The sequence below is a fragment of the Triturus cristatus genome, chromosome 6 (assembly GCF_964204655.1).
Source record: "Triturus cristatus chromosome 6, aTriCri1.1, whole genome shotgun sequence".
NCBI lineage: Eukaryota > Metazoa > Chordata > Amphibia > Caudata > Salamandridae > Triturus > Triturus cristatus.
The window spans coordinates 843,158,320-843,230,408 of record NC_140589.1 but is presented as its reverse complement, the minus strand read 5'-3'; positions in this window follow the sequence as shown (position 1 = coordinate 843,230,408).

The following is a 72,089-nucleotide window of genomic DNA, read 5'->3' as shown; positions in this document are numbered from 1 at the left end:
TGAGCAGGACTTGATAGCCTTAGTGGGAATGACAGGCTGGATGCAGTATGTGGCCAACAGCATATTTACTACTGACACACTGAATACCACCAGACTGATCATGCGCATTGAAAGAAATGTAAACCAACTGGCATTCTGTGCCCTGTAGAGTGCTATTGGGAACCAAACAGAAAGCCCAAGGGAAAAAGACTAGTGAGGCTACTGAGGTACTGAAAAGAACTAATGACCAATTACTTCAAGGTCTTCTAATCCGACTTTGATATAGGCTACCAACATTCTCAGACATTCGGCCATCACAAATGAACTCCCACCTCCTTTATTTATGATCAGGAATTGCCCCTTACACGTTCCAATGTGCCCCTTTTCGCACTGTGTACAAACCTTGCTCCTTACCTAGTTTGAGCCTAAAATAACTAATACTTACAAATATATTATTATAAGGGGGGATTTCAAGCCAGGAGCTCTGGGCATCGATAACAACAGAATCTGAAAGTAAAGTTGGAATTTCAGTGGGTTATAATGGAGAAAATGTGCACCACCTGAGAATGAAACAAAGTTTAAATGCTGGCACAAAATGCATACTTACGTCACCTAAGAACTGACCAAAGCTATATACCAACCTTATAAAAAGTGTAACTACTTTATCTGAAAATACTTGGAGATTAAAGGGGTCCAAGTCTTTGAAAACTACATGAATTGTAATTTGTTTTTACCAGGGACCCACATTAACAGAATGTTCCCTTCGTGGTAGGCATCAGCACGACAGCTTTGGTGACATGGTAGCTCTTTTTGAGAAATATCATACAAGAGGGAAATATAACCCTATTCAACTAAAAAGGTAGGTAGATTTAATAATGCTCTTGAGTGAAAGTGGTGTTGCAGAGTCTGCGACACTTAAGCAGTGTAAATGAATGAGTGCAGGGGCAGAGAAGCCTACGGCCCTTGCAATAAATGTTGGCATGCCGAACACCAAGACTGCAATCTTCAATCCACCTCAGGTCTCTTTAATCCACTACCAGACACTTCCTGACCCTTTTACCTCACTCTAGTAACGTTTTTTCCGCCTTTCTCTTCCTCCGCTGTCGCTTTGTGCGTTTTTAACTTTCTTGCTATCATTAAATCTCTGAAGGTGGAAAATAAGTGCCGGTACCCCCCCCCCCCCCCCCCCTCTGGCTAGCAACTAACTCAAATTAAGCAATCTTCTGTTTCTTTGATAATTTATACTTTCTCTTAACCCATGCTGCCATGAATAACATTTAAGACGTAAAGTGATATTTGTTTAATCATTTTTGCATTACATTTTTAGCAATCCGACTAAGTTTATATTTCACTTTTGCTTTGTTTTAGGATCCTCAAGAAAGACTGCTCTATCTAATTGTCTGTCCTTGCATATCCTGGGTGTTTAAAAGTTATTTGGACACATTATTGGATTAAAAATAGCGAAAGGCAGAAACATCTGGCAATAAAGATTGATACACAAATATTGCGATGCACAAATATCGTTGACAAGAATATTGTTTTTATAGTTAATATTGCTTTTAATAATAAACTTTTCAAAAATATATTGGAAAAATATTGTTTTTAAATGTGCTTTATTTGATATATATTCATTGTATGTGTTACTATTGTTCATAGAAGGTTATTCTTTTTAAATATAACTTAAAAATGTGAGTGATTTAGATTTATTTTTTTAATTGTTCCTAGTAATTTATAGTATTGTGGTTGGTTGTTGGGTTTCTAGCGTGATAGAGTGGGAAGCAAATAAATTAATAATGAACAATTAATTATTCATTGTTAATTAATTATTGAATTGATTTCAATTATGTAATTTATGGAATCCTTTTTAATTTTACTTATATTTTAGTTGGGGCTGCTAGGTTTCCAGCGGTCTAGGGTGGGAAGATAAGTAATACATCATTAATAATTAAATAATATGATTTAATTATTTATTCATGAGTTTTTAATTATGTAAACTATACTAGGTTTGTAGGGGTATTGGATGGGAAGGCATTTACTTAATCTATTAATTATTATTTGTACTCTAATTATTTTATTTTATTTTAAATATAGAAATGATGGACTATTTAATTATTTTAATCATATTTTAGTTGCGGACTGCTAGGTTTGTAGGGTTCTAGGCTTGGAAGTCAAATAAGTAATAATTAATTATTAATTGTTATTTTTTTATTTGATTGATTTTGAATAGGTAAATTTAGGATTTTGTATTTTTAAAGTGATATTTTAGTTGCGGACTGCTAGGTTTGTAGGGGTATAGGGTTGGAAGTTAAGTAATCAATAATTGAATGACAATTCTGTATAAATACATAATTAATAATTTCAAGTTAGCTGTACAAAGGCGAGAGCTGACCGGCCTATAAACTAGTAGAACACTTTGGTCCATATTTATCAAGTTTTCACGCAACACTGCAAGCTACCTTACTGCACTGTGTGAAAGGGCAGAAATGTATCATTATGCTTATTCCTATCCTTTCCTAGGGCTAGTGCACTTTTGGCTGCCTAGCGCCAATGCAGGCACCCTTGCACCATGATGCAAAGGTGCCTGCATTGTAAGCAGGATTGTTTTTGTGTGCAATAATCCATGGATGGATGCGGGTGAACACCCACATTCCACCCATGGAATGCCTCCCTGCTGTGGAGTAATGCAAGGAATTGATTTGCGCTGCGTTTAAGTACTCTAGATTTATCAAGCCAGGTAGTGCCTCACAAGGTGGCCTTGCATGAATTGATAAATCTAACTTAGGTTTTGCGTAGCCGTTGCGCCACCTGGTGTGCCACATGGCAGACAGAAAACCTTGATAAATGTGGCCCTATAGGGGCCTTTATTTCCACTTCCAACCCACAATGCAGGATAAGAGTGGGCTACAAAACATGACTGCCTTTTACATTTGGAAAGGCAGTCATTAGCCAATTGTAAACTGCCTTGTCATCGACAGGTTCCGCGGTATACTGCAGTATTACAGCACTATATCAGGGCCAAATATTTTCGTTTTTTGTGCCCTATAACTAAAAACAGCTGAACAGATTCTCATGAAATGCCAAAAAGCATTGTTTCCAGACCAAAATCAGTATTCCTGGAAAAGTTTATGAAAATCCTTTCAGCCATTTTGCCACTTCATCTGTGTAAAATTCCTATGGAAAGTGCATTGGTGGAAAAACGTGTTTTGGGGCCACCGTTCTTTCTTTGCACCCCCTTAATAAATCACTGGTAAACTTTACATCATCTCCAATGAAGAAAAGGGAATAGGTCTGCACACTTTTAATGACGATTCGTCAAATGGTGGCGAAGTTATTAGCAAGCAAAAATCTTAAGAATTCCTGTCTGGAAAACCTAACTCTGTGTTATCTATCTATCTATCTATCTATCTATCTATCTATCTATCTATCTATCTATCTATCTATCTATCTATCTATCTATCTATCTATCTATCTATCTATCTATCTATCTATCTATCTATCTATCTATCTATCTATCTATCTATCTATCTATCTATCTATCTATCTATCTATCTATCTATCTATCTATCTATCTATCTATCTATCTATCTATCTATCTATCTATCCATATATATATTAATTACCTACTGGCGGTCGCCAGTAGGTAGTTATAGTTAGGACACATTTTCCATAGGAAATCCGCAACATTCTATTTGGAATAACTTTGGCGCCCGTTGATGAATCTTCGCGAAATTTTCAAAACTTCTGGCTTGCTCCGGTCCTCTCCTATCCTGAAAGTCTCCGGATGATTCGTATAGCGGGGGCTGAGAAAAAAGGTGGGTCCCAAAACGAGTTTTTCCCATGCAATTTCCCATAGGACCTTTAGCCGCAGCTACAGCCCGAACTGTTGAACGGAATTACACCAAATTTGGCAGAAAGGTAGACCTTGGTTCAGAGACGTGCCTTTTGCTTAAATGGTGTAAATCCGTTCAGTAGTTCCTGAGAAAATCAAAAGTAAAATCACATACATATATCTGGGCGGCGCCTAACCACACATCTCATCGTGAGATCTGATTGGCTGTCAGCACTTCATCCAAGAAGTGTTGGCAGCTATCTTGGGACAAATATACATGATAGCACCTCATTAAAAACCATTGCAGTTAATAGAAGGTTTTAAGACTTTAGTTACATTATAAATCATTTGTTGATGGTACCATACTCATTTTAGGAATTGTGGTGTGTTCTAAGGTGATTTTACCATGTGAAAAAGCCTTCTGCTGTGATATCATGAATCATGTTTGAGAGAAAACTATTTTCTCATGCTTTTCCCACAGAGGTTTGGAAGGTGATCTATAAGCTAAACTGAAAGCATATTCTCTGTAAATTCACATTATCTTTCTCATTCATGTGAGAATGAAGTCTGACATTCTCAGTAAAACATGTACATCCAACAAGGGCAGAGACTGTCCGTTGATTCCTTTTTTGTTCTACTGCATCTTCCCAGAGTGTTCTAAAGAACAACTAGAGCACTAACAGTCCTACTTATGACAAACGTATTGCACACCTGAATCCATCTTGATTGGAATAAAGTGGTAACTCTTAAAACATTTAATTTCAAAAGGAACAAAATGAGGGGGTTCATTTTGCCATAGAAAGTATGATTAGTGCTACAGAAAGAAAAATGAGGGCACATTTTGAGTGACTTCTCAAATCCTCTTCTATTTCATTAAAAAATCCTGACATGCAGACTGAAATATGCACTTTCAATACCAGCAGCAGACTTCCCTAGTGAGCAGTAGCTTTACTACAGTGATCTAATGAGTAACTAGAGTGCTACCATTCTGAATTTATGGCAAATGTGTGACACATCTGAATGCCTTCTTGATGGAATCAAAGTAAAAAACTGAAAGTATATCCTACTGAGGAGACTGTAGTAAATGAGGAAATTAGGAAACTTCATAACAAATACGTCTCCCAAGATGGCCAACAGAGACAAAAGAGCCCAAATGTAGTACAGATATCACCCAGATATAGCCCAAGTATAGCCCAATGACAGAATGTCCCAGAGTGTTCTAACGAACAACTAGAGCACTAACAGTCTTACTTCTGACAAAAGTATGGCACACCTGAAGCCATCTTGATTGGAATAAAGTGGTAACACTTAAAACATTTAATTTGCCAAGGAGCAAAATGAGGGGGTTAATTTTGCCATAGAAATTATGATTAATGCTGAAGAAAGAAAAATTATGGCACATTTTGAGTGACTTCTCAAGTCCTCTTCTATTTCAATAAAAAATTCTGGCATGCAGACTGAAACATGCACTTTTAATACCAGCAGCAGACTTCCGTGGTGTGCAGTAGCTTTACTACAGTAATCTAATGAGCAACTAGAGTGCTAACATTCAGAATGTATGGCAAATGTGTGACATATCTGAATACCTTCTTGATGGAATCAAAGTAAAAAACTGAAAGTATTTCCTCCTGAGGAGACTGCAGTAAATGAATAAATTAGGAAAATTCATAACAAATAAGTCTCCCAAGATGGCCACCAGAGACAATAGAGCCCAAATGTAGCCCAAATGTAGCCCAGGTGTAGCCCAAGTATAGCCCAATGACAGAATGTCCCAGAGTGCTCTTAAGAACAACTAGAGTGCTTACTGTCTTACTTTTTACAAAAGTATGGCACACCTGAAGCCATCTTGATTGGAATAAGCTGGTAACACTTAAAACATTTAATTTAAAAAGGAACACAATGAGGGGGTTAATTTTGCCATAGAAATTATGATTAATGCTGAAGAAAGAAAAATTATGGCACATTTTGAGTGACTTCTCAAATCCTCTTCTATTTCAATAAAAAATTCTGGCATGCAGACTGAAACATGCACTTTTAATACCAGCAGCAGACTTCCGTGGTGTGCAGTAGCTTTACTACAGTAATCTAATGAGCAACTAGAGTGCTAACATTCAGAATGTATGGCAAATGTGTGACATATCTGAATACCTTCTTGATGGAATCAAAGTAAAAAACTGAAAGCATTTCCTACTGAGGAGACTGCAGTAAATGAGGAAATTAGGAAACTTCATAACAAAGAAATCTCCCAAGATGGCCACCAGAGACAAAAGAGCCCAAATGCAGCACAAATATCACCCAAATGTAGCCCACATGTAGCCCAATGACAGAAGTGTGCAAAACACTTACTTTTTGTGTTTTTGCTGTTTTATATAGTGCAGACTTGTCAGGTATTGGAGTGCTTTACATAAGCATTGGTTACATCACACAAGATCAAATTCATTCTGGTTGTAGACATGGGGAGATTAAGTGATTTGACCAGAATTACAGAATGTTGAGCTGAAGCAGAAACTCCAACCTGGTTCCCCAGTTGCAAAGTCTGCAGCTCTGGAAGTAACACCACATCCTCTCCCCAAAGAGCAACATTTAATCAAGTGGTCAGCTGGATAAAAAAACTCAAAGATAACAAATAATTTAAAAGTGCTATGTCGCTATTTGAAAACTCAGAAAATATGTCCTCATTTTACTTTTTTAGAGCACTAACCATAATTTTGATGCAAATAAGACCCTCTCATATATGTAATTTCTAAAGGAAATGCTCTAGGCATTACAGTTTTGAGTACATCAAGATGACATCAGGCGTTCCACACTTTTGTAATAAATATAGAATGTTAGCAATCTAGTTGTTTATTAGGATACTGTTGAGAGGAAGAGGCCAGGGACACGGACTCTGAAAATTGAAGGCAGGTAGGAGGGTGCAGAGGCAACAATTTGACCACACTGGGCAGGCAGGAAGGGCAGTGGCAGCACAACAGACTATGGAGGGCAGTGGAAAGGGGGGCAGGGGCAACAAACCAACAATTAGGGGTGGGTGGAATTGGAAAGCGACTTTCGCAAATTATAGCGAAAATGTTTAAAATCTCCGCAAACACGCGGAAATATCGCGAAGTTTTTTTCCCGCCCGTTCGCGGTATTTTCTGCGTGTTCGCGGCTCGCCAACTTACCCATGCGGTTGCTTGCGGGCGCGGCCATCTTGTTTTCACTCTTCTCGCGATGCATGATCGCGAGAAGAAAGACGTGATCGCGCGACGCATGACGTCACTGCGGGCGCGAACTGTCGCGAGACAGCGCAAATGGCTAAAACAATACAACATCTCATGGAGAACGCGACCGGATCGGGAAAACTTGTCGGCGAACGCGGGGATTCAGGTAAGGCGATCGCGCGGGCGCGAGAATGTATTATTTTACAGCGCGAGCAAGAACCAAATTATCGCAAAGCTGCGGAATGCGGAAATTTTGACATTTCCGCGCTCTCCGCGGAACGCGGAAATGCCAAATTATCGCAAATTCCGCGAACGGAACGGAAATTTTGCCCAGGCCTACCAACAATACAGGACTGGCAAGAGAGGCTGTGGCAATATAATAGACCATTGTGGGCAGAAGGAAGAGGCAGTGGTAGTACAACCATACATGCCAACAGACCCGATTCAGCCAGAAAACGTCCAATGTTTTTAAGCTCAAATGGGCTTTATTTGATCTGTCTCCTGTCTACAATTTCCTCTTTTTCAATTTAACTCAAAGGGGAAAATCAATACCCCAGTTTTTTTTCAAAATCTCCCTCTTACCAAGTTCAAAATGTTTCGCAAGTATGGTACATTGGATCATGGAAGGCAGGAGGAATTGGGATAGGGACATGGACTTGGATAACAGAGGACAGGAGGGACATGGAGAGGTGCACCAAACTTACCCTACAGGGCAGGCATCAGGGTTTGCAGCAGCACAATACACCACACAGGGCATGCGGGACAGGAGTGCAGCACAACAATCAATAGAAAGCAATAGGGAGGGGACAGGACCATGCACATGGACAACAGAGAACAGAGGGGAAAGAGGCAATGGTAGCTAGCTGACCATAATGGACAGACAGGAGAGAAAGCTGCAGCATAACAGACCATAAAGGGCAGGAGGGACGGATCAGGGGCATTACAGGCAGGATGGGCACTAGAAACAAGACACACCATATGGAGCAACTGTGAGACTATGATGGCATACACACAGACCATGGAGGGAAGGTGGGAGGGGGTCAGGGGCAGCTAGCTGACCACACAGGGAAGGTGGGAGGGGCTGCGGCAGCACAGAAGACCCTGCATGGCAAGCAGGAGGGTTAGTGGCAGCACAATGGCTATGATGGGCAAGAAGGAGGGTGCAGGGGCATGCATAAAGGACCATGGAGGATAGAAGGGAGGGTCAGGACCTGGGCACAGACAAGAGAGTTCAAGGGAAGGGGCTTCAAAACAGACCACGCAGGGCAGGCAGGAGGAGCAGTTGCAGCACAACAGACCAGGGAGGGCAGAAGGGTGTGGCAGTTAAATGGACCATGGAGGACAGGAGGGAGGGGATAGGGGCATGGCATGTGGACAGGCAGGGTGGAGGTGGCAGGGACAGGTTACAGTCATCTGACAATGCTAGGCAGGTGGGAGGTGAGTGGCAGCTCAACATAACACTCAGAGTAGATAGGAGTGGCAGGTCCATGGAACATGGTGGGCAAAAAGGATGGAGCAGGGGCATGCACAAAGACATCGGAGGGCAGGGGGAAAGAGAATAGGGGCAGCAAGCTAAGCACAGATGCTAAGCAGGAGGTCAATGATGGGGCATAGAATTGGGCAATGGAGGGCAGGAGGAGTGGACTGGTACATCATGCTAAATGGAGGGCAGTGGCTTCACATCAGACCATGCATGGCAGGAGGGAGGAGGCTAGTCCATGGATTCAGACAACAGAGGATATTGAGGAGGTGGATGGGGCAGGAAGCTAACTGTTCAGAGAAGGTTAGCTTGCTGCCCCAAAGAACTTTATTGTTTTTAAAATGTGTGTCTGTGCGAACTACTTAAAATATGAACAAGTATGCAGCATAATCTCACTTTTATTCAGGAAGAAGAGGACGTTTGTGACTGTGACTCCGGGCTCACTTGGCAGAAACACCCCCTGACCCTCCACTCCCTATCGCAAAATGTAATGCCCGTGAAAATGGTAGGTGAATGCAGTGTTATATAGAACATAGTCCTGAGAGCACGATTGAAAATGAAAACTAGATATAGTGTATGGTATAAACTATGCACCAAAAAATGTGATATAAGATGAACCGTGGCGTGAAATATAATATGCAATACATTGTGCGCAATGACAGATTCATTGGAGAGCGCGAGATAGCACAGGCACTAGCGCGTGCTAGACAATATGCGCCTTGGGGTGTAATATGCACAGGACAGTGTTGTGTAACCTAACTAGTCTCTAAAGTTGTAATACAAACTATGTGCTGGGGAGTGTAACAAAGATATGGATCCCAGATTGTAATATGTATGGCATAGCGCTGTGCGTTATAACATAGGCATCGAGGAAGGCACGTTAGATGGGGCAATATAACCCGTGCGAAGGCAAGTGTGGCATGACATATTCACGGGGGGGTGTTACAGTGCACATGGGCTAGAGAGTGTCATAGCATACGCACTAGCTGGTGGAATACAACACAGAGGTGCGTGGCACTCGGCGGGCACTGGTGGGTGTAACACAGCATTGGGCTCAGCCAGAAGCGCTGTGACTCTCAAGTGAGGTTCGTCTCCTTTCCAGAGAGTAAAATAAAAAGTATTACACATCCGGCGGTGGATGTGTGTTTTATTAACCATGAGGGGGGTTTCATGCATAGTTTTGGTCGAATTATTGACGAATCACCTTTGAATGGCTTTGTGTGCATGTGTATTAAATGTGCGTGTCAATAGCTACCCATGTTTGTATAAATAAATGACAAGGGTGTCTTGGAGAGTACCCACCAGCGGGAGCACCCAGATTAGGCATGGTAGGGCGTCAGACACCCAATTTCACAAAGGGACACTGTTCCTATAGCAGAATGCAAAAAAGTCATCCATGCTTAAGGGTGCAAATAGTCACCCGTGCAAAAAGAATAAAAAGGGTGAAAAGGTAGAAAAAGAAAAAAAGAAACGAAAGACATCCTAGGTAAAGGTGACCCAATAGTGAGGTGGAATAACCATATGTTTGTCCTGTTGCCCTCACACACCCCAGGAGGTGTCATGCTTCATCATCGGGCAGTTGCTCCTCATGGGGCCGGTGCTGCAATTCCCCACGGGTCCCCCGAAGGGTCTCTTTGTCGGAGATCTTTTAAAGAACTGCCGGATGGTGCATGCGGGTGTGTGGGGTATGGGTCTAAAAAGGGTGAAAGAAAGTGTGTGCAAGGTGATGAAAATGTTTTTTTAAAAATAAAGGGTAAACATGAATCGAATGTATAAGTTGTAAACCCTTGGCAGATAAACTGCTACATAAAATCTTGTCCACGAGGCACACTATGCCCAGGTGTCAAAAGGTCATAGGTCAACATGTTTCGCACCTGTGTCGCCATAAGGGTCGTTGGCGCTTCTTCAGGACCAGAACAATAATATGTGGAGTGCACGTGATAAAACTAAACCCTTAAGCTCAAACAGGGCAGGGCAGTAACCTGTATACCTATAATATGGCTGCAGCTGCATACTGAGAGAACGCTCCTGATGAAAACCATTTTGCTTTTCCCTCTCTTCTCTCCGTTCTCTGGCTAGTCTTTGTCTCTCATCGGTTCGGAGTGTTGAACCATCTATCACAGGTTTGGTGGTTGCCTTGAGGTTTCCCGAGGAAGATACAGGGCTAATTCCACTCAGATTTCTTTTTTCATCAGCTATTGCTTGGGCTGCGGCAACCATCTGCTCCCGCAGCCCCTTCAGGGATGTGCTCGTGTCCGCCATCTTCCGTCAGCCTGGGCCAGGCGTTCACCCCGCCTCCGCAGCCGCCAGCGCTTCAGTGTCAGGTCACACTGCGCAGGCGCAAGCGGGCACGCAGGCAGCGGATGCTGCTGGCTGTTGCCAGGTGCTGCCCAACCCCGCCTTCCCCAGCCAAGCAGAACTGTTATTTTGGAGCTGGAGGGCGTCAGAGCTTCACTAGCGGTGTAATTACATTCCACGTGGATTCATTGTATGCATAGTCGCCTTTTAATGAATATCACGCAAATCGTCATGGTGAAATGTACATACGGTTTGTCCAGCATGTCCTAGGTGTTTCTATGAATATATATTTTTTTTAAATACTAATAAACAAAGGCCCGCCATAAGTGGCCTGAGGAGGGGGGCAATGCAGCCCCCCTCCTAAAGAATAAAAAAATAAAGAGCCATGCCCCATGGATTGGGGTCCCAGGAGCCGATTAAGGCCTTGGGAGGGGGGCCACGTGGCCCCCTTCCAAGTTTTTTTTCCAAAAAATTAGAAAAAGAAGGGGGCCACACAGCCCCCCTTCTTAAAAAATAAAATAAATAAAAGACCGGCATCGCACCGGAGGCCAAGCCCCCTCCTTGCAGCACTCTGCAAACGCGCCCCCCGGCCAGCTTTAAGTTGGAGAATTAATTCCCCTTCCATACTGAGGGTCCCTGAGGGCCAACTAGCCCAACAGGTATCTCCAGTATGCGCCAGGGAACTGTGTTGCAGACAGGTGTTCTGAGGCCACGCCCCTTTTTACACCTCTCTGCAACACAGCTCTGTGGCACTTACTGGAGGTACCTAGTGGGCTAGTTGGACCCTAGGGACCCTCAAGTTTCAAATGAACTTAATCTCCCAACTAAAAACGGCCACAGGACGTGTTTACACAGTGGTGAAGGGAGGGGCCGGGTCCTGAGTTAACGTGTGCAAACACGCCCTGTGACGTGTTTTAAGTTGGGGAAATAATTCACCTTCAATCCTGAGGGACCCTGGGGTCCAACTAGCCCACCAGGTGCTTCCAGTAAGCGCCACTGCTCTGCGTTGCAGAGAGGTGGTCTAGGCTGTGCCCTTTTTTACATCTCTCTGCAACGCAGCTCTGTGGTGCTTACTGGAGGTACCTAATGGTCTAGTTGGACCCTAGGTACACTCAGGATTGAAGGGGATTGAAGTTGGTTTTTTGAGTATCAGTCTGAGTGTCTGCATGATTCGGTGGGGGGTATTACGTAGTGCATAGGTGCATGAATGAGTGACTCACTGTTTGTATGTGTTGAAGACAGCATGTGTGCAGGACTGTATGGGTGGATGAGTGTGTGTATGGTTGTGTTAGTGAGTGAATGACTGTTTCAATAGTGTGTTTATGAGTAACTACATATGTTTTAAACTAGTATATGTGACTATCAGTGTATATAAGTGAGTATATGTGAGAGTGAGAGATTGGAAGAGTTCCTGTATGAATAAGTATGTGTTTGTATAAGTGATTGTTTAAAAGACTAAGTATGTGTAAGTTTCAAAACAAGTAAGTGTGGTGGTGTGTGTATAACTGAATATACTAGTAAATGTATGTTTGATTCTTTATTAGCATGAGTGTCTATGTGTGTGAGTAACTCTATGGATGAGTGGCATTGTGTAACAGGATGTATAAGTGTATAAGTACATATGATGAGTGAGTACATGTATGAGTGACTGTATAGGACTGTTGGTGAATGAGTGGATGTGTATGTGGATCTTGGAATTACTGAAGAGGTTGTTGTAACTGGTATTGGTATGTCGATTGTTTTCAAAATTTTAGTCTCTATTTTTGAATGTGTGTCTCAAAGGTTATATTAGGGGGAGAGGAGGTCTGCCACTCTACCACAATGATGATGTCATCAGTGATGTCATCAGTGATGTCATTTGAGATGTCATCAGTGATGTCATGAGTGATGTCACTGACCATGTCATGAGTGATGTAATATGTGACGTCATCAGCAGTGCATTGCGGGCGCGCGAGTTATAGTTAGCTGAACTAACTATAACGGGGGAATTTCATTGGTTTTGTATGAGAGAAATGTCCAGCTAACTATAACATGTGTGAAACCTATGTTTTTTTCAGTGAATTTGCAAGGTTTTTTAAATGCTAATTCCTAACTATAACGTGTGTGAAACCTTTGGTTTTTTCAGTGAATTTGTACGGTTTTTTAAATACTAATTTTTGAATTATTTAATTAAATATTTTTTTTTTTATAATATAAATAAAATTCCGATGTATTGATTTAAATATTATCTGTATCCTTTTTTTTTTTTTTTTTTTTTTTTAAATTTGAATTAGGATAAAGTTGAACAGTTTATTTAATTTTTGCAATTTATTTTTTCCATTTTTTTTTTTATATAAATTTTTCGGGTGCTCGCTCTGAGCGCGCTCCTAGTACGTTTTCGTAAGTTTTTTATGAATACCGTCGTACGGAATTTACCTACGCATACATACGTTCTAGTGCGCGCTGGGAGCGCGCACCCAGTACGTATGCGTACGTACGTACGCATGCGTGTGTGCGTCATACGCGCTCCACGCGGTTCACTTCCGCATACGCTTAAATTACGCGCACTAGCGTTCGCGTATACGCGTGTTCAACGTCTGCGCGTTACGTGCGCGCATATGACGTATGTACATGCGCTCCTACGCGTTCGCGCATGCGTAATCACGAGGTGCGCGCTCTGAGCTTGCTCAGTGCGCGCACCTCGGATTATATGCATAATAAAACAACACTTCTTATTGGTTATCATAGCTTTCAGTTTCTGATTGTTTCAACACCACACCCAATCCCCTCATGGCTAGTCATGTGATCAATATTTATCACTTTTGATTGGTTTGAAGTACTTTCAGTTCCAGATTCTTCCCAAACCACACCTACTCCCCTCATTATTAGTTCTGATTCCTTTGGAGAAGGAGCTATTCTGTTGTTGAGAGACAATGGCTGAACAGCAACCATCTTCAGACAGTGACCAGGACACTCTTGAGAGGCAGAGGAGCAGGAAGCAGAAAGACAGCTTTATATGGGAGTTTTTCACTTTTCCAGAGGGACAAAAAAAGGTAAATGCACCTAAAGTTACATGTGTACTTTGTCAAAAAGTCTTGTCGCGTGGGAATCCTATGAAGAAGTATTCTTTTAGCATTCACACTATGTTGAGCCATGTTGACAAAATGCATCCAGTGACTTTTCGTCGAGCATCTGGAGCAAACCCTCCACCTGCTCAACCGACGACATCTGCAGCAGCTCAGCCGAGCACATCTTCGGCAGCTCAGGCGAGCACTTCAGCTGCAGTGGTGCCTTTGCCTTCTTCTTCACCTCGTTTTGGACCACCTTGTTTTGCGAGGTTGTCCACACGCTGCACTGATTGTGGTAAACTTATTTCTGTGTGTGAGACCAGTCTTGATCTCATTCAGAGAAAATTTGATGCCCATGAGTGCAGGCCATAGATGTTTTTTCTTTTTTTTCGTTTTTCTCTTCCTGTTTCCCTCCATTAACTCAAGGGCTCTTTTAAGAGCCACTTAAAAACTAAATCCCAAAAATTATTTGGGGGGATTTTTTTTTTTTTTTTTTTTTTTTTTAAATATATATATATTTTTTTTAATTTAATGTACAAAAAGAGGTGAAGAAATGGAAGCATGAAAAGGGAGATTTGAGAAATACAAATATTTTTCACTTATTTTAAAAAAAAAAAAAAAAAAAAAAAAAAAAATTGTGAAAATTCTTTTTTCAAGTATTTTGCAAGGGAACAGATTTTTTTTTGATTTTTTTCTTTCCAGTTCTGCAAAAAAAGTAAAAAAGTATTAATATTCAATCATACATTACAAAAAGCATTGCATGTTTTTACATATTTTACAAAGCAATTTGTTGCCCTTTTTTTGCTGTTTTCAGAATTTTTTAATTTTCACTTAAAATAGTGAAAACAATTGTATTCATCATTTAACAGCGGGCAAAAAAAAACAATCTGAAAGATTGTTTAAAAAAAGCCCCAAAACTATCCTCACTAAAATATACCTTGTTAGAAATATTACATATATATTACAAGTACTTTTGTAGATGAATAAAAATTTTCAAGACAAACCGTCTTTAAACCAAGTCAAACTTTAAGTCAAAGGATTCCACAATTGTTTTTATTACTTTTCCTTTAGGCCAAATAGTAATTTCAAAATCCTTTTTAAGTGATATCTTCAATTATAATCCTTTAAAATTACAAAAAATGCTTTGTTCAGATGCAGTTTTTAGTTTTCAAAATTTAGGTTTCAGAAAAATTAAATAAGAATTGGGTAAATCATAAGGCAAACTTTGCTTGAAAATCAATTGGGAATCATTACACACTGTCCAGCCTTTTTCACATTTAAGATAAACTGTGTAATGTCCAGAAGTTACAGTAGGTCCTTCATGAAAAATTATTGCAACTGTAACAAAAGTTTTTCCAGAAATTGATAATTGTTGTCCTGTAAACTTCTTTATTAAAGTTTCCAATTTTGAACCATCAGCTCTACAACGTTGCATCATTAAAATTACATACTGACCATATTTCTGTAAAAATAACGTGGAAAACATGTCAGATTTGCATTCAGAACATTCCATGTTGTGATTGGCATCTTTAACTAATTTACTAAAAGTCACTGATTTACTCTCTGGTAATGGTAAAAATATGAACCTTTCTGATTCAACATGACTACTACATGTGTTCATACAGTTTTCACAGCAATGTTCCCATTTGTAAGAGACACCAAATAAGTTTTCTACTTCTACTCCTTCATCTTCAAGTACGCTCAGTATATATATTAAGAATTCCTGTGCATCTTGCTGGACATTTTCTTTAAACTGTGTAGATCCAGAACATACATCTAAAAGATTTCTAACATCAGTAGCACTTTCTATTTCAGTTTTATCAGTACTCAGCTTCTCAAAAAGGAGACTCAGCAGAGAACACAATCTTTTTCCATAATTTACTATTATCTGTTCTAGCAACTTTTCAAGATAAAATACAACATTCAGCACTACATTTGCATAGCAGTTGACACCAGAGCTATTTTCAAAATGGCAACCAACAACCTCTTCAACACTGTCCTTTTTCTTTTTCCTTGCTATCACATCAGTGTCCTTTTTTTTTTGTTCTGTTCATCCACATTACAGATATTTTCAAATCTCCTTTTCCGAGAAGCAACATGTTCTTCAATCACAGGATACTGACCTAAATGAGGAGCATAGGTTCTTCTTAATCTATTATACTCCTTTACACAATTTGCATCTGCACTAACTTTTGAGTCATCAAAGTCTATCATAAATAAACCAGATAATGTTTTTACTCGTGACAGAGCAACATATGCCATGCCTTCTTTGAACACAGTAGAACCAATGTTTACAAAAGCACTATCTACAGTCAATCCTTGAGACTTGTGAATAGTTACAGCATATGCTAGAGAAAATGGAAACTGCTTCCTACGTACATATAAGTCTTTCACAAGCATGAAACGAACTGAACAACGACAAATGTCTTTAACTTCTTCTATCTGATCAAATTTTATTTTTAAACATTCAATTCCTTCTTTTTTCTGATAATTAATAAAACCCACAACTCTTCCCATAGCTCCATTCACTAAACCTTTTTCTACATCCAAATTTCTCCTTAAAATCACTCGACAATTCATGCAAACATATAGATTTTTTTCTAATCCAGCTGTTTTGGAAATGTTCTTCTCTAGTGAATCCAATTTATTTTTCAGTTTGCCTGTTAATGTAATAGTAATTCTTTCATGCTGAATTTTGTCCTCTGCTTCCATTTTCTTAATCTCTTCCTTTTCAAATTTCAAAAGTTCCTCATTGAATATTGAGCACTCACGTAGTGTTGGCATTAAGCAGATTACAGTATTTTTTTCAGCAATGTTCTTGTATATTTTCTCTGCAACTATTTCTTCATTTGGAAATAAATTATGTAGCATCCTACTCTGTAATGCTTTTTTGCCAACTTCTGTGAGTAGTCCAATTCTGATATCTTTCAGAATACTTGCATAATCTTCGTCGTTTGCTTGTCTCATATTGGTAGTGAGTTCTTTGTACTCAAAGAACGACCAAATATTCGCATTACCAATGCTTCCTAATGACTTCTTCGTGTCTTCATGTGTTACTGTATTAAACACTGGTTGTCCTTTAACTGGAGTGAGCTGTAAAAGATCTCCAAAAACTATGACGTGTTTTCCTCCAAATAACACGTCATAGTCTCTCTTAAGAATTTGTTGCATTCTTAAATGCACAAAGGCAAGCATTAAGTTTGATACCATGCTCACCTCATCAATAATCAGAACTTGCATCTTCTTCAACACTCTTGAAACTTCGAAGCATGCTTCTCCAGTTAGCTTGTGGTATTCTATTTTGTTCTCATGCTCCACTGGTAACATTAGCAAGCGATGTAAGGTAATTCCTTTTATGTTATAGGCTGCTAACCCAGTTGGAGCAGTTACCACACAAGACAAAGTTGAAGCTGTTTTTTGCTGTAGGTAGCTTCTAATGACTTTTATTAAGAAACTTTTACCAGTTCCAGCTTGTCCACTCACATACATCCTGATTGGTTCAAATGATGTGCAGGAGCACTCTTTTTTCATGTAGTAATCCATGATCAATTTTTTTGGTGACTTCTTCATAAATTTGTTTTTGTTCTTCATTCAGTTGTTGTTCCAGATTTAGTAAGTCTATTGAATCTTCCTGTGCTTGATTCATGGCCGTTTCCACTTCAGTCATGGCTATTGCAGCTTCATTTTGTACAACAGGTTGTCCTAGGGGATCTTGACTGAGTGTTCCAGAACTTTGACTGTCTTGAGAACTGTCTCTAGCTACTTCAGCTGCAATTGTTGCTTCCTGATCAATTTCTTCATTTAACATTTGGACATAAGTTGTGAAAGTACTGCATTCTATGCTGTCTTTGCTAGCATTAAATGAATCTTCAAAGCTTTGAAATTCTCCCAGTAGTTAGTCCTCTGAACGCCATGGTTTAAACAGCTGTAAAAGTGCCAAGTAGTAAAATTCCTTTTTGTCAGTAGTGTCGCAACTCAGCTTCCTGTGATTTATCAAACTTCCTTCTGTTTGCTTCACCAAACATCCTTCCTCACCAATGACTTTATATTTTCCATTGTTGATGTCTTCTGTGGCTTTCCGTGAAAAAATGTAGTTCTGCAGCACTTCATAGAGACACATGTTCTCAAGATGATGACTTCTTTTTGGGTAATATGTGTCCAACATGTTTGTTTTCAAAATATCTGTACTTTCTGGGTCGTTCTCGGCCAAATATTCAATTTCTCCAACAGATTTCAGTACCCGATTTCTCATTCCTGCAAGGCCTAAGCTTACCCAAATTATTCTTCTGGATTTCGAGTAAAGACTTGCAGATGATAACCTATCTGAGCATTCGTAGGATCCAATTTCTCGATGCGATAACATCTTTAAACTGAAACTGTACAGCTTCTTACTGACAGTCTTCTCGTGAGAAATCTCTTCCCACATTTCCTTCAATTCTGTTTTCTCAGATTTAGTGATGTAAGATGTGACATACCGAGCAACAGCAATAGAATTGTCTGCCACATACTGAATATCCATGTTAGCATTCCACATGGATAAAATGACTGGGTTGTAGTCATTTATAAATTTGGACTCTTCTTTTCTTTTTAGGTTGTATGTATTTTTGGGAGATTTTCTGGTTATAGTATGTCGCACAGCTGACATAAAACTGTTGACTCTTCCTTTTGAAAGAACAGGTCTAGGAAATCCAAATCAACACTTTGTGTAGAATTTATCTTTGGTCTTGTACTTCCGTCGACAGTATTTTCCACACCGATGACTTTGGAAACGTAAAACTTGCTCTTTTAACATTTTCTCTTCTGTGCTTTTAGGTATAGCACATGTTGCATATTCTTCAATGAAAGATAACACTGATTCATCAGCATCTGTTCCAAATTTTGGAGCATCCTTGATCCACAACAGCATATGAATATGAGGAGCACCTCTTGCTTGGTACTCTTTTCTCCAAAAGAAATCCACAACTTCTCCAAGAGGTGGATTTTTTTTATTGCAGATGAAGGACATCATAGCCTCAAATCTATGATTGAAATATCTGCAAACATTAACCGGATCCAATGAGCACAGTTCTCCTGCTGTCTTGTATTCAATGTTTTTAATGTTTGAATTTGCCTCTCGTAGAAAATCCAATAAATCATCCCAAGCGTACTCGGCACAACTTAGGGTTAGAAACCATGTAGGAGTTCCTAAATTCCGTAACATGCATTTTAATTCACCATGGCGTCGGTACCAATATTCATTTGTCCCACGCTGACAAGCCATCAGATTGATCAGTTGTGTTTCCAAATGATCATCTCGGTGCTGCACTTTCTCCATAAAATCCTTAGCAGACACATTATGTAAAAGTACTCCACTTTTTAAAATGTGATTTACTGCATAAGATAATGCAGACAAGTCGCTTTCAAATAAAAGATGAAACAAATAAGGAATACTTTGACGAAACCTTGAATCTTCAGCATATAGTCTTGTAGTCCGATACTCAGAAGCTGGAATCTGTTCTGGGCGTTCATCGTATCGTCCACCTTTTCCTGTAGGAAACAGCTGAGGAAAACATCGAGCTTCCAAGCTCTTCTCCCATACACTCACGGGAGTTCCTTTTGCTTTCTTCATCTGAAACAGATCAATAGTGTCTCCCATAACTTCTTTTGAATGAAGAGGATGTATACTAAAATGTTCATAAATTTCTTCTTCCTTTGACTTGTCCACTTTTTCAATTTGTCCAGTTGGTGTTTCTGTGTCTTCTTGTAAATCTTCTTCTTCTTCTTCATCTATATAAATTGATTCATACCATTTATTATTCCTTTTCAAATATAAATTTGCTCTTTGAACTTTCCGTACATCTACCAGCTCCTGCCAAATCTTCTTATTCTTTGTAGGTACACCATTAACCAAAATAACTAATGGTTCAGTTTCCAAAGTATCTGCATCAATAGTTTCCATATTTTTTTTCAAATCCAAGGGCAAATACACCACTCTTCCTTTTAAACCTCTCAGTAAATCTGAAGGAGGTAATTTACCAGTTTTGGGCTCCATACGTACTATGGTCTGGAACGTACTATGGTCTGGAACGGACCATAGTACATATGAGTATAGACTCATATGTATTTAAATCAGAAAGTTCGGCAGGAATAGCATCCAATTCTAAATTATTATGTACAGCTCTGGTCGGCATTCTATTTTCTTCTAACTTGTTATAACAGTATTTACAAATACGCTGATCTTCACCCAATTCAAAACAATTTTCAAGAAATATATATGTTGCAAAATCTTTCCACTTATAATTATCTTCATTTTCACTTTTTTTATACAGATCAACATTCCTTGTTTGATTTTTATAATGGCTTCTGCGGCAACAAATACAAGTAATATTTGGTCTTTCATTAGAGATGATAGTAAATTTTGTCATTTCATCTTCAAAATTTTTAGTAATAATGAGTTCTACATTCTGTTCCTCATTTTCCTCATTAACTGTGTCCTTTTCTGCACTTTCTTGTTCTGGACCAAAGTAAAAAAACTGAATCTCATCAGTAACCTTCACTACATCTGATACAGATCCACGGAACAGAGCATTATTCAACGCATTCAACTTTACTGCTGGACTTTTAGCAAAATACAATATTCTCACAAACTTTCTCATTTCAGTATGATGAACAGCCAGCATCCTGAAATGATGAAAAACACTTTTACACACTTTTCTAGATAGACAAGCCAGAGAGTGTCCTTGCAAACCAGTATTCTGTCTCACTCTGCATGGATCTAGTGTTTGAAGCACCTTAATTTTCTGTTTAACACTAGGCCTGGGCAAAAATTTCGTTCCGTTCGCGGAAATTGCGATAATTTGACATTTTTGCGTTCCGCGGAGAGCGCGAAAATGTCAAAAATTCCGGTTTCCGCAGCTTGGCGATAATTTGTTTCTTGCTCGCGCTGTAAAATGATACATTCTCGCGCGCGCGCGATCGCCTTACCTGAATCCCTGCGTTCGCCGACAAGTTTTCTTGATCCGGTCGCGTTCTCCATGAGATGTTGTATTGTTTTTAGCCATTTGCGCTGTCTCGCGACAGTTCGCGCCCGCAGTGACGTCATGCGTCGCGCGATCACGTCTTTCTTCTCGCGATCATGCACCGCGAGAACAACTCAAAACAAGATGGCCGCGCCCGCAAGCAACCACATGGGTAAGTTGGCGACCCGCAACCATGCAGAAAATCTCGCGAACATGCCGGAAAAAAACTTCCGCATCTTCGCGATATTTCTGCTTGTTTGCGATAATTTTAAACATTCTCGCGATAATTTGCGAAGGTTAGTTCCGCAAATTCCGCCCACCCCTATTTAACACTCTTTTTACTATATTCTCTTAGAAACTCACGTAATTTATCAATAGATTCCTGACGCACAGTACAAATACTACTACAGTTCCAAGTGTACACTGGGGCTTTAGGACGTCTCCCCATAGCCTCAGCAGCCATTACTTCTTCCTCATTTCTCGGAACCATTTTCTCCTTTTCCATCACACATCCATCTCTAACTTCATATGCTCTTCCATTGGTGTCAACTGCATGCAACAAACTATTACTTTGAAGATAACTCTCTTCATTAAAAAATGGTTCAGTACTTGAACTGTGGTTCCATTCTCCCAAGAACACTTTACAAAAGTTACTTTTTTTCACTTCTCTTTTCCTTTTGCTTTGTGACTTCATTGCATTGACTAATTTATCTAATCTACGCATCCTATTCAAAATTTTTTAAAAAAAGTTTTCTTTTTATTTCCAAAGCCTTACTTACAATATTTTCTATAATTTTTATTTTCTTTATAAATTTAGCTTTTTTCTTATATTTTTTCACATCCTTTAGCAAATTTAACATCACTCTTCTCTGAAACATTTTTCGACTAATGTTTTTAAAATCAAATTTTCGTGAAAATTCATTCTTACTTACTTCTGATTGTACATTAGCTTTTGTTTTTTGTTGTTGACTCTGTTGTTGCTTTGTAAATAAAACACTGTTTGTTTTTGATTTATTTTTACCATTTTTTGTTTTTTTGAAGATTTTTTTAAAGAAAACTTTAGTTTGCTTACCAGTAGAGTTTTTCTTTTTTCCATCACAAGCTTTTCCTCCTATTTTTTTTCCCCAGTTTTGTCCAGATATAATTGTTTTTGCTTTTCTTTCCTCTTTCTTGTCCTTAAAGGCATTTTTTTTTCACTGTTGCTCAGTAATACCTGCAAGAAACTGAAAAAAAATACCTTTTTGTAATTTTAATTCATTTAAAAAAAATTTAAGCTTTTGAATAATTTCAAATGTTTTAGCATTTGCCTCTCATTTGTGATTTACTGATTTGTGCAAAGTGCTAACCACCACAGTTGAATAAAACAAGCTGCCCCTTTCCTGCAAGTGCAAGTCTAACAGAACAACTGCAACACAAATTAAATCTCTGCCCACAATTCCTGTGCGCACACAGCCTCATGGTGTGATTCTAGACAGAAAACGATATTTGATTGGCAATTTTAAAGCATATTTACTACTGTGGTAGAGCAAGTGATAATTACTGTTACAGCCTGACACATTTTCCTTGTAGATTACAGAGGCAGAAAACAGTACATTTCCTAACAGCTACTTCATACCATGAGCATGTGCAACCTGGGTGAGTGACTACACTAGAGCAAAGGAAATGTGCCTTGATGACGTTGAATGTGTTTGCATTACACAATGCTATCTGAAACATCACACAGAGCTGAGTACTACACATAAGAGTGTTGGAGAAGCTGCTGTGTGTGTGCCAAGACTGTGTTTCTGGACACTGTGTATTGTCTGGTGCAAGACAGATGAGCAAAGAGACTTCCAAAACTGCATGAAGACTGCTGGGATGTATGTAACAGTGCATGTGTGCTAAGGGTTATTTTCAGTTTTGAACATATGGCAACTACCTGTGCCTTTGCTATTTTAAAAGGGAAATCTACCCTGTTGGTTTCAAATGTTTTAGCTTTTGCCTCTCATTTGCCATTAAGTGATTTCTGCTGAGTGCAAACCACCACATTTGAAGAAAACAAGCTGTCCCTTTCCTGCAAGTGCATGTTTTACAGAACAACTGCAACACAAATTACATCTCTGGCCACAATTCCTACATGCACACAGCCTCAAAGTGTGCTTCTAAGCAGAAAACAGAATTTGATTTGCAATTTCAAAGCTCATTTACTACCATGGTAGACCAAGTGATAATTAGTGTTACAGCCTGACACAATTTCCTTATCTTTTACAAAGGCAGAAAACAGCACATGTCCTAACAGCTCCTTGAGACCATGACCATGTGTTACAGGGTGAGTGATTAGACTAGATCAAACAAAATGAGGCCTTGGTGACGTTGAATGTGTTTGCATCACACAATGCTATCTGAAACATCACACAGAGCTGAGTACTACACATGAGAGTGTTGGCGAAGCTGCTGTGTGTGTGCCAAGAGTGTGTTTCTGGACACTGTGTATTGTCTGGTGCAAGACAGATGAGCAAAGAGACTTCCAAAACTGCATGAAGACTGCTGGGATGTATATAACAGTGCATGTGTGCTAAGGGTTATTTTCAGTTTTGAACATATGGCAACTACCTGTGCCTTTGCTATTTTAAAAGGGAAATCTACCCTGTTGGTTTCAAATGTTTTAGCTTTTGCCTCTCATTTGCCATTAAGTGATTTCTGCTGAGTGCTAACCACCACATTTGAAGAAAACAAGCTGTCCATTTCCTGCAAGTGCATGTTTTACAGAACAACTGCAACACAAATTACATCTCTGGCCACAATTCCTACATGCACACAGCCTCATAGTGTGCTTCTAAGCAGAAAACAGAATTTGATTTGCAATTTCAAAGCTCATTTACTACCATGGTAGAGCAAGTGATAATTAGTGTTACAGCCTGACACATTTTCCTTATCTTTTACAGAGGCAGAAAACAGCACATGTCCTAACAGCTCCTTGAGACCATGACCATGTGTTACAGGGTGAGTGATTAGACTAGATCAAACAAAATGAGGCCTTGGTGACGTTGAATGTGTTTGCATTACACAATGCTATCTGAAACATCACACAGAGCTGAGTACTACACATGAGAGTGTTGGAGAAGCTGCTGCGTGTGTGCCAAGAGTGTGTTTCTGGACACTGTGTATTGTCTGGTGCAAGACAGATGAGCAAAGAGACTTCCAAAACTGCATGAAGACTGCTGGGATGTATGTAACAGTGCATGTGTGCTAAGGGTTATTTTCAGTTTTGAACATATGGCAACTACCTGTGCCTTTGCTATTTTAAAAGTGAAATCTACCCTGTTGGTTTCAAATGTTTTAGCTTTTGCCTCTCATTTGCCATTAAGTGATTTGTGCTGAGTGCAAACCATCACATTTGAAGAAAACAAGCTGTCCCTTTCCTGCAAGTGCATGTTTTACAGAACAACTGCAACACAAATTACATCTCTGGCCACAATTCCTACATGCACACAGCCTCAAAGTGTGCTTCTAAGCAGAAAACAGAATTTGATTTGCAATTTCAAAGCTCCTTTACTACCATGGTAGAGCAAGTGATAATTAGTGTTACAGCCTGACACATTTTCCTTATCTTTTACAGAGGCAGAAAACAGCACATGTCCTAACAGCTCCTTGAGACCATGACCATGTGTTACAGGGTGAGTGATTAGACTAGATCAAACAAAATGAGGCCTTGGTGACTTTGAATGTGTTTGCATTACACAATGCTATCTGAAACATCACACAGAGCTGAGTACTACACATGAGAGTGTTGGAGAAGCTGCTGCGTGTGTGCCAAGAGTGTGTTTCTGGACACTGTGTATTGTCTGGTGCAAGACAGATGAGCGAAGAGACTTCCAAAACTGCATGAAGACTGCTGGGATGTATGTAACAGTGCATGTGTGCTAAGGGTTATTTTCAGTTTTGAACATATGGCAACTACCTGTGCCTTTGCTATTTAAAAGGGAAATCTACCCTGTTGGTTTCAAATGTTTTAGCTTTTGCCTCTCATTTGTCATTAAGTGATTTCTGCTGAGTGCAAACCACCACATTTGAAGAAAACAAGCTGTCCCTTTCCTGCAAGTGCATGTTTTACAGAACAACTGCAACACAAATTACATCTCTGGCCACAATTCCTATATGCACACAGCCTCATAGTGTGCTTCTAAGCATAAAACAGAATTTGATTTGCAATTTCAAAGCTCATTTACTACCATGGTAGAGCAAGTGATAATTAGTGTTACAGCCTGACACATTTTCCTTATCTTTTACAGAGGCAGAAAACAGCACATGTCCTAACAGCTCCTTGAGACCATGACCATGTGATACAGGGTGAGTGATTAGACTAGATCAAACTAAATGAGGCCTTGGTGACGTTGAATGTGTTTGCATTACACAATGCTATCTGAAACATCACACAGAGCTGAGTACTACACATGAGAGTGTTGGAGAAGCTGCTGCGTGTGTGCCAAGAGTGTGTTTCTGGACACTGTGTATTGTCTGGTGCAAGACAGATGAGCAAAGAGACTTCCAAAACTGCATGAAGACTGCTGGGATGTATGTAACAGTGCATGTGTGCTAAGGGTTATTTTCAGTTTTGAACATATGGCAACTACCTGTGCCTTTGCTATGTTAAAAGGGAAATCTACCCTGTTGGTTTCAAATGTTTTAGCTTTTGCCTCTCATTTGCCATTAAGTGATTTCTGCTGAGTGCAAACCACCACATTTGAAGAAAACAAGCTGTCCCTTTCCTGCAAGTGCATGATTTACAGAACAACTGCAACACAAATTACATCTCTGGCCACAATTCCTATATGCACACAGCCTCATAGTGTGCTTCTAAGCAGAAAACAGAATTTGATTTGCAATTTCAAAGCTCATTTACTACCATGGTAGAGCAAGTGATAATTAGTGTTACAGCCTGACACATTTTCCTTATCATTTACAGAGGCAGAAAACAGCACATGTCCTAACAGCTCCTGGAGACGATGACCATGTGTTACAGGGTGAGTGATTAGACTTAATCAAACAAAATGAGGCCTTGGTGACGTTGAATGTGTTTGCATCACACAATGCTATCTGAAACATCATCACACAGAGCTGAGTACTACACATGAGAGTGTTGGAGAAGCTGCTGCGTGTGTGCCAAGAGTGTGTTTCTGGACACTGTGTATTGTCTGGTGCAAGACAGATGAGCAAAGAGACTTCCAAAACTGCATGAAGACTGCTGGGATGTATGTAACAGTGCATGTGTGCTAAGGGTTATTTTCAGTTTTGAACATATGGCAACTACCTGTGCCTTTGCTATTTTGAAAGGGAAATCTACCCTGTTGGTTTCAAATGTTTTAGCTTTTGCCTCTCATTTGCCATTAAGTGATTTCTGCTGAGTGCTAACCACCACATTTGAAGAAAACAAGCTGCCCCTTTCCTGCAAGTGCATGTTTTACAGAACAACTGCAACACAAAATACATTTCTGGCCACAATTCCTATATGCACACAGACTCATGCTGTGTTGGTAGGCACAAAACACAGGCTGCCCCTTTCCTGGGTCTACAATCCTTACAGAACTAATGCGAATTTTAAATGTGCTGACATTTTCCTCTCTTTTCTTTCAAAGTGATTTCTGCTAAATCCTAACCATCACAATTATAACAGACTGTCCTTTCCTATCAACTGCAAGTCTTACTTTTCAACAGCAACACAAATTTAATCTCTGTCAACAATTCTTCTCTGAACACAGACTCATGGTTTGTTGGTAGGCACAAAACAGTATTCCTCATTCTTACCAGTACACATTAACTTATGATGAAAACATACTCCATAATATTTTACATATTCAAGACAGTTAAATATCTCCCAAAACACAAAATGTAAATCACAACTTTAAACATATAATTACAATTATTTTATTTATTTCTAAATTGACCACATACACCCCCTCTCAAACTCATAACTCACCTTTAAATTTAGTTAGTTGTGAAAGAAATCTGGCAGTCACACAGCAGTTTATCACACCAGAATCCCTGAGCTGAACACCTCTCTCCTCTCAGCAGAACCAGTTAATGGCACAGTTTCCCTCTCTTTTTTCACACATATACATGTTAACTCCAAATCACATTCCTTCCCACATTTTTTCAAATGGAATCACATTTTTATTGGTTGTCATTTTCAACCCTTTTCCAACTGAACCCTTCCCCCAACATGACTTCTACCTGCTGCCATAGCAACAGCTCATGGAACACTGGTGTGTGCAGAGAGGTCAGAAGTTCAGCACACTATGTTTCAAATCCAAAGAGCAAGATTGCTTGACCAGTCAAACCTCACAGCAAATCCAAAGTAATGTTCAGTGGCAACACATTTTTCATAACCAATACAAAACATGCTTCTAAAAATGTATACAGACAGCCTAGTTTTAACTTTAAAATAGTTTGAATCAGCCAATCAATTCTTTTTGTTAAAAGAAATATGTATTCCTCCATTTTTCAACTGTCTTTCTTTTCATATTGCCATTCTGCTGAAAGACACCTCCTGAGTGCATCCAGATCTCCTTGGAAAATGTTCACAGTGTGGATTGTAGGTCACAGCTATGTCTTCTGGAGTCAAAATTATGCAGAAAAAAGAGGTATGGTGAGAGACCTTGCTTTGCCAAATGTAGACATTAAATGGATTGGTCAGAGAGGGTTAAAGTGGCACCAATTAATGCCTTTGGTGAAAACCTTTCTACATCTCCAGCAGCCTAACCCTATTATTGTGCACTGTGGTGGAAATGACCTAGGCACTTTAACTGGGGTAGGTCTGGAAATGCTTATGAAGGACACCTTTGTGCAATTGATGGCACTTTTTCAACAAACTGCTTTTGTATATTCTAATATATGCCAAAGGCAAAAGTGGAACTGGTCCAACCAATTTTGTCCGCAGATTGACAAAGCAAGGAAGCACGTCAACAAATCTATTTCTGCTTTCCTCAGAGACTATGGTATGGGTTCTATATACCACAACAAATTGCGTTACAACATGCAAGACATTTATAGAGGAGATGGTGTACACTTCACTGATGAAGGCAACAGAGTCTTCCTCTTGAACTTTAGACTCTGCATCGGTACTTACTTGTAGGTACTACAAAAAAACCACTCTATTAACACAAATATGAATCTTTTTTTTTGCCCTACAAGGTCCTACTGTGACCCCCTGACATTGCCTAGTGGGTCAATATCTCCCCACTCTGCCCCCTTTACACATTCTCCCCCTTTGTTTTTTTTCTGCCTCAGACTGCGAGAGACAAAATGGTGGCCGCCGCTTCCTGATTTCCACCAATTCGAATGTTTACTTACATCTAACAACCAATCAGAAGTGCGCTCGCGCACGGCAAGGTGCGCGCACAGGGCTTGCTCAGTGCGCGCACCGAGCGCGCGTACAGATATATATATTGATTTAAATGCTATTTTCTCTGGAAATACTGAACAAATTTACACCTGCAAAAGGCACTTCATGGACCTTATGGCTACCTCTCTGCCAAATTTCACATAATTCTGTTCAGCCGTTCGGGCTGTAGCTGCGACTAAAGTCCCTATGGAAAAAAGCATGGGGAAAACGTGTTTTGGGACCCCCCTTTTTTCTCGGTCCCCGCTTGACGAATCACCCAGAGACTTTCAGGGTAGGAGCTGAACGGAGCACCCCATTAGTTTTGAAAATTTCGCGAGGATTCGTCAACCGGCGCCAAAGTTATTCAAAATAGAATTTTGAGATTTCCTATGGAAACACGGTCCTAACTATAACTATCTACTGGTGACCGCCAGTAGATAATATATATATATATACATATATTACCTACTGGCGGTCGCCAGTAGGTAGTTATAGTTAGGACCACGTTTCCATAGGAAATCCGCAACATTCTATTTTGAATAACTTTTGCGCCGGTTGACGAATCCTCGCGAATTCTTCAAAATAGGTGGGGCGCTACGCTCCGCTCCTACCCTGAAAGTCTCGGGGGGATTCGTCAAGCGGGGGCTGAGATAAAAGGGGGGTCCCAAAACGCGTTTTTCCCATGCATTTTTCCATAGGACCTTTAGACACAGCTACAGCCCGAACGGCTGAACAGAATTACTTGAAATTTGGCAGAGAGGTAGTCCTCAGGTCAAGGAAGTGCCTTTTGTAGGTTTGGTGTAAATCTGTTCAGTAGATTCTGAGAAAATAGCCTTTAAATCAATATATATATCTGAGCCAGCTTACGGTGCGCTTACGGTGCGCTTACCGTACGCGTACGGTGACGTGCGCGAGCGCGATTCTGATTGGCTCTTAGATCTTAGTAAACATTCGATTCGGCCGAAACCAGGAAGCGGCGGCTGCCATTTTCTCTCTCGCACTCTGAGTGGGGCAGCATAAATGAAGCCCAAAAATGTGTAAAGGGGCAGTTTATTGAGATAATATTCACCCAGCAGTGATATACGGGCCCCCAAACAACCCCCAAGGCCCAAAAAAAATTTGTTTTTTTTTTTCGAAAAATCGCCGATTACGCTTACCGTACGCGTACGGTAAAAATTGGTTTAAAAAAAAAAATTATCCACACTCTCCCCACCCCAAGTGCAAATGGTGCCCTAAGGGCACCATTTGTGCATGGCATATCAAACAAATGAAAATAATAAACAAAACATTTCACAACGATGCGCGTAATATGCGCGTAATATGTCCCCCATGTGTGCACGGTGCGCAAAGCGCGTCGTGCGTACATGGCCCATCCCGCATAATGTGGGCACCGCGTGACCACCGTGCGTGCATGGCACTAACTGCGTAAAGTGGGCGCGCGGTGCGCGAAGTGCACCGCGTGCTCACTGTGCGCGCACGGTGCGCAAAGCGCACCGTGCGCGCACGGAACGAACTGCGTTAACTGGGCGCGCACGCCACGAATGGCGTAAAGTAAGTTAGCATTTAAAAAACCGTACAAATTCACTGAAAAAACCATAGGTTTCACACACGTTATAGTTAGGAATTAGCATTTAAAAAACCTTGCAAATTCACTGAAAAAACCATAGGTTTCACACATGTTATAGTTAGCTGTACATTTTACTGATAAAAAACCAATGAAATTCCCCCGTTATAGTTACTGTAGGCAACTATAACTCACGCGACCGTAATCCTCTGCTGATGACATATGTGTCTTTATGAAAAAAAAATATTTGTAATATATGTATAGCTAAAATTTAATGGAAGAAGACATGGGCAAATAAGTGTCTAAATACAGTATTAGCATCAGCAGAGGATTACGGTCGCGTGAGTTATAGTTGCCTACAGTAACTATAACGGGGGAATTTCATTGGTTTTTTATCAGTAAAATGTACAGCTAACTATAACATGTGTGAAACCTATGGTTTTTTCAGTGAATATATATATATATATATATATATATATATATATATATATATATATATATATATATATATATCCAAACAAAAGCAGTGGTGCCTCCAGACGCCCTTCCAAGCGGATCGGGGCTCATTGTAAGGTGGACACCGTGCACCTCAATATGACGAAAGGTCCTTACCGAATCCTGGTAAAAGGACAAACCACTCCAGTATGTGGTTTGTAGATTTAGTTTATTTAGGAAAGATAACGCGTTTCACCAATAAAGGTCTTGATCACATATATATATATATGGGTCGTGTGGTAAAGACATTGGGGTTGATTACAATACCGTTCGGAAAACATTCTGACTGAATTGGTCTTGGAATGTTTTCTGACCGAATCGGAACGAAGGAATCCGACCGACCGATTATGATGCATCCGGATGTTTCCGTATACAATTTGGTCAGACTCCCATTGACTTCAATAGGAGCCTGTGTACCAACCAAATACACAGGCTCCCATTGAAGAAAGGGGTGGCCGGGGAAAGTTTTGCACCCTGTGGTGGACACCCCATGGTGCCTGCCTGCCACACTGTGCGTGGTTGCAAAGTGAGGATCCTTTGGTACCCCCACAGGACTGATTCAGAAGGACCTGGGTGAAGGGGAACCTGCTATGGGCCCCCAATGTTAGATTCCAACAGCCAATCCGAGATGGAACAACGATTTTGAAGGCAGTCCAAATCTGACATTGTGATCGCTGGGTTGGAAATCTTACGAGTCGTTCAGAAACACGGCCCGTCCACACACACTATTCGGTTCCGAAGGACTCAGACTTTACTGAATGCCATCCGGTTCAGATCCGGAACTGATTCTGAAAGTCCGAATATCGTAATCGGTCATTCGGAAAGGTTTCTAAATCGGTTGTAAACAAGGCTTCTAAATCCAAAGTCGGCAGACACAAATCCGATACGGAGCCTTTCCGAACGGCATCGTAATCAATGCCATTGTTGTAGAGGTTGTTTCCCATCCTGCAGTGGTGGTAGAGGCATGCTGCCTAACTACCTGGTGGCCTGACTGCTAAGCTCTAACTGATCGCCAAAGATTCCTGCTGTTAACCATTTTAGTTTGAGGCTTTAACCCATTTCATAACTGCCTTGATTGAGTTCCATCTGTGTATAATGTTTTACTCTCTTCTTTAAGGTCTGCATAAAGAGAGGCCCCTCATTTCAGACATACAGGAATGTATATTTCCTTTAGGGAGACAACTTTGTCAGGCCTTTTTCTTCAGCCACAGTTCTCACAGACTCTGTGATTGAGTGTCGTGCTGAGTTAGTGACTTACCTGAATCTTTTTTTAGAGTTTGTTGGATCACATTGTGCAGTGTCACTGAGATGCCTTCCTCTCAAACTGTTTTTGTTGATCCCATCATGAAAGTGCATGCTGTACATGCTGCACATCACCCTCCCATTGTATTTAATAGCACTTTTAGATATACTAAATCTTTAATCCTGTATTTAAATATCAATCAATCAATCAGGGGAATTGTAAGCGCACTGCTCACCCATGAGGGTTTCAAGGCGCATCACTGTCTTTGCCTTCTGACTCACATGTTCATAATGTTCTCTTCAATTTATTTTTATTGGGCGTTCATTTAAAAGACAAGACAGAATCCACACTTTATACATTGAAGCTCAGGAATTATGAGAAAGTCTCATCTCCTTCAGCAATCAGAATATATTCTGCTAGGTTTACCAACAGAAACCTTTTTTTCAGAAACGACCTGCTACCGCTTCATTAAAGCTATTATTCATCAAAGTAGAACATTCAGCACTATTTGCAGCCACTGATAGTGAGTTGAAAGAACAGGATCAAACCAGCCCATCATTAATCAAAGCTTTACAAATAAAAAATGGTGCCCAACCAGTCTGGTTCCTGTCCCGCCAGGGCTGCTCCTGAAGACTCTCATTCTCCCCAGCAACATGAGATTAATTGGAGAAGGCATTAGAAGGCTTCAAGAGGGAGAATGAGAGGGAGGAGTAAAGTAGAGAGAAAGCAATCAGTTAGCAAAGTCAGTGGATTCATAAACACACACAGAGTTTTTTCCATATGTCCAATTATGAATTCCTTAAGAGCTGCAATAGTATACCGTGTAATAGCACCAAAGTTGCATTTTTATAAGAAAGTGAATAATATGCAGTAATTGAGAAAATCGCCACACCAAGCTCAGTTGACCACTTATCAGCCATTTTAGTCAGGCCCTAGAGACATGTGTGTTGTTGATGAAAGATTATCCTCAAAAAATAGTTGACTGGGGCGTGGCCTAGCGTGCTAACATGGCGTCCACAACTTAGGCGAGCTCCGATGAGTCCGTCTGTATAATCCTACTGTTAGAATTGGGATTCTCTGGTTGGCACAGGTATGCACTTGTGACAAGCAGGGACTCTTACTTCTAAGTCAGGATAAGGGGATCACCCTTTCAAATAACCCCTGCTCACCCTTTAGGTAGTGTGGCGCAAGCAGTCAAGACTATTCTCAGGGCGTCATAGGTTAAGCATTTGCGAACACATACAGTAATACAATGACACACCACAAATGGACACCAGTCAAGGTTATATCAAAAATAGTTCTCTTTATATAAGGCTTATCACAAGACCAGAATAACGATTAGAAATGACCACAGTATTATTTCAAAGTTCAATGTTCCTGCAAAAAGGCTTAAAATGCAAAAATAGGCTTCTTTTACTCAATTCTGCTTCTTTTCAGGCTTTGTACGGTTCGTACCTGGGTGTACGACTCGTCCGCATTAAAAACAAAGAAAGTATTAGTCAAACAATCGGTGCGGACTCCGGGGTCCGGGACGTGCACACTGCGGTGCGAATAGAACAAAGTACCTTTAGTTCGTGGGGAACGCGACGGACAGTGCGGGACAAGTTGATGTGTCCGGGTCGTAGTTTGGCAGCGTACTCGGTCTGGTCCAGTCGCGGCGTCGGGACGTGGCGTTGGTACGGGACCTTCAGGGGTACGTGCGGATGAGCCGGATCAGCTTGCAGAGTCCGTGGCGTCGGCGTTCGAGCCGTACCTTCGGTGCGGATCAGCGGCGACACTTCTCGGCGCCGTACAGCGTACGGGGATGATCAGCGTACTGCGGCACGGTGCAGTATGTTAGCAGCGTACGGACCGTACCTGCGGGACAGCGAAGCTTGAGTCCGGCGTACAGGGTTCGGCAGCCAGTGATGTACGTCTCGAATCGGCGGGGAAGGTTAGGTGCAATGCAGCCGGGAGGGATACGGTGCGTACTAACGCTTTTGGATCAGCGTAGACGTACGGTGCCGGGCGGCAAAGACACGGCTTCGCGGCGGATGGGGTACGAGGCGTACTGGGGCCAAATCCAGCGGGAAACAAGCAAGAATTGTCCAGGCAACTCAGTTTTAGAAGGTAGATGAGTCCAATGGTCCTGGGACTCAGTTCAGGGGGCAAGCTCTTCATCCAAGCCCTTTGAGATAGTTGAAAAACAAAGTACAAAGTCTCTTTCAGTCTTTTCCTCTCCTTTCTCAGCAAGGCACCAACTGCAGGCCAATCCCCCAGGTCAGGGAAAGTTACTCCTCCTTCAGCTTCTTCCAGGTCCTTCTGGTCAGGCAGAGTTCCTTCGTGGTTCAATCAGGATCTGATTTCTTAGGAGCAGGGCTCCTACATTTATACCCAGTTTCTTTTGTCTTTGCAGGCTAGGGGGGCCTTTGCAGAATCCCAGTCCAGTTCTTTTCAGTGAGGAGCACTTTGTTATTGAGACTCTGGCTTCTTCTTTCAGCAGGCAAGGCAGAGACATCAGACGCTCCCCAGGGGGTGGGGCCAGCATTGTGGAGGCAGAGCACTGTCCTATTCAGAGTCAAGGTGCACTCCTCCCACCCATCCTGGTGTAATCTTTCTATTCACCACCTGGCAGCCCCAGCCTGTCTTCTGGAACTTCCCAGCCCTGTCACTCAAGCTACACACAAAGAAGATAGCCCTCCCCTCCAGAGGCGGACTGAAATGTTTAAGCAAGCAAATGCTAACTTTCTAAAAGTAGCATTTGCAAACACAGGATATTAAAATAACCTTTACTAAAAGATGTATTTTATTATTCTGAGTTCAGGCATACTAAACACGAATTTCTACCATGCTCCCTGAGCCTGCTAGGATTATAGAGTGTTATAATCTAGCAGCCCATTCTGGCCTATGGAGAGCAGGTAGCCTTACAATAGTGAAAAACGAAAATGGCTGTAATTCACTATTAGGACATGCCACACACCTCAGGGCATGTCCTACCTTATCCTTACAATGCACCCTGCCCTAGGGCCTACCATAGGGGTGACTAATATGAAGGTAAGGGAAGGTTTAGGGACTGGCAAGTGGGGACACTTGCCCAGTCAGCATAACAGTACCAGACTGCATGCAGGTTCTGCAATGGCAGACCTTAGACACATTTTACCCCGCTGCTTCTGTGGGTGGCACAAGCAGTGCTGCAAGCCCACTAGCAGCATTTGGATATACAAGCCCTTGGCACCCCTGGTGCACTCTACTAGGGACTGACAGTAAACCAAATAAGTCAAACATGGAAGTCAATTCACACAATACATTTTAACATAGGGAGCACTTGCACTGTGGCACTGGATGGCAGTGGCACAGTGCCCTGAGCAGCTAACACCAGCACAAAAATACATTGAGGCACAAACAAAAATGGAAGGGTGACCCACGCCAACGGTGCCAGGTCTAACACGTGTCCCCTCCAGCTGAAATGTGGGGAGAACTACCCTACCCCAGGGAGTTCTCATCACTAAGGTGGAAAAATCTGGAAAGACCATCAGCGTTGGCGTGGTCTGTACCGGGACGACGTTCCACCGTGAAATCCATCCCCTGTAGGGAAATGGACCACCTCAACAACTTAGGATTCTCACCCCTCATCTGCATCAACCATCTGAGGGGCCGGTGGTCTGTTTGAACCCGGAAGTGAGACCCAAACAAGTAGGGTCTTAGCTTCTTCAATGCCCAGACCACCGCAAATGCTTCTCGCTCAATCGCACTGCACTTTTGTTCCCGGGAAAGTAACCTTCTACTAATAAAGGCTACGGGTTGGTCAAAGCCCTACAACATACTCTGATGCATCTGTCTGCACAAGGAACTCTTTGGAGAAGTCAGGAGCCAAGAGCACGGGCGCCATGCACATGGCAGTTTTCAGGGTGTCAAAGGCCTTCTGACAGGTGTCAGTCCATATCACTTTTCTGGGCTGCTTTTTCGAAGTCAGCTCTGTCAAGGGGGCAACGATGCTGCCATACCCCTTGACAAACCTCCTGTAGTACCCGGTGAGTCCTAAAAAGGCCCTCACCTCCGTCTGGGTCCTTGGGGGCTCCCAAGCCAGGATGGTTTCTATCTTGGGTTGTAGGGGCGCCACCTGGCCGCTCCCTACTTGGTGCCCCAAGTACACCACGGAACCCTGCCCGATCTGACACTTGCTTGCCTTGATCGTGAGGCCTGCCTTGCGCAGTGCCATCAACACTTCCCAGAGGTGTCGCAGGTGTTCTTCCCATGTGCCACTGAACACTGCGATGTCATCCAGGTATGCTGCGCTGAACTCGGACAGCCCAGCCAACACCTAGTTGACCAACCTCTGGAAGGTGGCAGGGGCATTCTTCATCCCAAATGGCATAACCCGGAACTGGAAATGCCCATCTGGTGTGGAGAATGCGGACCTCTCTTTGGCCCCATCAGTCAAGGCAATCTGCCAGTACCCAGACGTTAGATCAAACGTGCTGAGGTACCGTGCAGTCCCTAACCGATCGATGAGCTCATCAGCTCTGGGGATGGGGTGCGCGTCAGTCTTCGTGACCGAATTGAGTCCTCTGTAGTCCACACAGAACCGGAGTTCGGGTGTGGCACCCGGCGAGGCAGCCTTTGGGACCAAGCCCACTGGGCTGGCCCAAGGACTGCTGGAGGACTCAACCACCCCAAGAGCAAGCATCTTTGAGACCTCCTCTTTGATGCAAGCTCTGACCCTTTCAGTTACCCTGTAAGCCTTGTGCTTCACAGGTAAGCTGTCTCCGGTCTCCACATCATGGACGCACCAATCTGTGATACCAGGAACCAGGGAGAACAGGTCAGGAAACTGCCCCAGCAGGTGGCGGCAGTCATCCTGTTGCTCAGGGGTCAGGGTGGGTGAGAGGTTAACTCCATCCACTGACCCGTCTCGCTCTGAGGCTACCAGGAGGTCCGTCCCATCATCTGTGGCCAAGAGCATGCCCACTTCGGACCGCTCCAAGTGGGTCTTCAATCGATTGACATGGAGGACCCTCAAGGGGTTCCTTGGAGACTGCAAGTCCACCAAGTAGGTGACAGAACTCTTGCGCTCCACAATCTCAAAGGGTCCTGTCCACTTGTCCTGGAGTGCACAAGGCTCCACAGGGGCCAGGACCCACACCTTTTGACCAGGTTGAAGCTCAACCAGAGTGGCATTCTGGTCGTACCACCGCTTCATTTCCTCCTGGCTGGCTTCCAGGTTTGCCTCAGCAAGTTGCCTGAAACGCCTAGTCTGGTTCCGGAAAGCCAGCATGTAACTGTATACATTCTGGGGAGGTTTCCTGGGAGATTGCTCCCAGCCTTCCTTGACCAGACTAAGAGGTCCTCGTACTGGGTGGCCATACAAAAGCTCAAAGGGACTGAACCTCAGAGACTTTTGTGGCACCTCACGGTACGCAAAGAGAAGGCATGGTAAGAGGACGTCCCACTTACGCCTCCAGGGTTCCTCAAGACCCATAATCATGCCTTTTAGGGTTCGGTTGAAGCGCTCAACCAACCCGATTCCTTGGGGATGGTAAGGGGTGGTGAACTTGTAGGTTACACCACACTCTTGCCAAAGGGATTTCATATATTTCGATATGAAATTAGTCCCCCTGTCAGACACCACCTCTAGAGGGAATCCTACTCGTGAGAAAATTCCCGTCAGTGCTCGTCCCACCACGGGGGCCGTCACTGTCCTCAGAGGGATGGCTTCAGGGTACCGGGTGGCATGGTCCACCAAGACCAGGATAAACCTGTTGCCCATGGCTGTCTTGGGGTCAAGTGGCCCCACAATATCAATCCCCACTCGCTGGAATGGGGTACTGACCACAGGGAAAGGTTGGAGTGGAGCTCGCAGCTTCCTTCCACTCTTTCCACTTGCCTGGCAAGTCTGGCATGTCCTGCAGTGAGTGTCAGAACTCCTGTGCATTTGAGGCCAATAAAAGTGGGTGACAAGCCTTTCAAAGGTCTTGTCCTGCCCCAAATGCCCTGCTAACGGAACGTCGTGAGCCAGCCCCAGTAGGAAGGCTCTGAACTTCTGGGGTACCACCAGCGCACGGGCTGACCCAGGTTCAGCAACCTTAGGCTCTGAGTACAGGAGGTCGTTCTCCCAGTAGATCAAGTGAGTACCGGACTGATCACCATTGGCCTGGGCTGCAGCCTGCTGCCGCATACCCACTAGAGAGGGGCACTCCTTCTGCTCCCTGCAGAATTCCTCCCTGGTGGGGCCTCCTTCTTGCTGCCAATGGGTCAGCTCAGGCAGGTCCCCCAGTTCGGCTATCTGTTCCCCGGTAGGCTCCAGGGCATCCCCCTCAAGGTCTGCATCCTCCTGGGCCGTGGGAACTTCAGGAGCCGGATTCCCGTGCCTCCTGTGTCCTCTCCCTAAGGCCGGTTCCTGGGCCTCTCCCTCAGGCTCCAGGGTCCCTTCAACACCCCGACTGGCTGCCATCGACCGGGTGGTCACGCACGCCCAATCAGGTAAACCCACCATCCTCAGGTGAGTTGTCTTCTCCACCTTTTCCCAAGGGGAGCTCTCAAAACGTTACCTAGGAGACAATCAACAGGCATGGCCTCTCTCACAGCCACTTGCAGAGTACCAGAGACCCCCCCCACTCAAAGGGAACCTGAGCCATTGGACACTGACTCTCTGTGTTGTCGGCGTTGACAACACGGCAGAATGCATGTGGGACAACCTGCTCTTGAGACACCAGGTGTTGCTTGACAGCAGTCACACTGGCTCCTGTATCTCTAAGAGCCCCCACCCTTCGGGCATTTATGGTCACCCACTGCCCATACTTTTGAGTATTGGGGGGAAGTTGGGCCTCCGCGACCATCTCACTGTCTCCTAATGAGACTAGGGTCATCTGTACGGGCCCTCTTTGAACAGGGTTACCTGTCGGGGCCCCGGTCTGCTACGGGGGTGGGGGTGGCTGAGAACCTTTCCCTTGGTTCCCTTGGGAATTACTTTGGGGCCCTCTGTAGAACTCCCTCTGTTTACCCTTTTCCCCCCCACTCTTCTGCTGGGGACCCTGAACACCTTTGGCGGGGCCTCACATGGGACCCTTGTGGACCCTGGTGCTGATCCAGCGGTCCGCCTCCTCAGTAAGCTTCCTAGGGTTAGTCAGCTTGCTATCGATCAGGTGCTGGCGTAGCTCAGGAAAACAATTATCAGACTGCTCCCATGCAATTAAATCAAAAAGCCCTTGGTAATCATTCACTTTGCTACCCTTCACCCAACCATCTAGCGTTCTGGAAAAAAAAGTCACATATTCTACATAAGTGGTACCAGGTTTCTTGGTGCAATCCCTAAATCTCTGCCTGTACAACTCAGGAGTTAACCCATACCTTGTCATCAGAGCTTCCTTCATGTGTGGATAGGATGTGTGGACATCAGAGGGGAGATCTAGCAATGTGTCCCGCCCCTCACTCAGGAACCTTCCCCACAACCCCGCTCCCTAATCTCTCTCAGGGACCCGGTGGGAGGACATGGCTACCTCATAGGCCCTGAACCACTGCCCAATGTCATCCTGCTTATAATACTCTTTGACTACATCTTTAGGAATGTGCACCCTTGACTCTGTTAAATTGCTGCCACCAGAGGGAGAGCGGTCTAAACTCTTGGCCTTGAGGTCCAACTCCCTCATTTTTACCTCATGCTCCATGGCCAGCCTTTGTCTTTCCATTTCCATTTGAAGTTTTGCCATCTCCACTTCATGTGCTCGTGCAGCACTCCTGTCGGCCATCTCCTCTGGCGACAGGCCTCTGCTAGGCTCAGAAACACCTTCTGGGGGTATCACCTCCTGTGCATTCTCTGGGAACTTGGATTCGTACCAGGCCCTCAGCCCCTTTATGTACTGATCCTTGCTTGTTAATCCACTTTGTTTAATTCTGTACTTGGAGAGATATCCTTTCAAGACTTCATTTGTGCACTTCCTCAGTGCCTCCTGTTCCCAATCTATGTCATCAACTCCAGAGAATATAGAGGGCCCTCCGACTCCACTGACTGAGCTAGGCATGGTTTCTTAACCCCTTCGACGCGCATGACGGAACGGTTCCGTCATGCACGTCGGTTGGGCTGTGCTTATAACGGAACCGTTCCGTCATGGCCCCGCCCGCGCTCAAAACCTTCAGCGTGGCGCAGAAATCCGCGCCGCGCTGAAGGGGTTAACGTGGAGATTCTTCAGCAAAACAAAAATCAATTCTGTGTGGCTGTGTTATTGGTCTGAACTCACTACGTGGCGTTCACTCAATCACTGGTCATGAATCACAAATGCAAATTCAAATCCTCACCGCTGACCACCAATGTTAGAATTGGGATTCTCTGGTTGGCACAGGTATGCACTTGTGACAAGCAGGGACTCTTACTTCTAAGTCAGGATAAGGGGATCACCCTTTCAAATAACCCCTGCTCACCCTTTAGGTAGTGTGGCGCAAGTAGTCAAGACTATTCTCAGGGCGTCATAGGTTAAGCATTTGTGAACACATACAGTAATACAATGACCCACCACAAATGGACACCAGTCAAGGTTATATCAAAAATAGTTCTCTTTATATAAGGCTTAGCACAAGACCAGAATAACGATTAGAAATGACCACAGTATTATTTCAAAGTTCAATGTTCCTGCAAAAAGGCTTAAAATGCAAAAATAGGCTTCTTTTACTCAATTCTGCTTCTTTTCAGGCTTTGTACGGTTCGTACCTGGGTGTACGACTCGTCCGCATTAAAAACAAAGAAAGTACGAGTCAAACAATCGGTGCGGACTCCGGGGTCCGGGACGTGCACACTGCGGTGCGAACAGAACAAAGTACCTTTAGTTCGTGGGGTCCGCGACGGACAGTGCGGGACAAGTTGATGGGTCCGGGTCGTAGTTCAGCAGCGTACTCGGTCTGGTCCGGTCGCAGCGTCGGGACGCGGCGTTGGTACGGGACCTTCAGGGGTACGTGCGGATGAGCCGGATCAGCTTGCAGAGTCCGTGGCGTCGGCGTTCGAGCCGTACCTTCGGTGCGGATCAGCGGCGACACTTCTCGGCGCCGTACAACGTACGGGGATGATCAGCGTACTGCGGCTTCTCGGCTCTGAGTACGGCACGGTGCAGTACGTTAGCAGCGTACGGACCGTACCTGCGGGACAGCGAAGCTTGAGTCCGGCGTACAGGGTTCGGCAGCCAGTGATGTACGTCTCGAATCGGCGGGTAAGGTTAGGTGCAATGCAGCCGGGAGGGATACGGTGCGTACTAATGCTTTTGGATCAGCATAGACGTACGGTGCCGGGCGGCAAACACACGGCTTCGCGGCGGATGTGGTACGAGGCGTACTGGGGCCAAATCCAGCGAGAAACAAGCAAGAATTGTCCAGGCAACTCAGTTTTAGAAGGCAGACAAGTCCAATGGTCCTGGGACTCAGTTCAGGGGGCAAGCTCTTCTTCCAAGCCCTTGGAGATAGTTGAAAAACAAAGCACAAAGTCTCTTTCAGTCTTTTCCTCTCCTTTCTCAGCAAGGCACCAACTGCAGACCAATCCCCCAGGTCAGGGAACGTTACTCCTCCTTCAGCTTCTTCCAGGTCCTTCTGGTCAGGCAGAGTTCCTTCGTGGTTCAATCAGGATCTGATTTCTTAGGAGTAGGGCTCCTACATTTATACCCAGTTTCTTTTGTCTTTGCAGGCCAGGGGGGCCTTTGCATAATCCCAGTCCAGTTCTTTTCAGTGAGGAGCACTTTGTTATTGAGACTCTGGCTTCTTCTTTCAGCAGGCAGGGCAGAGACATCAGACGCTCCCCAGGGGGTGGAGCCAGCATTGTGGAGGCAGAGCACTGTCCTATTCAGAGTCAAGGTGCACTCCTCCCACCCATCCTGGTGTAATCTTTCTATTCACCACCTGGCAGCCCCAGCCTGTCTTCTGGAACTTCCCAGCCCTGTCACTCAAGCTACACACAAAGAAGATAGCCCTCCCCTCCAGAGGCGGACTGAAATGGTTAAGCAAGCAAATGCTAACTTTCTAAAAGTAGCATTTGCAAACACAGGATATTAAAATAACCTTTACTAAAAGATGTATTTTATTATTCTGAGTTCAGGCATACTAAACACGAATTTCAACCATGCTTCCTGAGCCTGCTAGGATTATAGAGTGTTATAATCTAGCAGCCCATTCTGGCCTATGGAGAGCAGGTAGCCTTATAATAGTGAAAAACGAAAATGGCTGTAATTCACTATTAGGACATGCCACACACCTCAGGGCATGTCCTACCTTATCCTTACAATGCACTCTGCCCTAGGGCCTACCATAGGGGTGACTAATATGAAGGTAAGGGAAGGTTTAGGGACTGGCAAGTGGGGACACTTGCCCAGTCAGCATAACAGTACCAGACTGCATGCAGGTTCTGCAATGGCAGACCTTAGACACAGTTTACCCCGCTGCTTCTGTGGGTGGCACAAGCAGTGCTGCAAGCCCACTAGCAGCATTTGGATATACAAGCCCTTGGCACCCCTGGTGCACTCTACTAGGGACTGATAGTAAACCAAATAAGCCAAACATGGAAGTCAATTCACACAATACATTTTACCATAGGGAGCACTTGTACTGTGGCACTGGATGGCAGTGGCACAGTGCCCTGAGCAGCTAACACCTGAACAAAAATACATTGAGGCACAAACAAAAATGGAAGGGTGACCCACGCCAACGGTGCCAGGCCTAACACCTACCTTTAACCTGCCCCATCGGTCTGCATTTTCCTAAGGAACACCTGCAGAGCCACCTGAACGTCTGGCGAACGCAGCGATATTCCCGGCGACTGGCCACTGCCTCCACGGAGCTCGCTGTGGGTGGATGTGCGGCGGACGGGCTTGGCTGTGCCTGAGGGGGCGGGGCTCCCGTGACATCTGCTGGGTTCACGTCCGGCCGGCTTCTATGCCAGGCCCCGGCTTCTCCTGCCGGAGTAGGCCTATTGATCGTGGCCCTTGGTGAGCTGCTGCTGGCGACTGGGTGCCAGCGGCCTGCACATTGCCCTCGCCCTCTCTTCTATGGGAGAGAGTGTCTGAGCTCCTCACGGTCAGAGCACACACGGCTCACCGATATTGGGATTGTGGTGGACCTTTACCTGCCCCTGCATCATTGGCAGCGGGGGAGCCTGGGCCTGCGGGGTTCGGCGACCTTCCTGGAGGCGGTTCGCCTCCTCCTGGACCCTACTTCATCAGTGGTGGGCGCGCCTGGATCCGCTGCATTGGCGGCCACCGTGTGCAGTGGACCGTGCCGATTGGACTTGGCGCGCCGGTCCCAGAATCTTGCCCACTGTCTGCGGAAGACCGCTTGAGGGGCCTGTGGTGCTGATATTGGCTCACCCCTGCCGCATGGCTGTAGTGGACTTTCGTGTGCTGGTTGATCCTCGTGAGGTTCCTGGTCCATGCGGCCCCGGCGTCTCCCCCCAGAGTCTCAATCGGCGGTCAGTTCGGGCCGTGGGAGTGTTCTTTGACGGATGCTGAGTGACCCGCCGGCTTCCATGTGGCAAGCGGCGCTACCGAGGCAGTGGGAAGCGGGAGGTATGCCCTGCTCTCCCCTACCTTCCTTTGCCCTCGGACCTGCCTGTGCCTGGTCCACCATCTGGGTGATTTGAGGATCGACAGCCTGCTGTATCGGGGGGGTGCCCTGCTCCGGTGAGGTGGCGTGTGGTGACGGTGGTCCTTCTGGGAGGTGCATCACACTCTTCCTTCTTTCTGGCTGCTCTGGTCTAGTCCTGCCAGTTTTCACCTGGACGCTTCCTAGAGAGGGGGGATGACGGACGGCTGCACGCGCAGAGGGCCTGAGGATTAGAAGGCCTCCATCTGGGTCCAATATCACATAGGTCTTGCCGCACCAACTCTCCTCTGCCTCGGGTGTCCGGCTGGTCATCCATTGCCTTTGTTGGTCACGCCTTCCACCTTGCCCAGATCCTCTCCTCCTTTGTTTGCCTGGTGGCCCCCGCAGCCACCATGACCAGAGACAAACCCCATGGAGCGGTGGCAAAGCACAACACGATTGATCGCTACACGGCACCCGGGGCCTATACACCTGACCCTGGGGATGCCCAGGGTGGGTTCCAGATAATGCTGCTCTTATGGCGGCCATTACACAGAGCAGGACAACTCTTGAGACCAAGATAGGTGAGGTGGGCTCTGAGGTTATGCTTCTCCGCCAGGACTTACAAAATGCATCTGAACGGATCACTGTGGCTGAGACCAGGGTCTCTGAGGTGGAGGACACAGTGGCGGCATTGCAGAAAAAAGTTGCGCCCCTGGAAACTTTCTCCAAATTATTGGCCTCATGAGTCAAGGACGCAGAGGGAAGGGTTCGGAGATGCAACCTTCAGTTTGTGGGCTTCCTGGAGGGCTGCGAATCCTGTGCAACGGAACAGTTCCTGACCACATGGCTGACCAGCTGGCTCCCAGCAGATGCTATGTCTCGCTGTTTTATCATTGAACGCGCCCACAGGGCTCTCCTGCAGAAGCCGCCCCCTGGGGCTAGACCACGCCCAATCATTGCCTAGCTCCTAAATTACAATGACAGAGACTCTATCCTGAAGCAAGCCCGCCTTAAGGAGCCCCTCCATTACAACAACTCGCAGATATTGATCTTTCCGGACTACACCTGACTGGTCCAGCAGCAGTGCCAGTCCTTCCTGGCAGCCAAGGCCCGCCTCCGCAGTCTACAGATTCCATATGCTCTGCTCTTCCCGGGCCGCCTGTGGGTCGTATATCAATCCCGCACTTGGTTTTTCGAGTCAACTGAAGAATATTCACTTGGACTGATGAGACAGTGAAGCTGCACCCTCACTCGCCGCCTCCCCCGGATTCAGACTCATTGACTGGGGGTCATGCTCGTCAACACTCCAAGTCTAAGGACAGACCCCCTAGAAGATCCCGCTATCATCGCCGCTCGCAGTCCCGTAATGGTGCCAGCGGTTCAGCATCGTCATCAAGGCCAGGACACTTGGCCTCGTGAGTACTTTGGACTGCTCTTATTGGGGGAATGACAATGTACCTGCTGTTGGATGCTTATATCTGATGGCCGTCTTCTGGTGGCCGTTGGTTGGCCCGTGGGCCTCCCCTGAGTTGGGGGTTGGGCCTGTGTTGCTGTTTGTTTTCGGGCCACAATGGACTTCTGGCCTGTGTTGCCGACGTGGCTTTCATATTCTCTATGTGGGGGCGTTGCTCTATGATTGTTTCACCCGACCGATGGGGTGCCATAGGAGGCCCCTCCCCTGATTGACCGTCCGAGGTCCAGGGGTCAGGGCTCAAATGCTTTATGGGCTCTTTGGGATTCATTGGCACGATGACCGGTGTGCTCCCGTTGGGGCCCCCGGGCTGTCTTGACCGCGACAGATGCTTCAATGGTTATGAGGTATTCGGGGGTGGGGGAGTTGTTGGGGTTGGGAGGATTCCTTCTGCACTGTCTCTTCTTCTTTTTTGTTGTTGATATACGTATCTTGATTGATCCTGCTCTTCTCCATAGTGATGGTATTTATTTGTTCTACACTGTGTATGCTCTTGCATTCTTACTGTGTCGTCCTCTAGAGGCGGGTGCTGGTGGTCCGCCCCATGATGTCATTACCTCCGCAATGTTATTTATACATGTCTTCTCCTATGGCGGCTCGGCTGTCTAATAATGCAGGTCTTCGCATAATCAGTTGGAATGTGCGTGGGCTCTTGATAAAATCAAGAGGGGCTCTATCCTCCGACAGGCCAAACGTGACCACCCTGATGTCCAGGAAACCCACCTGTTGGGTACCAAAACCCCCTGTCTTCTCCGCTATGGTTTTGCGCAGGTTTTCTCCAGGGGCTCCAGGGGGGTGGCCATACTTATTCACCGACGGGTTCCATATTTACACTCCAGAGCGTGGGTGGATCCACAGGGCAGGTACATTATACTACAGGGCACCATTTACGGGGAACAAGTGATACTAGGCTCTGTCTACTCTCCTCCCCCCTGTCTTGGACCTTAGTGGAGTGCCTTTTGACTCTCTGGTAGGACATCCCCCCTGGTTTGGCTGTTATTGGTGGCAACTGGAATGATGTGATGGATGTATCCCGAGACCGCTGGAGACAGGGTGGTCTGCCCACGGCCTGCCCCGCTACTAAATTGAGTTCCCTTGTGTCTGGTATGGGGTCGATCGATACCTGGCATGCATTACATGGTCTGGACCGAGGCTACACCTATTTTTCCTCTGTTCATGAGTCCTTCTCCCACCTGGACTATATATATGTCCCGGCTGGTGCCATCCGTAGGGTACAGGGGGTTGATATTCTCCCGCGGGGCCTTTCTGATCACTCCCCGGTGGCGTTGACATTGCAGCTCGGCCCAGCGTGCCCACCTTTCCGATGGTGTCTCTCCACATGGAGCCTGCAGGACAAACAGTATCGTGCACATATGGATAAGGCCATAGATCAGTACTTTGAGCTGAATACTGGTTCAGTGGAGGCGGCAGAACCCCTTTGGGAGGCCATGAAGTCCACGATACGCGGGGAGGACATCTGCTTTTCTGCTGCGGCCCGCCGGGCGTGGCGGGAGGAGTTGCTACAATCTGAGGCTCGCCTGCTTGCTTTGGAGCGTTTGGGCACGGAGGAGGGCGGTGCGCTGGCGCGCCGCCAAACCCATGCGGATTTATTGATGCAGGAGGCCAGATTGGTATGGCTGGCCACCCGTAGCAGAGTCTGCCAATGGGGAGACAAATCGAGTAAATTACTACATCGTCTTTGTCAGGGAGCGGTTTGTCCCTTGACCCTCCCCGCTGTAGTAGGGCTGAATGGCGAGCCTCTGGACAATCCCCACATGATCGCTGAAGACTTTGCGCAATATTATGCAACGCTTTATACCCCTCGGGAGAAGGTATCCGAGATGCAGATTCATCAGTTCTTGGATGCCATCCCGCCGCAGCGCTTTTCTGACATGGCTCGCGATAGCCTGGATGGTCCGCTTACGGTCGATGAATTGGGGATAGCATTGGCCGGCCTCAACTCGGGTAAGGCAAAGGGCCCGAACGGGTATCCATGTGAATTTTATAAACATTACTCTAATAAACTAGGACCCTTTTAAATACTATAGAGGAGGCAAGGGAGCTTGGCTATCTGCCACTGGATTGGCGACATGCCAAAATAGTGGTCTTCCATAAACCTGGTCGACCCCCTGATTGCCATGCCTCATATCGACCTATTTCACTGCTCAATATTGAGGCTAAGATATTGGCTAGGGTCTTGGCCAATAAGCTTGTGCCTTATATTACCTCAGTCGTTCATCCAGATCAAGCCAGGTTTATGCCCCATCGGGCGACGCAGCATAATATCCGCCGCGCCCAGGTTGCAGTCGATACTATTCAATGTCTTGGCCTCTCTGGGGCCCTCTTCCTCGCAGACATGGATTGGGCATTCGATTCACTCAGCTGGACGTATTTGTTTGGCCTGCTGGACCGATTAAACTTAGGCCCGTGGTTTCTGTCCTATTTAAGACTCTTGTGCACGAATATTACAGCCTCAGTCCGCGTTGCAGGATCCGTCTCCTCAACGTTCTCGATGGGCAGAGGAACCAGACAGGGATGTCCACTGTCGCCGTTTCTCTTCACCCTGGCCATGGAGCCCCTGGCGGCATGGGTACGTGTCGATGCACAGGTGGCATGCTTCGAGTGGGCACAAGGGGTGTCTGATCTAATTGCCTTATACGCGGATGATGTCCTTCTTTTCCTGACCCATGTTAAAAGGACTGGCCCTAGTTTGCTCCGAATCATGGAGATCTTTGGAGAGACATCTGGGCTCTATATGAACCCTAATAAGTCCACTCTTTGGGTTCTTGGCCCTCAGCTGGCTCTTGGCCACTGGGCCTCTATGGTACAGACGACCACACTTGGCATGAAATATCTAGGGGTCTTTATGACATCTTCTGTTGAAACTGCGTGGGAACGCAACATCCAATCGATTTGGGTGCGGGATGAATTGAAAACATGGTCCCGTATGCCCCTCTCTCTACCGGGCCGCTCGGCTATTTTTAAGATGGGCCTCCTGCCACGCTTATTATATCAGCTACAAAATTATCCTTTTAGTATCTCTCAGCCATGGTATTGCCAGGTTAACTCGGTACTGGGGCAATTCCTGTGGGCTGGAAAGTCCTCTAGGGTAGCTCTGCGCACGTGCTTCCAATCTACCTATTGCGGTGGCTTAGCCACGTCCGATATCCTGTCCTATTATATGGCCTCCCACCTGCTTGTCCTGAATGAGTGGTGGTATGGGGATCGTACTGACCCAGCCTACTTATTGGGAACTCACTCATTACATACCATACTCTACTCAGCACCGATGCGTTGGGTCCTCCAATCTAGCACTACCGTGGTGTTTTGGGTTTGGAGGCAAGCCTTGCGTAGCATTGGATGGTGGGGTAGACTTACCAAGGAGACCCCATTGTGGTCAAATGGATTGCTGCCCCAACTAGCTGGTTTGGAGGGCTTCCGGGACTGGGATGCCATCGGGATCTCCACTCTCGGAGATGAGATGCAGGGTACGACCCTTAAATATTTTGTGCAACTTCAGCAGGATTATACTAGGTCCAAGACCCAATTCTGCAAATTATTGCAGTTCCGCCTTGCCCTTCTCCCTAGTGTATCTAAACTGGAGTCCCTTCCAGACTTCAGTCCTATTGAAGTCAAACTGTTTATGGGGGATCTCCAGGATCATAAAATCTCCAAAATATACCAGTCCTTAGTGACTGATAGTCCCACCACTTTGGGTAGACTCCGGGGGTCCTGGGAGGAGGATTTAGGTCCCTTGGAAAGCGAAGACGGGACAGAGGCTCTTTATTCCCCTAAAGAGGCTGCTATAGCAATGCGCTTAATTCAATTAAACTATTTACACCAGGTGTATTATACCTGTGCTCGTCTTTATAGGGCCGGCCTGATCGCCTCTACGCTTTGTCTTCGATGCGGGCAAAAAGATGGCACTTTTTTTCACACAGTTTGGCAGTGTGGGGTGATTGCGCGATTCTGGCAGAGAGTGTTGGTGTGCCTGTAGGATGTTCTGGGTTGGGACCTCCCCTATTCACCTAGGCTAGTACTCCTACATGTTATGGAAGGAATTGGAGGCAACATTTACAAACGCCACTTAATGTTCTTGGATTTTACGCTAGCCAAACGTGACATTGCACGCCACTGGAATGCGGCTGCCTCACCCCCCTTGGTGGCATGGAAGAATGGCTTAGACTTCAATATGGGTCTGGAGCTCCCAATTTTCAAGGCCAGGGGTTGTCCACGTAAACACGCAAAGATCTGGAAGAGGTGGGTGGATTATAGAGGATTTTCGTTAGAACCCGCCTCACTTGGTATGGACGCGCACTGAAGGAGGGGCCTTCCTCTATACCTCTTTGTGATTTTTGGTTCTCACTATGAGGGATGAGCTGCGATTGCTGGGGAAGGGTATTTTGACATTGTGCATTGGGGGGTGGGGTGGGGGGTTTATTTTTGTTCTTTTGTTGTTCATATATGTTGCCTTATAATCTGTAAAGCATAAAAGTCAATGCTCTTTTTTTATCGTATATGTGGCAGATGTTCTCTGGGTTTCAGGGCTCTGCAGGATATTTGTGGGTTGACACAATATAATTTGTTTTAAAAAAAAAATAGTTGACTGTTAGGGAGAAATTGGCATCAAACGCCTCTCTCCTCACAATCGCTGGGAACGTGACTAAAGGAATGCTATCACCTACAAAAATATAATACCTATAGTAAGATCAGAGTTTGGGATAGTGCAGTGAAATATAAATCTTCCATGATATGAAATGATTGAACTGAAACAATAGCTCAACAGTGGGGATTTGATGGCTTTTTCCTCAAGCGATTGCAGCATATTAGGCTATACCTGGGGGTTGGGGGTGATGGTCAAATCCAGGTTAGAAGCCTCATATAGACAGGATTAGTGAGAAAAAATTGTCAACAGCTTAGGGGGTAATGAGAAGTAGATCCTGGAATGTGTTGAGGGGTAGCAACACTTCACAATAGCTGTGTTTCAGCCCTCAAGATGAAAGGAATCTGTGATGAAGATCAAGGAATGCTTCATCTGTCTGAAGCGCAATTCAAGGTGGACTGACACATCTTTCCCAGATGTCTGCAAAAATGGATTGGGTGTCTGGGATTTTGAATGAGTGGATTATACCTTACCTCGTAACCACAGTCAATAAATATTTATAGGCTCCTTTTAGCCCTGTGCAGGTCTCTTTCCTTCTATTTTGAGAATTAGATATGCATATCTTAACACATATAATCTGTTTTTCAGACATAAAGTTCCAAATGCATTCATAACACACCTATGTATCTCTGGCTTGAAGGTGATTCATTCTGATATCACATAGTGTTTGCATTTCACATTGCAATGGATGAAGATAGGTCACCTTTTCCTGGTTAGTGCACCAAGTACTGTGCAGGTGGTTGAGGACAACCTGCCTTCCCCTTCCAGTGACTAGCTTCCTTGGATTAGCTCTACTACCAGTACAAAAAAACAACACCAGGTCGTTATGTTTGGAAGCAGTTTAATCTTTGATTCCCAGATAACAATGCATTGGCTAAGGCAGCAAAGTCCTGAGATAACAAGGAGAATTATATCACTGCTGCATGCAAACTGCAATGTGAATCTAACCAACTCACCTGTTCGATTGTCATTATACTCCTACAGCTTCTTGTGCTTGAGATACGTTAAGCCACAAAAACAAATAATTACAAATAATACGAAACCAAATGGCAACAATGTGCCTAAATGTAAAGAAAACAAAATCACCAAAAAATAACATTTACATACGTACCCTAGATCCCTCTGAAAAAGAGTGCAATTTGTCGAATTATAGCACCACACCAATGGTCTACTGGCACTGGCCCCATAAAATATGGACACCAACAAGTTGTGATCAAGTCATGTCCTTCTGATCCTCTGTAAAATATTGAGGCTAAAGACCCTTGGTAAAGATCATCAGGAAGCAGAGTGTTATGCAGCGGCAAAGCACAAGCCAACCACTCAGGATACCTTACGTTTGACAAACATTTACAACTGCTCTATTGAACAAACTTATTTGGTCTCAAACCTTTTAGTACAAGCCGCCCAATCCTCTGTCCAAAGGACCTCATTACTATACCCTAAGTGTCTCCAGATTTGGAATAATTGTAACTATCATTCTCCCGCACCTGTCAAAGACACAACTTTAGAGAAGTGTTCTGATCTCTGTCCTCCGATGCTCAAATTACTCACCTATATTGATACATCAAAAGCCATCACCAGTAAGTCCCCATTCCCCTTAGCATAGACCACCTTGTTGCCATTCACAATAAAAATGCACAAACACCTCAACCAACGTCTGTAAAATTAAGGAAATGACCAAAAGTAGAAGACAGGAAAAATGCTGCTACCTAAAGAAGTGTGGCAGGCAGATGCTTCTAAAAAAAATAAGCTATGAATTAAACATAATGGCAGACAGCAATCTTGGAAAGGTAATGTGCACAATGTATCATCATTTTAAAGATTCCACAAAGGCAAGTTTACAAGCAATAGGCCAGCCATCTTATTACTGTAAAACAATGATACCGTTGGTACAATAGAAGTCCAAAATGGCTACTCTCAGTAAACTTCAATGGTTGTCCAAATGGAATCATGTTGTTCATGGTGTATCATTCCTATACAGACAAACATGACCAACATGTCACTTCTAAAGGCGATGGCTGCCTTGGTATGGTGAAATAATAATACACTATGGAGAATACCATTCCACTGCAATAAGTTCTTGTCCTTCTTTTTAGACAAGGTACAAGACATCTTAGCAGACATAGACAATTCCCCCTTTAACCAGCTTATCTGGGAAACGGCAGAACCACATAAAGACAGGGTAGAATTGATTACCTTCTTCCAAAAGCTTGACCAGGAGTCCCTATTTCGCATCACGACTAGAATAAAATCAGGCTCACCCGCAGATCTGTGTCCTCCCAGGATTTTCAAAGTAGCCCTCCTGGAGATTGAGGGTGATGTCCTCTCCCTGAATAACCTATCGCTAGAAACAGGGAAGGGCCCCAGGAAATTCAAGGAAGCTAGAGTTATCCCCCTTCTCAAAAAGATAGGAGCAGACACCTCCAACATGAAAAACTACAGGCCCTTCTCCCAACTTCATTTTCTTGCCAAATTCATGGAACAACACGTCCTCATAACTTTATCGATATTTATAGAAGAACACCAACTACTCCGGGACAGACAGGCAGGCTTTAGAGCCCATCACAGTACTGAGCTGGTGATGCTGTCAGTACTGGATAAAATTAGGACCACAGTGGATAGCAAAAAGCCATGCACTCTGCTCCTCCTTGACCTGTTGGCGGCATTCGACACGGTCAGCCACTGCCAACTCCTGGAAAGAATCCAGGATATTGCCATTGGGGGGACAATTCTCCAGTGGATCACCTTCTTCCTGACAGATCGCACCCTAAAAATTCAGATGGGTGATTGTGTGTCCAATACGGGGTCTATAACCTGTGAAGTCCCGCAAGGGTCTGCACTGTCCCCACTGTTGTTCATCATATATCTCAGACCACTAGTGAGGGACCTGGTTCCTAATGGACTGCCAGGTGTTTAACTACGCGGACGACACACAAATTATCCTACAAATTGATAACACCCCATCAGCCCAGACACGGGTACAAGACATACTGAAAGTTGTGATAAAGTGGATGACAGCCAATTCACTTAAGATCAACCCTGACAAAACAGAGGTATTGACCATTACTACGGACATTAACCCTTGGACCACTTAATTTTGGCCACAGGAGCTGGGAGATACTCCATCTCCAGCCCTGGTGGTAAAAAGTCTGGGTATCAAAATTGATGCCAAACGCTCACTGTCCAACCAAGTATCCACCGTGTTCGGGACCTGTGTGGGCCTGCTTAGGCAATAGAGGAAATTATCACCCATCCTCTCTTTCTCCACCATGCGGACGGTTGTGGCTGCCTTGATCTTGTCTCAACTTGATTACGGTAACTCACTTTATATGGGACTACAGACAAGCTGCTTGGCAGACTCCAGGTGGTGATGAATGATGCTGCCAGGCTGATCTTTAAGCTCCCCAGACACACGCGGGCATCACCCCTACTGCAAAAACTGCACTGGCTTCCTATTAAACAGAGGGCTGGATTCAAGGGTGTTTGCATCGCCCACAAGGCCCTGTATGGTCAAGGACCAAGTTACATCAAAGAACGCCTGGAGAAATATGTCCCCAGCTGCACCCTTAGGTCTATCACGGATGGCCTGCTAACATGTCCCCGGTTTAATTACACAACTAAAGGTTGGCGAGCCTTCTCTGTCCTCATCCCGCAACTATGGAATAGGCTGCCAGGCCACCTCTGGTCCGAAAAAGCCCTCCTTCCATTCAGGAAGAAACTGAAGACTCTACTCTTCACCGAAGCCTGGGCATAATATATACCACTCAGAGGCTAACACTCACTCACTTCCGGAACTATAGCTAACCTTCTCACAGCGCTTAGAGACCTGTCGGTATTAAGTGCTCTACAAATCAAAACTGACATAACACAATATAACAAAATGGCCTAATGCTTTTGAAACAGTCACTGCCGAAGATGCAGCGCTCTGAGTCATCAATGAGTGGCATGCAGCTTGCTCAGTAATACAGTCAGAAGACTGCTCTAACGAAACAAACAAAATTAAAAGAGCAAGAAAGAAAGGAAAATGAAAGGGAACTATGGAGGGAGAAAATTATTATGTAAGGAATGGGCCATCAACCTTTATTTTCAGGCAGATGTGTCTCTATGTCCAGGTGCAATGCTGTCACTCAGGGGTCAATGTAGCTAAATGGCTGATGTGAACTGACTAATTTCCCCACACAATCTTCTACACCTAGGGTTTGTCAGAAGTGGAACCAGAACCATATACCTTGACTATTGTCACAATCTGTGAGCTTACTGGTAGCAAATTAAATGTCAGCTGCCTTCAACACACTGTAATTACAATGCATCATCATAGGCCTATTAGATCTAACATACGTTTTTCACAAAAATTGTCCACTGCCAGGAGTATAATTGTTCATAATAAACAAATTATACCTTTGACATCTGACATATTGTTTGCCAATAAACGATTCTGGCCTTTAACATTCATCATTTCCTTGTCACTATACCCAACTCAGCCCTATTGATTTGAATAACGGTTTTATCATTGGAAACCAATCGGCATAAAGTCAGAAAATTGCAAATATATACAATTTTACAGTTAAACAAACAATGTGCAATCGTCTGATAAACAGACCTAAAAATGTTTCTAACAATGAAATCTTCTATTCCCTAGGTTAATCAGAGGGATAATCAAAACCAAATCCCTTGTATTTTAATGTGATTTATAACATTCCTGGTAACAAAATGCCTGTCTACTGACTTTCACATATTGTAATAACAATTCAACCATAATGGCCTATTGGCTTTAGCATGTGTGTTCACAATATGAGAGTCAGGCCTAATGCCTTTGTCTTAACCTATCTTAATAAGTTTATCATTCATCCGACATACTGCGCTGTCAGGCTAGACTGAAAAAGATGCAGTTAAATATTCTTAATACAGCAAATATCGCAGGAATAAATTCGAGTTTAAGAATGAGCACACTTGTTTGTTTGACCCAGCGCGAGACACGCAGTTATCTCTAGAAGAATGATTTACAATGTTGCCTAGTACTTCAGTTCCCTTAGCTGCAAATTGGCAAATGTTCACTTCAAGAGAGGAATATGTGTTTCTGCTTGAACAAAAGAGGCATTATACTTGCGTTTACATATCATTACCTCGCTATTGCTAGAGATACCAGACACTACAGTCAAGCTCTCCCCACTCACATTTCTTCCTGACAAGCCTCCATTCAACAGAGCAATAAATAAAGTTAAGAAATACAACTGCTTCATATTCATGGCAGTAATGTTCGCCTCTCTCAGGGATGCAGTAAGTGAAACAATCAAAAGCTATAGAGTCCACCACCATAAAACATTGAAAATTGATTTGTGAGTGAGAAAAAAATACACTTCAAGTATGAATGCATGTAGGCAGGATTTGTAGAGCAAGAGCCTAGCCACTAGGCAATGCAGTGCCCTATTGGGTTAGAGGTAAAGATGCAATCACAGAGTGAAGAGAGCAGTAGCTGGTTTTCAGGAGTGAACGTGGGGCCATATTATCAAGGAACGGCGATAACATTATCGCCGCTTTAGCCAGTGACGGCCTGTGTAGGGCGTTTTACCGGGGCGGTGACGTGGCGCAGAGGAGGGGCAGGGTGGGGGTTTGCAAAATGCGGCAAACGACCGATTTCAGGTAAGTTACGAAAAAAATTAATAAAAAGAATTTCGTTGCACGTGCTGCATCGCCAAATGCGATGCAGCACGCGCAACGAAATTTGTTTTATTAACTTTTTTCGTAACTTACCTGAAATCGGTCGTTTGCCGCATTTTGCAAACCCCCACCCTGCCCCTCCTCTGCGCCACGTCACCGCCCCGGTAAAACGCCCTACACGGGCCGTCACTGGCTTTAGCGGCAGGAAACTGCCGCTAAAGCGGCGATAATGGGCTTGATAATATGCCCTATAGAAGCCCAGGTTCTGGCGTGAACCAGGGCTTCTATGGGAATTCACAAGAGCATATTATAAAGCCCATTATCGCCGCTTTAGTGGCAGTTTCCTAATGTTCCTTGATAATATGGCCCATGGATCGTTAAAGCATCACAATTTAACGTCCTTCACTAAAATGCATTGAATAACTTGGGGGCATATTATCAAGAAACGGCGTTAAAATTATCGCCGCTTTAGCGGCAGAAAACTGCCGCTAAAGCGGCGATAATGGGCTTGATAATATGCCGCAGAGAATTCCCATAGAAGCCCATGTTCTGGTGTCAACATGGGCTTCTATTGGAATTCTCTGCGGCATATTATCAAGCCCATTATCGCCGCTTTGGCGGCAGTTTTCTGCCGCTAAAGAGGCGAAAATGTTAACCCCGTGCTTGATGATATGCCCCTTGGATTTTATAGAAAGAATTAAGAAGAGACAGAAAAGAGTCCTCAAAAAATCAAAAAAGCCTAATTCCAGATTTCATGTTCGAACTGTCACTGCAATAGGGAAAAATTGAGAGATATGAATTAGATGCAATCAGTCACACTCATTGAGACGGAAAGCAAAGCGTCCTCGGTAAGTACTAATTTAAACCAAAGTGCGATGCTTCCAGCGGTGCCATTTGTTATCATTACAACCAGCAGTGCCATGAGGTGTAAGTTATTAATAATTATAGGGTTTTAACCCTAAATGGTAAAACACACAAAAGCAGATAATAGGATTCGAACAAAAAGTGCGAAAAAGAGGTAGATGTATTGTAAGTTCTGTTTTTGTAAATGCCACAATTTACCCTTATGCCTAAATTTGGAAAGTCCTTGCTCTTCTGTTCATTACTCTCAGCATGCCTTTTACTGAAGACCTTTCTGTAACATCTACCACACAGTGATTGATTGAGCGGAAGTAGTGTTGGGCCTTTTTAAAGCAGCACTTAACAAGGAGAAAACTGCTTGCCAAAAGGTTGGATGTGAAAGTGAAGGGCAAACATGTAGTTGAGCAAAGAGCATGTGCAGGTGCGAGAAATGAGTGCCTGAGTGTGTCTCACCTTATAATGGAAATCAGGGATTCTACTAGCTGGAGCTACCTACAGTAATACATATTTGGAGAGCAAATAGAACTGTTACCCAGCATGAACCATATATGGAAACTTCCGGTCCAAGTGCCCTCGTTATATTAAACAATTAAGCAAAGAAGCTCTGATCAGATCTCTACCCACCTAACTAGGGTTGCGTATAATGTCTTTGGACTTCATTTCATCAGAATTCATAACAATCTTTGACATTTCATGAAATTGTACGTTGTCACTTTCATTTGAAACATCACTATAAAATGCATATATTCCTACAAAAAATACACATGCACAACTTCGATTCATCAAAGTTTATTTCAATGTCCACATAACTATAAAACAAACACTTAGCAATTAAGTAATAAAAAATCAACACCCATCAAACAAATTTCATTGTCACTAATCGCAATAAAAACTGCACGTAATTAATATATTGATAATCTTTCAAATCGAAAGTAATTTGCAGATGCTTACGTAGCAGTTTACACTTTACCTTTCTTATTCAGTCCTATTGCGAACTTTAATCATATTTATATATTCAATTTGCTGTTTCATATAACGTAAACTAGACCTGAGCATGCCAGAGTGCTTTTTTTTGTTACAAATTACATATGGAAAAATATCCTTTACCATGCAGTCTTTATCATGCAATGAAATTACCATGCAGTCTTTAATACGCTTTTGTTTTTACCACGCATGCTTTACCATACATATGCCTTTACAGTGCAAACCTATTGCCACACATTATTGCAGGTATATGTAAGTTTTGATAAGTTTTTCTTTAAATAGTAATTTAAAATAGATTTAATATATATTATGTTTTTTAAAGCTTTTAGGTGCCAGATGTAAGGGATATAGCAGCAATGAGTGGGGACGTGTATTAATACTCGCATATAATTTATGATACCTGAATATTAAATATGCAAAAAACATTGCAAGCATTAATAATATTATATTTATGTTTTTGCAAATTATCCAAATAATAGGTGAATAAGATTGGAGGGGTGGGATGTAGAGATGTAGTGGTAATGGGAGGGAAAGTGTATTAGTGCCCAGGTATTAACAAAATGACCTTAATACTAAATAAATACTTTTACATTATTTATTATTATTAACATTATTCCAAGCAAATTGTTTTAATAAGGTGTTATAAAGGTTTAGGAGTGGGGAGTAAGAGATATAGCTGTAATTGGTGGGGAAGGGTGTTCACACTCATGTATTAACTAAGACACATGTGTATTAAATTTGTAATTTCATTTAAAATAAATTATTATTGCTAAAATAATTCATGAAAATGTTTTAAATAAAATACAAATAACGATGTAGTGGTGTGTAAGGGATATTGGGGTAATGGGTAGGCAACTATGATACCTGAGTATTAAATATATCATTTAGTTAAAAATATCTGTTATTATTAAAATAATAATGCAAATTATTTTCATAAAATATAGTTAAAGTTTAAGTAGAGGGATGTTAGGAATATAGGGGCAAAGGGTGGGAAAGTGTATTCATACTCAGGTATCAACTATTCTACATAAGTATTAACTGTGTTATTTAATTTACAAATAAATAATATTACAAAAATAATTGATGACAATTATTTAAAAAAAAAACAGTTTTAGGAGTAGAATGTAAGGGATATAGAAGTAATGGGTGCTGGAGTGCATTAATATTCAGATACCAACTATGATATCTGAGTATTACATATGTATTCAAATGTTAATTGATTTATACTACTTAAAATAATAAATGTAAAATGTTTTAAAAATATGTAGGTAAAGTTTTAGGTGCAGGATGTAAGGGATATAGGGGCAATGGGCAAGCAAGTGTATTAATACTAGGGTCTTATCCATGGTACTTGATTATTTTGTATTGAATTAAAATACACTTATTTATAATATATATTAAGAAAATTGTTAGTAATTAATTCAGACAACTTAACATTTAAAAAATACAAAGGAATTTTACTTCTTAAAAACTAATATGTTTTAATAAAATGTGCAATATTGAAAACATATTAAAACATACTCTACATTAAATTATAATAAACATGTTTATAAAATAATTTATGATAATTACTATTTTGTAATTAAATGCATCATAACATATATTTATTAAAAATAAAAAAATATAATATAACATAGCAATTTATTTAACATTTTGATTACATTTTTTAATGTTTTTTCATTACTTTCAATAAATCTAATTGTCCTTTTTTATTTTTTACTTTTTCAACATTACGTAAACTTTTGAACGACTGTTTCTACAGTTGGTAGAGTGTTGCTGTAAAGATCAGAACCAAGGTGGAGCTGTGTTCAGGTAAGAACAATCTAATTTACTTTTTACAACATTTTGGTTGAGCAATTTATTATAAGGAGAAATGGAGGGAGGTAGATAGATGTTATAACTAAAAATGACATGTGTTTTGTTGTTTAACATGTTTTACATCCACATACAGGTTATTTACATATGTGCATGCAGGGCTGGTAGTTTTTTTTTCTATTTTAAACCTACTTAAAACCAACATTGTAATTTTTGATGATGTGTTCTTAATGTAGTTAAACTTTGGTAGAAAAAGACAACACCTTTGAAGGGGAAAAACACTCAGTTTTGTCAATTTAATTTTTTTTAATTTTAGAATTAAAATTGTTTTGAGATTTTTTTCATTTTTTTTTTTTTTTAAATTTACCAAATTTTTAGGGCAGAATGGTTTTATGAATGTTGGCGTTTCCGTAGTCAGGAAGAAAGCAACAAGAAAATTGGATTGCGTTTTTTTTGGTTTGGGTCTTCTATTTTTTGGACTACATGGATTGTTGGAATATCACTGGCTCTTGGTGAAAGCATCTAAGAATATTCGCAAGAGTTGAAGAAATAAGACAACAACAAAAATTTTGATAATTTTGAAATGCACAGACATGATGTTGGAAATTGCGACATACTTCATATCACAAAAGGGAAAACTACTAAGTCATGGAGTTATTCCAAAAGCAAAGAAAGACCTTCTAGGTAATGTACGCATTAGAAATGCATACTGAATATATTCAATGTTTGCTATAGCAGTACCAGCACCAAAGGAGGTAAGGTTGAAAGCGAAATGGAACACAATCACCCTCGAACAACACTGAAATTCAAGTTAGGAACATCCCACAAGACTTAAGAGTGAAAATAATCTCACAAGAGCCAAAAGGAACTGTACAATAGCCTTATAGCCTGCTGTTGAGTACTATATTGGTAGTTAAAGGCCCTGAAACCAAGTTGACTATAATGAGTGAGAGGGGGTTTAACAACCAGTAAAGCCTGACGCAGAAGGGCTGTTTAGGCTATTAGTATATTCCACCAACTGATGGAAGAAAGTTCAAAATTAAAAAGGGAAAAACACAATAATCAAACATTGGAGTGTTGGAGCAGTAGGCTTATACCAGCCATGAGCAACTCCATTGTCTTCATTGGAGCTCCTAATTAACCAATGGTCTAATAAAAAAATGAAGACTAATCCTAAGGTTCATCAAAAAGTGGCTGGCCAACTCGTAGAAAACCTAAAAAATGAATAAATAGAATGAGGAGAGTTACTAGAGAAACACCAATAGCACATGTTTTAAATGACCAAACCTATACAATTTATGAAAAACACAATTATTACCAATTTTACATTATCCTGAATAGTAATCAAAAACTGATAAACAATTTCAGAAAATTAAAAAAAAACATATTGATTGTAACTGTGTATAATACAACATAATAGCATTATGCATATTTACAAAACAGCACAATATTAGCAAACACAATGAAATAAAAAATGATTTAGTGCACTAAAAATGTGTAAACAATGTGGCCCCAAAAAATGCACAAGTACAAGTAAAGCATATAATTCAGCAAATAAAATCCAAGGAAGCACACCAAAACATGTAGAACATTATAAAGACAAGAACTGCTCCTCAAAAGCGGTAACAAACAAGAAAAAAAAACAATTGGTTAAAAAACTCCAACTATTTTTCCTTGTAAAGTTTTTTCTAAAAGCATTCTCCATCCAAAAAAGGATTCTCAACTCGATAAACAACCTGAATAAGAAAATACAAATATACCCACGTAAACAAATAAAAAAAACTGAAAAAATAAAAAATATAACAAAATATCTAACATTACATCACATTTATTCTTACTGCGTGCACCCCAAACAACTAAGAGGAAACCCTACACTAAGCATCAGGGACAATCAAAAGCATCACCAAGAGCCATGCACATGTGTGTAATGTGTATGCAAGATATTGAAACAGACACATCTGTAACAGCATTCTTCTCATATAAATATAATAGGTGGAAGGTACACACAAAATAATGGAAACATGTCGAAAAACATAAGACAAAAAGTGATGACAACCAACCAGCCTCCATGTGTGGCTAAACAAATAACTACCTTGCAAACATTAAACACATATCCTACATACGTTATAGGAAGAAGTGAAAGCCAAATGATGTAGACATTGTTCATGACAAGCTGAAATGTTTACTATTTGAAATATCACGAAAATCAATGTTTGGCCCCATTTTGATTAATCCTACATATCCATACATGGAACATTTTCCCTTGTCCTGTGTGGCTCCTGAACTGGTTCCAATCACTAAATACACAAACCTGTTTGTATTGATCACCAATCAGGGTGAATCAAACACATCTGTAGTCACACATTCCTATATATCAAATCACATCAATTAGGGGGTGCAAGTGGTCATCACTATAATGAAGGCCTGCCCATAAAAACAAATCACCTTCACAAACAATATTAAATTGTGTATGTACATAACAATGTGCACTCTAAACATATATTTAGTATAAACTGCCACAGTGCATCACAATCTAACTTCTGCAACATTCCTAGGTTCCCATAAATAGCTAGTGAAAATTCATGACATGACTAAAGTGCTCAAAAACAAAGCAGAATGTATTTGACCGAATAAACCACATGGACAAAACATACCAAAAGGCAAATGGCCAGTCCATACAGAATTGAGTGGCTTAGCACACTGCAGTACCAGAAACCTTGCCCCAAAAGACACTGGTGGGGTAACCTCTTCACGAAGGGGCATCCATTGGGCAGGGGATGCATCTCAAAGATATTATTTGGGATGGGGACGTTTGGTTATGGAATGGGTGTCCGTGGGTTGGGAACCTGTGGTTTTGGAAGAGGAAAGGGTGAATTTACGTTTAGGAGGGAACTTTGGGAATGTAAAGTGGAGGAACATTTGGCTGGGGTGCCTTGGGAAGAGGAAGGGGTGGATGGGTCAGTATTAGATATTGATTTGGAGGCGGAAGGGGTGGTTGTGAGTGTGGGAGGGGTAGTAAGGTCCTTGGAAGTGGTTGGAGGTGTGGGAGGGGCAAAGGCAAGGGTTAATTAAGGATCTTCTATAGTGTACTTAGCGGTGGGAATGGTAACTAGAGGGAATGACTGTTTGTGATGTGCTTGGGTCTGCTGGGGTTGCATGTGTGTTAAGTGTATGTACTGCAAGTAGGGGATGTGTCTTATTTATGTTATGTCTGTTGGGTGCTTGATTGTGTGCATCTGTATTTTTTAGGTTTGTAGAATGTGACTGGTGTATCTGTGGATGTTGCAGCAGTGGAGGTGCTGGGTGCGGGTGTAGTGGATGCTGATGTGGTGGTGACAGTGGGTGTGGTTGTGTGTGGAGTTTGTAAGGAAGTGATGGTGGCTGGGGTGGGTGTGGTGTTTTCTGCTGGATGTAGATGTTGTGGTGGGGGTGTGGTGTGTTCATGCATGTGTGCTATCATCTGTTCTATGAGGGGATGTGATGGGGAATGGTGTGAGTATTGTGGATGTGATGGTCATGAGGTGCCTATTGGTGTGGTGGTAGGTGCAGTCAGTCACTGCTCCTGCAGGTAAGCATGGTGGGGAGGTGGGGAGGTGGGGAGGGGCAGGGCACTGGGGGAAGCCAACAGATGATGGAATAGGAAATAAAATAAATAAATCCTATTCTGTCATCTGGCGACTTCCTCCCCACCCCACTCTGCTTACCTACAGGAGCTGCAACTGGGTGTGGTGTCTGTCTGCTTGGATGTGTGCCTGTCTTTTTGTAGCATTTTTGTTTATGTGTGGATTAGGGGTGGGCGGAATTTGCGAAATCCACTTTTGCAAATTATCGCGAAAATGTTAAAAATCATCGCAAACACGCGGAAATATCGCGAAGATGCAGAAGTTTTTTTTCCCGCATGTTCGCGAGATTTTCTGCATGGTTGTGGCTCGCCAACTTACCCATGTGGTTGCTCGCGGGCGCGGCCATCTTGTTTTCAGTTGTCTCGCGGTGCATGATCGCGAGAAGAAAGACGTGATCGCGCGACGCATAACATCACTGCGGGCACGAACTGTCGCGAGACAGCGCAAATGGCTAAAAACAATACAACATCTCATGGAGAACGCGACCGGATCAAGAAAACTTGTCGGCGAACGCAGGGATTCAGGTAAGGCGATCGCGCGCGAAAATGTATTATTTTACAGCACGAGCAAGAACCAAATAATCGCTAAGCGGCGGAATGCGGAAATTTTGACATTTTCGTGCTTTCCACGGAACGCGAGAATGTCAAATTATCGCAATTTCCGCGAACGGAACAAAATTTTCGCCCAGGCCTAGTGTGGATGTGCTGTTTGGGTTTGTAGGAGTATGTGCATGCAAATGTTTGTGTGTGCTTTGGATAGGTTTGGGGATAGGGTATTGGTATAGGAAAGGGCCGGGGGGAGGTACACAAGGTTGGGGGGATGAAAGACAGGCTGCAATGAGGGAGGAGGACAGTGCCTGAAAAGATCTCTGTAGGGCAAACATTGCACTGTGAATGACTTCCAGGTAGGCCACCATCTGCTGCAGATGGCTGCCAGTGGTGTCTGATCTGCAGGGATGTCTCTCAGGAGGTCAATAGCCTCCACATTCTGTGCAGTGGGAGGATAGGGGCAGGGGCAGGGGTTGAGGTGCCTGGAGCAAAGGAGACTGCTCCCTCTTAGGGGAGTGACCCCAGCCAACTGGTTGCTAAGAAACAGGAAGGTTGGAGGTAGACAGGGTATGGCGTAAAACGCTGACGTCAGAACTGATCCTGTGGGGTCCGCCAGCACTCTGGAGTGTCCACTGGAGGATGACTCTAAAGATGATGAAGTAGAGCTTGCATCCGCCGTGGCCTCCCCACATCCTCTTGGTCACTGGGCTCCTCTGTGTTTGTTCTGTCAGGTTCGGAACCACTGTAGTTAGCTGCCTCCCCTATGATGTTGGCCCTTTCTCCTTTGTTTGCTCTGGATGAACATGATATTACATATAACATGGTTTATTGAAATGTATTAACACACCAGACCATCAAAGGTAAACACAAAACATTTCTAAAGTGCACAAATTACACCAGCTTCATGGTTCATTATATAGGCTTCAACATTAGCATGTGAAAATGTATGCCTGCTACATTACCAGAAAACAGTTTGTCACAGTGATGTGATATTCCCAGAGAGCTCCAATTCAATTAATACCATCCTTAGGTTTAAACTAGGATAGTTGATCACCTTGTGTACTTTGGCCTGGATAGCTTACCATAGTGAACTGATGTTACCAAATAGGATGGCTACAAAAATACATTACCACGCTGTTCACCCAAGCCCCTGAATCCAGGAAATGTTAATTTATCTTCAACAACATCATGATGTAATGAAAGTCACGTAATATGGCAATGTAGCAGCAATATGTGCTATAGCAAAAATCATGTCATATGCAAATGCACATTGGACATTTTAGAAGAAACTTCATCATATGTCCACTGACAAATGAAAGCTGTACTGAAGTAGTTTTGGTACGTATAACATGTAACACAGAAAACTAGCCTGGAGTCATTCAGTGCCAAAATAGTGGGAGAAATATACTACAAATGCATACATCATAAGAGTTCAGATAGCTCTTATGATGATCCCCAATCCCGTTTGGTATAGGTGACAACACCATTCTTAGATTGTATTCCTAAAGGCTAATACACTTTTGAAGGTTGCTGTGTGTTAGGGAATATCTATGACATGAAGAGGTGGAATCACTTTAGTCCTAATAGGATGGCACATCACAGCACTACTTTGTATTGAAAACATCCATTGCCTCATAAAACTGAGTGCAGCTACTCACATATTGACCCTGTATTTCTACATCTCACTCCCTGATGCATATCACCAGTCAGTGAATGAATCTTGTGACAATATTGCAGATGAAACAAAAGCAGGGAAAGGTACACCTGGCAACACTTTGGTACTGATTGCTGATGGCACAGTGATGTTTGTACACTCATGTTACTATAGAATCCTAACTTACCAATAGGAAGTATTGTCCAGTCACTGCATCATCAAAAATGCTCCTTATAAATCCCCAGTAATATAACTTAACAACATAACATGGAATAGGTCTACCATCACATGAGACACAGTAGTGAGGGAGCATCACTCCTGAGACAAGGGAGACAAGTGGCCTGTTTGGTACAACTGTCACCCAGAGCATAAACAAACATGAGGTGATTTATGACTTTACTCAGCCATGCGTCTGCTCAAAACAGTAAATTGCTAGTAGACTGGATTCTGCTGGATCCTGGTCATAAAGACAATGCACAAAGCACATCATCATGCACCTGCTACCAGACCTACACAATCCAGAACTCTTCTTGTGTGTTGGACATGGGTTGATGGGGAAAAGCCTGCCTGTAACAAAAAAGTTGGAAATGTAACATGTATAACTCTGGCCCACTCACTCACCCCCTTGTAATTGCTGTTGGGCCCTCAACTGCTCATCAAGCTCCAGATAGTAAGCAGACCATGAGGCCGGCCAGAGTGTGGTGCATGCCCCGTCCACGTTGGGAGGACTTCCTCAGCTGGACCCCTGCGATCGCCTGGGTCCAGTGCATCAGGTTCTCCCACCTTTTTCTGCAATGGATGCTGCACCAGCCACAGAGCCCAAGGGTCTGCACCTTCTGGGCGATGGCCTTCCAAATGGCCCACTTCTAATGAGCGTTGATTTGTATGGATACAAGTTAGGAAAACAACGAATATCACTGCAAGTTTTTGGATATCTGTTTTGTTGTCACATCATTTGTATACATCTAGTACAAGCATAAATCAAAAGTTAACACACAGCAGGTATAGTTTTCACATGCTGAGCACTACAAAGACGTGAATACACACATTTGTAGTCATCTGCTAACTCTGCTCATCCCTGGTCATGGCCTACACTGACTAAGCCAGCCCACTAGAATCTTGTAGCCCCTCTGTGATCTATGATGTGAGTTACTATGAAACTCAACACACCATTGTGACCTTTACAGCCAGGCCCATTGACTTGATGCATACAGTCCATAAAGGCTGACACCGTAGTACAGACTACATCCTAAGACTTAGGACACTATGAAAGGACTGTCATGTGTGTCAGTGAGAGTTTCCTCTTTGGGATGTGTGGACATGTGGACTTCTTAATGGGATGTCATACTACATCTGACTGAGTTTGTGCTGTATGTACTGGCATCACAGGACACATCTTTCGCCATATGTGGCACTGTTACAGGGATGGCATCAACATACCATTGTATTTCTTGTTTGATTAGTTGAACATAAAAAAGCTAGTGATTCACATATGAAAACCTCTTCTGAAGTAACCAACTATCACCCTTATGCATCAACCCAAAGTCCAGTCGGTAAAATACCGATTCGGTAATAGCTCCCGGTATTAAGGAAAAAATACCCAATCCCAATGCATCAACCCAAAAGCAGAAATCGCTATTTAAGGAATCCTTAAATAGCGATTCTTTAAATAGGGATTCCTTAAATACCGATTCCTTAAATAGCGATTGCATTTAAGGAATCCCAAAGTGAGATTCCTTAAATGCAATGCATCAAAGTTAAAAAATTAGCGATTTCGCTAATAGGGGGAGCAAATTACCATGAAGATGAACTGCATGGTAATTTGCAAAAACTTTGAAAAATGCACTTTTGTGCATTTTTCAAAGTTTCATGTTGCGCACACACATGCCCTTAGAGCATGTGTGTGTGCAACATATGTGCACATATCATTTTCAGGGGTGCAACAGGGTGTCCTTTTGACACCCTTGCACCCTTGAAAGTGCTCCCGCTATTAGCGATTCGGTAATACCGAATCGCTAATACAGACTGGCTTTACATTCATTCCTATGGGCCTCCAAGCCCATAGGAATGAATGGGTAGGTATTCCTTATTACCGATTCGGTATTACCGATTCGGTAATAAGGAATATTAAGGAATCGCTATTTGAATAGCGATTCCTACATGCATAGCCTTTTGCTATTCCTTATTAGCGATTCCTTATTTTTCGCTAATAAGGAATCGCAAATGGCATTGTTGATGCATAGGCCCCTATATGCTTGTTAATGAGTCAAATGTGAAATAGGCCTGTATAGTGCAAATATAACTGATGGAAAAGTGAAAACAGCTCAGTGGGAGTAAGGGGACTGTCATTGGTAAAATGACACACGTTGACAATGTGTTATGTTATGTTAGGTTAGATGCATTTTAAATAGCGCAAAATCACCTTCAGGTCTCTAAGCGCTTGTAGAGAAAAGTGACCAAGTCACTAACGGCAGATGGAAACATAAGCAGCGAACAAGAAATTACACTGTGGCTAGAGCCTCTCTAAATAGGAGCGTTTTTAGTTGTTTCCTATAAGTGAGGAGAACCGGGTCCCTGCGGAGGTACTCAGGTAGGTTATTCCAAATTTGTGGAAGCAGGACAGAGAATGCTCTACCCCCTTTTGATTTAGTAATATATCAGGGGAGGGCTAAACGGCAGGCCTCAGATCATCGCAGTGTCCAGCTGGGAACATATTTCTCTAGGCGTTCTTTTATATACACTGGTGCATGACCATAGATTGCCTTGTGGGCAATGCATAAGCCTTTGAATTGAGTTCTCTGTTTGATGGGGAGCCAGTGCAATTTGTGTAGCAGGGGGGTAGTGCGGGTCTTTCTGGGAAGTCTGAGAATGAGCCTGGCCGCATCATTCTGCACTACCTGCAGTCTCTTGATAAGTTTCTGGGGGAGGCCGATGTAAAGGGCATTCCCATAGTCTAACCTAGAGATGATAGTGGCGGAGACAATTGTCTGTAATGAGGACATTGATAGAAGAGGAGCGAGTTTCCGTAGCTGTCTCAGCAGTCCTATACAGGTTCCTACCACCGCGGTGACCTGGCTAGGCATGGACAGCTCGGAGTCAATCTTCAAACCCAGAGTTTTTACAGCCGGGACTGGTACCAGGGCAGCACCTAGTTCCGGTGGCCAGAAAAGCTCACACCAAGGGCTATTATTTGTTGGAATTACGAGCACTTCGGTCTTATCAGGGTCTATTTTCAGTGAATTGGCCGTCATCCAGTTTACTGTAAATCCAAGCAACTTTTTGGCCAACTCCTGGGCCTGACAGGAGTTGCTAATCCGGATGAGGAGTTGGGTATCATCAGCATAATTGAAGACATGGCAATCCATGTGAGCCAGGGTCTCCACTTGGAGTTGCAAGTAAATATTAAAAAGGAGTGTGGATAGCGTGGAACCCTGGGGTACACCGCAGGCAAGAGTACCCAAATCCGAAGTATGCTCATCCAACTGAACCCTCTGAGTCTGGTCAGAAAGAAATGATTTTAGCCATTGATGTGCTAGCCCGCTGATGCCCAGGTCGGAGAGACGAGTCAGTAGCTTTTGATGGCTGACCATATCCAATGCCGCTGATAGATCTAATAAAATCAGGGCACTCGGCTGTTTGTTGTCAGCCATATCTCTGAGCTCATCAAGAACGGACAGCATCACTAGCTCAGTACTATGGGGTGCTCTAAAGCCCACCTGTCTAGCTTGGAGTAGCTGGTGGCCCTCCAAGTAGTTTGAGAGTGCCTTTAGTACATGTTGTTCTAACACTTTAGCCAGGAAAGGGAGCTGTGAAATGGGTCTATAATTCTTTAGAGTGGAGGCATCTGCACCCGGTTTCTTCAGCAGGGGGGTGACCCTGGCTTCTTTTAAGTTGGTCGGTAAGTAGCCAGTTTCCAGGGAGTTGTTTAGTAACGGAAGGATTTGTTTTTCCAGCCCTGGAAGGGCTATTTGAAAAATCCTCGGAGGGCAGGGGTCTGCCCGGGAGCCTGATTTGGTGCGATTCATTAGTAGAGATAAGTGGCCGAATCAATTTTAGGAACATTTGTGAGTTGGCTACCAGAGGAGGGTGGGGCTGGGTCTGGAGGGAGGAACCAATATTAGTCGGGGTATTAGCAATTTCTTAAATAATATCTTTGACTTTCTGAAGAAAGAGTGCCTGGAAGACATTACAGTCGAGGGATGAGACTGTGGATTTCTTCTCAGCCTTTTGGCTTAGTTCTTTCAGAATTATGAAAGTCTCTTTCTGTATGTTAGCTGCCTCAGCAATCCTTCCCTCATAAAACTCTGCTTTCCTAGTTATAATGGCTGAGTTATAGGCGGTGAGAAGGGCTTTGTAGGCATTCAATTCCGCTGGGTTCATAGTTTTTTCGCCACCGCCTCTCAGCTTGGTGGAGGTTTTATTTTTCCCTCAATGGTTCATTAAACCATGGGGCCCCCTTTCCTTTGTCTCTGACTTTCTCCTTCCGTTCTGGTGCTACTACATCTATGGCTTTGCGTAAATTAGCCAGCAAGGCTTCACTCTCCTGGTCAATATTCACTGTCTTAGTCCTTGGGGGCGGAAGTGAGTGCAGGGTAGCTATTAGATGATCTGCCTCGATATTTCTCCAGTTTCTCACCTTTCTCCACATGGGTGGAGATTGCAGCAGCTGACAGTCACTCGGGACCCAACATCTAAGTAGCAAATGATCGGACCAGGCACAGGGGCTAATATCTGTTATGTCCGCCCAAGGCTGTGATGTCCAAATGAGGTCAAGGGTATGGCCCTTTTCATGGGTGGGGCTATTGACCAGTTGGTGAAGGTCCATTGAGAGCATAGTGGTCTCAAATTGGCCAGCCGATGACTCTCTCTGCGCTTTATCCCAGTGATAGTTAAAATCGCCGACTACTAGGAGATGTTTATATCTAGAGCATAGATCAGTAATGAGCTCCATGAAGAGGTCATTAAAGCTGGGGGTGGTCCGCGGGGGCCGATAAACTACCAAGAGTAAGATGCAGGGTGATTTAAAGGAGATTTTAACCCCTAGAATGTCTGCATTATCACAGCTTTCTGCCGTTATCTTAGTAACCATTAAACTTTTTTTTAAAAGACAGCCACCCCCCCTCTAGTGTCCCCAGGTCTATTTTGCCAGAGGGCATCAAAGTCCACTGGAAGTGCTGCAAGGATGTCTGGGGCTGACGAATCCCCTAACCAGGTTTCCGTGAGGGCCAGAATGTCTATATCACCATCTTGCAGTAATGAGAAGACCTCAAGGTGGTGTTTCTGTAGGGAACGTGTGTTAAGAACCGCTACCTTCAGACCTGGTGCTACAGGAAGAGGAGTATTTTCCTGGGCAAGTGTTCGTGGAGACCTAGGTATAACCTCAGCCCTATTACTCCTCAATAGGTCTTCCACCTGCAGCTTGGCTATGGAGTTGGCATCTAGGACGTGGCCACTTGTGGCGAGGGTCCGCAAATTTGTTGCCGAGTAAATCAGCGGGGGGCCAGGGGCCAGTGGAATGATGTATCAGGTAAATGAGTTTCCTTAGTCAGAATTCCAAATGCTTTAAGGTTTAAGACTGTGTTTGGAAAGTGATTGTAACTATTGTTGTTGGCTAGAAAAAGGGTTTTGTTGAAGTGCACAAAAAGCAGTATTTAAGTTGCTTATATTTGGGTCTTCCTGCAGGGTGTACCAGGATCAGAAAAGTGTGAATTGAGCCTGTCTGCATCCAATGAGATTCTGTTCATCAGGAGCAGCTCACTGCCCCCTGCCCATCAGCCTGGGTCTTCCCTGATTGGCCCTCTAGCTGCCAAGCAACCCTGAACCCATCCCCCACCTGCAGTATCCGTTAAGGTGTGTGCAGGGCACCCCAAGACAGGCACCTACATCTTGTAGCCTCATGCTCTCTGTGCCCTACCGATCCCAGTGAAGGAAGGAGAGAGAAGATGGTAAGAAGACAGACTTGTGAAGTATTTTAATCTTTAAAAGTGCTGGTTTTTTAAATCTCTTATTCTGTGTGCAATTGGTACTGTTAAAAACTGTGGGTCATATTTACAATTCTTTATTGCCATGGGAGCGTCTCTTTTTCCCATATTTACGAGATGGTGCAAAGCCACTTAACATGGCTTAATGCCACCTTGTAAATATGCCCCTATCCACTGCAGTCCTCTGCGGCAAAGGTACGTGCAATGAGTATTGCTTTGGGCATTCCACCACAACACCCTTTGTTTTTTTACACTACCCCAGATTTACCAGGCTGGGGCAGCGCCAAAACTAAGGCTAGGGAATACCTGGTTTTAGGATGGCGATACGAGGAGAAATTATTAATTTCTACTCATTTTTTGTTCTTTTTATTTGTGCTGCAGAATGCAGCACACATGGTAAGAGGAAATCCCCATAAATTATTGTTTATGTGCAGGAAGGTGTCCCTTCCTGCACCTGAACAATTGCCCCTTCTGTACGGGCACCCTTGCAACATGGCGGCAGGGAGCCTGCACTGGTGCTAGGCAGCTATTTCTGTGCCAGCGCTAGGGAAAACACAAGGGTGTGCGTCATTCTTGTGAATACAGTGCATCCCTTAGTTTTGAAAGTGACGGAGGGTGGCGTTGCCAAACTTGGCGTAGCACTACGCTTCGACAATTCTTTGTAAATATGCCCCTACGTTGTTTGCTGACGAGTGGTTGAATTGAACTCTTGGTTTCTGTGAATTTGGCACTGTTTTAAACTGCTGGTTTTTCTACCCATGACTGTTTCAAAATCTGTCCTAGTTTCCTCTGTACTGAGCTTAGAGGTGTAGGGGCAACACCTCAGCATCCCCCTCTTTTTGAGTCTTTAAAAGTAAAAAAAGCAAACTGCAACCTCAGAGACTAAGCAGAGTGTGTCTATGAGGCTGCTAAATCTGCTTCAAGGTATAAAACTGTGTTTGGAAAGTGTATGTAACCCAAATATATGACGTTACACTGCAAACAATTACAACACATGATTTAACAACACAGTTTTTACAGGTCAACTCCGATTACATTGCATGATTTTACAATGCATGCCATTACAACGCATTTTTAAAACTTCCATTAGAACGCATTCCAATACAATGCATACCATTACAACTCATACCATTACAACACATAATACTTTTAGGGCAACAGTAGGGTAAGTGTTGGGTAGTGTAGGGGTAAAAATTACTATTTCCACTCCAGAGAGCGCAACAGTAGGGTAAGTGTTGGATAGTGTGGGGTTACAAATTACTATTCCCACCCCAGTGAGGGCAACAGTAGGGAAAGTGTTTGGATAGCGTAGGAGTAAAAAATACTATTCCCACCTACCCCAAACTCACACCCACTCTAAAACTTAAATATCTGCATTACTTTCCTTATAATGCTATTATGCGTTGTAATGGCATGTATTGTAATGGTATGTGTTGTAATTGCATGCGTTGTAGTGACATGCATTGTAATGGAATGCGTTGTAATGGCATGCGATGTAAAGGCAGTTGTGCTGTAACAGTTGTGTTATGAAAGCAATGCAATGTAATGACTGCGTTGCAATAGATGTTTCCCATGTAACCTTTGTTATTGGCTAGAAAAAGGGATTTTTTGAAGTGCACGAAAAGCAGGATAAAAGTGGCTTAGATTTGGGCCTACCTGCAGGATGAACCAGGAAAGTGTGGATTGAGCCTGTCTGTATCCAGGGAGATTCTGTTCCTCAGGAACTTGCACTTGAGGTCACACTCTCCTTCTATAAGTGTGCCATTGAATGTTACATCTGTGCTCTGATTGGCTGCTTTATCTGTTGTT